General features: G+C 35.9%; 5 protein-coding genes and 1 non-coding gene across 11 annotated transcripts; 5 read left to right on the top strand and 1 right to left on the bottom strand.

Moving 5' to 3' along the window:
* Positions 1 to 1,277: 1,277 nt before the first annotated feature.
* LOC105053049 (auxin-responsive protein SAUR76-like) lies at positions 1,278 to 2,142 on the top strand. The gene has a single exon (XM_010934055.4). It carries the CDS (start codon positions 1,328 to 1,330, stop codon positions 1,757 to 1,759), a length of 432 nt encoding a protein of 143 aa, XP_010932357.1. The 5' UTR covers positions 1,278 to 1,327; the 3' UTR covers positions 1,760 to 2,142.
* A 15,070-nt stretch (positions 2,143 to 17,212) lies between these two features.
* LOC105053050 (uncharacterized) lies at positions 17,213 to 19,003 on the top strand. The gene is made up of 3 exons (XM_010934056.4): positions 17,213 to 17,557; positions 17,671 to 17,773; positions 18,642 to 19,003. The coding sequence occupies exons 1-3, from the start codon at positions 17,302 to 17,304 to the stop codon at positions 18,667 to 18,669; spliced, it is 387 nt and encodes a 128-aa protein (XP_010932358.1). The 5' UTR covers positions 17,213 to 17,301; the 3' UTR covers positions 18,670 to 19,003.
* Positions 19,004 to 21,717: 2,714 nt separating this feature from the next.
* TRNAA-CGC (transfer RNA alanine (anticodon CGC)) lies at positions 21,718 to 21,790 on the top strand. The gene has a single exon. It is a non-coding gene; the product is annotated as a tRNA-Ala (tRNA).
* A 308-nt stretch (positions 21,791 to 22,098) lies between these two features.
* LOC105053051 (KH domain-containing protein At4g18375) lies at positions 22,099 to 30,914 on the bottom strand. 4 transcript variants are annotated; one of them, XM_073244127.1, is made up of 8 exons: positions 30,726 to 30,913; positions 28,113 to 28,709; positions 26,370 to 26,867; positions 26,048 to 26,287; positions 25,674 to 25,955; positions 25,510 to 25,565; positions 25,121 to 25,211; positions 22,099 to 22,509 (listed from the first exon to the last, which is right to left on the bottom strand). In XM_073244127.1, the coding sequence occupies exons 2-8, from the start codon at positions 28,686 to 28,688 to the stop codon at positions 22,492 to 22,494; spliced, it is 1,761 nt and encodes a 586-aa protein (XP_073100228.1). In that variant the 5' UTR covers positions 28,689 to 28,709; positions 30,726 to 30,913; the 3' UTR covers positions 22,099 to 22,491. The 4 variants fall into 4 exon arrangements, with proteins under 4 accessions (XP_073100228.1, XP_010932359.1, XP_029122824.1 ...); XM_010934057.4 differs by lacking the exon at positions 22,099 to 22,509 and adding an exon at positions 23,607 to 24,126; XM_029266991.2 differs by lacking the exons at positions 22,099 to 22,509; positions 30,726 to 30,913 and adding exons at positions 23,607 to 24,126; positions 30,590 to 30,686.
* A 1,215-nt stretch (positions 30,915 to 32,129) lies between these two features.
* On the top strand, positions 32,130 to 41,425 carry LOC105053053 (adrenodoxin-like protein 2, mitochondrial). 3 transcript variants are annotated; one of them, XM_010934061.4, is made up of 8 exons: positions 32,130 to 32,279; positions 33,396 to 33,461; positions 38,128 to 38,192; positions 38,844 to 38,911; positions 39,931 to 40,037; positions 40,355 to 40,404; positions 40,971 to 41,053; positions 41,131 to 41,425. In XM_010934061.4, exons 2-8 carry the CDS (start codon positions 33,404 to 33,406, stop codon positions 41,243 to 41,245), a joined length of 546 nt encoding a protein of 181 aa, XP_010932363.1. In that variant the 5' UTR covers positions 32,130 to 32,279; positions 33,396 to 33,403; the 3' UTR covers positions 41,246 to 41,425. The 3 variants fall into 3 exon arrangements, with proteins under 3 accessions (XP_010932363.1, XP_010932365.1, XP_073100872.1); XM_010934063.4 differs by lacking the exon at positions 38,128 to 38,192 and having other exon boundaries at positions 32,141 to 32,279; positions 38,869 to 38,911; XM_073244771.1 differs by lacking the exon at positions 32,130 to 32,279 and having other exon boundaries at positions 33,394 to 33,461; positions 38,869 to 38,911.
* Positions 41,426 to 49,148: 7,723 nt separating this feature from the next.
* On the top strand, positions 49,149 to 54,874 carry LOC105053054 (protein FAR1-RELATED SEQUENCE 6). The gene is given in 7 exon segments (XM_073244424.1): positions 49,149 to 49,341; positions 50,165 to 51,641; positions 51,644 to 52,212; positions 52,501 to 52,692; positions 52,788 to 52,856; positions 53,008 to 53,089; positions 54,231 to 54,874. Coding segments are annotated over 6 exon segments (2,499 nt in total). The 5' UTR covers positions 49,149 to 49,230; the 3' UTR covers position 53,089; positions 54,231 to 54,874.
* Positions 54,875 to 64,027: the final 9,153 nt, after the last annotated feature.

Genomic DNA, 64,027 nt, shown 5'->3' with positions numbered 1-64,027 from the left:
CTCAAAGAGAAAGATACCAATCAATCGAGCTAACAATTATTGTAAAGTATAAGGGCAACAAATATATCTTTCTAGATGTTCGAGTCTATATTTCCAAAATTTAAACAAGCAAAGATAACATAATTATATAAATATTATTATCTTAAGAGGATGGATATATATAGGGTATTCTATATTGGTTGGCCATAGGGAGGAGTCCATAATATAATTAATTATAAATTAATCTAATGAAAAATTATATTTCTTAATTTCAAACAAGATATTGTAATTTTAGGACCTTGCAACTTCCATGCACATGTCCATCACTTTCACTCAACTCTCTTCTAATTCTTTAATGAGAAAGTAAAGAGGAATGATAATGTTTTGGTTTATTTTAGAACAAGAGTCCCGCGGTTGGTCTCCAACAGTGTAAAAAACTAAAAGCCCCACGATATCAATAATATTACAATAAGACCAAGCTCAAAATCATAAATTAGCATCTTGAGATAATTAAAAAAAAGAGCATTAATTAAGACCTAATGTCAAACACTCACCAATCATTTCTTTTGCCTCTTTATGTCAATTTGTACACGCTACCTCCTCCTTTATTAATCTAGGTGATCTAAAATTATACCCAGGTCGCTTTCGAATTAATCTAAAACTATTTATAAATTTATATCTATATTGCCTTTTGGATATCTATCCTTGGATTTCACATAGGGGTTCATTAAATCAGTTTAGAAATATTTACTCTATGCAGGGTGTATATAGAATGATGCTCGAGTTATCCTACTACTACTCCAAACACGTACTTAACTAAGAGTAAAATGAGTTGAATAAAATATTTACATGTATGATGCACAAAATCTAATTTGACACTTATTTCAATATGCGATAAACTAATATAGCAGCAACATTTACCGAATTTAGGTTATAGCATCTACCTTGTAACTAATAGGTATGGAAACATATGTAATTTTTTTTTTAAAAATTTTAATGGGGTATGATACAAACGAAGTACACTGATCATATCTTATATCAGGACGGTCACAACTAATAAATTTAAATTTATAATTTGTGATCGTACTTTACCTATGTGCCCAGCCCACAGGAATTAAAAAAAAAAAGAAAAAAAACCGCAAGTGGCACCCTTGTAACTATCCACGACACTCCGGCCCCATTCCCATGCTACCCATTCTCCTGGTCATCCCCGCTGTCGTCCCATTCCGGTGGGCCCCCACTCCCCTACCCCTTTATATACTGGAAACCTCTTTCCTTCCTTCCCGTCGTCCCCCACTCTCTCGCTCTATTCGGGGATCCCGTCACCGTTGGTGAGTGGAAAGAGGAGATGGCGAAGAGCGGGAAGGGGAAGCTGAGCAAGCTCAAATGCATGATAAAGCGGTGGCACTCGTCGCGCAGAATCGCGCGCTCCGCAGCCGGGGGGGGCGGTGGCGGTGGCGGTGGCGGAGGCGGGGGCTTAGCCTCGTCGAGGTCGCAGAACGAGGACGCGTGGCAGTCGGCGTCGTTCCACGGCGACGACGTCCCGGCCGGTCTCCATCCTGTGTACGTTGGCAAGTCCCGCCGGCGGTATCTTGTCAGCTCCGACCTCCTTGACCACCCACTCTTCCGGGTTCTCGTCGAGAAGTCTGGCGCCCCCGCCGGCGACGCCACCGTGGTGGGCTGCGAGGTGGTGCTCTTCGAGCACCTCCTCTGGATGCTGGAGAACGCGGACCCCCAGCCGGAGTCCCTGGACGAGCTCGTCGAGTTCTACGCCTGCTGAGGCGGCGGAACAACAACTTCATCGCGAAGTACCGGACTCGCCAGTTCTATGTAGCTTATTCTGTTGTAAGGGTGGGTGCTGTAAAATTTTCCTAATGATGAGGACTTAAATGGAATAATGAAGTGAGGACTGAGGACTCGTCAACCCGCTCCGAACTCCAGGGGATATGATTTGGAGATTAATCGCATGATGCTCTGTTTTTCTCCTTCTAAATCTTTTGGGTAGATATTTTAAATTGTCGATGTAATCTTGCTTTTTGGAATATCTTATGAAAATAATTCTGTAAATTTTAGTTTGGAACAGTTGTGTTATATTTGTTATGTATGCAAATATTTTTGTCAACCGTGGCAAAGGTACAAAGGTGGCAGCATTCATTTAGTGTTAACGTTGCACCTAATCAATGTCTCTTGGTGGGAAGTGGTTCTAATTATCCTAATTAATGTCCTTGGTTGTTTGATTTGGACCTTTGTTGTATATTACTTACATGGGAAAGATTAAATCATTACTTAACTACGATGGCAAACTTATATGTCACACCATTGCCTTTGATCTACCCATTGGCATTCAAATATCATGGTCTATGCTTTATTTTGATCTTTTTTGACTCTATTTTTTGCCTAGAGAAGAATGAAATTTCCTATTTGCTCTTCCAGCTTCATGTCATTTGTATATAGATTGGTGGTTGTGTTGTAAAATATATCAAACTTAATTTCATTGCTAATAAAACAAACTTAATTTCTTTACCCAATGTTGCACTAGCCATGCATTCATCACCAGTTATGTATGGTTAATTTAATAAAGAATTCATCATATGGTACTTTTCAAGTTGCACCGAAAAATACATAACTAATTATTATTGGTACAAGCTTCTAAAGTTTTCAATCAGAAAGTAGAATGTTTTTTTTTTTTTTTTTTTGATGAAAAAAATAGAATGTGTTTTAACATTGTCCATAGGAAGTGACACTTTCTTTTAAAATGAAGCACCAGTGTTGAAAGAGGAACATGACATGGTTTCACGATGCTGAGAAACAGTCTATCCATTGCATATAAAGTAGTAGTCTAACTCAGAGATCTATTCTTAATGTCATCTAGTGTTTGGTTGACCATTCTCCAACACTTTTAGTCTGAATGAACAAATATATACTATTCTAACATGTTCCTTGTGCCTGTTGCAATAGACTTTGTGGCTAGAACAGTTCTTTGATGCAAAAATGTGGCATTTCTAGAGTTTGATGGACCAAATGGCATTGACACCCATCTTATCTAGCTAGGTATGAAATTAAAAATCAAATATATTTTTAGTCATTTTGCATGGGAGAAGAAGGCAAGATTAGTTGACCCATTATCCAATTCCCATATAAATCTCTGTGCAATACTAGCCACATGAGGAGAATACATATAGAAACATGATAAGAAAGAAATTAATCAGATACAGAATAATGCAATGGCTTTCTTTAGCAGATATCAGAAGTTCTATTCCTCTCTCTCTTCTTCTAGATGACACCATTAAATCAGTAGGTGCATGTGGCTTTACCCAGAGGCTTGGATCTTATTGTCTAGGAAATATGATAGAAGAGCATTAGGACTCCAACTACCCCCCACTCCTCCCCACCCCTTCTCCAAAATCTTCATGGGGGTGTTGATACTTAATGCATTACTTGCAACAGGAGCTTAAACAAAGGTCACAGTTTTTTTCTGCAGAAAAAAAAAAAAAACAACTCTTTTCTTGAGACAATTTGAACTTAGATAGCAAATGATCTAAATGAGAACATGCGAAGATACTCCAATAATGATGCCTTGAGGATAGGCCAAACAGATCCACAGTTTTATTTGGTTCATGCAATGCAAATTGAAATTTGCTTGTGCTTCATCTCCACTGACTAGTCTTTCTAACATGCATATATAGCAATTGGCAAATCTTCTGGCATTTGGATTAAACATTAAAAATTGATGTTACTCATCAACTTTGGTTGTGTGGCGCGATGGCTTTGATATAGAAATGGATGTTAATTGTTGGATTATATTTTGGCAAAATTCTATATGATGTACTAAATCTTAAAACTTAGGAATCCCCATTATGGAACTACATTATCTCGTAAATATGTAGTCGACAATAGCTCCAATGATATACAGTAATTAGTAATTACAGTTAGATGTACTGGTTTGTTTGTTTGATGCATCGGAAGTCAGAGCCAGCCATCCTCTAGCTTAAAATCATGGCTGGATTACCATGGGATGAGAGAAAATGTTGAGAGAGAGAGAGAGTGGTTTGATGGTGGGTGTGGGGCTAGAAGAAGCACATGCCATGTCTCATGTTTGCTTTGTCCATATGAGAGTTGATCTAACAAGATACCCCTCGTGGGGTGCATCAAATCTCCTGATCTGATCTTTGTAGTCCCAAAGGATATGTGTGTGTCAGAGAGAAAGAGAGAGAGAGACTTAGTGACAACCCAAAAAAAAAAGTTATGCTTGTCTGTCTTTATCCCCATAAATAGAGTATGTCAACATGTTAATGAATAGGCCAGTCAAAAAATTAAACATCCATTCATAAGTTCTCTGAAAAAGTTTAGCATTATTTATCGGCAATAAGATTGTGTTCCTGGATCCACTTGAATGAATGGTGGAATAATACTGCTGGAACACAATAGATTTAAAATCCTAAAAAGACTTATATAGCTGACATATGATCCCATCGACACGGATGGGTTTTAGCTAAGTCACTGATTAGCTCATAGATTGCATTCAATGACTAGCCTTTTACTTAATAAAAGAAAGAGAGAGAAAAAAGACCTTTAGCTTTCTAGGGTTGGATTAGGTATTAACTAACACAAGATCGATGTTGCATTATGATTATAAAATCTTACCACAAGATTTATGACTAATTAACGATGCACTAGGTTAACTATAAACATAGTTTCATTTGGCCAGGGGACAATTCAGGAGCTTTGAGCCACAAGCCTGCATGGAAGAATGAGACCCATAAGGAGAGGCCATGTTAGGACAACTTTGAATTATGGGAGTTTGGTATTTGCCTTGCCTAATCTTGAAACAGACAACAAGTATTTATGGAATGATTCCTAGCTAGCTTGCATGCCAACTGGTCACTACAGCTAATATTGAGACTCACACTTTTTGCCACCTCTTCTTTACCTGAAAGATCATGCATACATGCATATGTATATGTATGTATGTATATTTATATATATAAAGAATCATACCTATGGATTGGCTTGAACACAAAGGTGCCTAACATTTGACATTTAACCCAAGGTCAGAAAAGCAATGCCCTATTTCTTTATGGACCCTAAATAGCATAGCCCAATGATCTCCCCAGAATCCAAAATAGGGCCTGCAAGATACACTTGCTTGAGCCCAAAAGCACCAAGGCGTGAAAACTGAACCTGGTGCCATCCATAATTTCGTCTATAAAATGATTGGTACCTTGAAACACTTGAAATACACTATATGAAACAATTCAGCAAACCATAAATATGGAGTCGATAAGCTACTTGGCTTTCCAAAGTCTATAAAGGCCTGCTTTCTTGATGCCTACCCCCTTGAATGCTAAAGGTTCTATTAAACTTACTCCCTCTTGCTCCCATATGAGCCCTGAATCTTCTAGCTTAAGCCTGAAGGGGATATATAAAAAATAATTTATATAAATGATTAAAGCTTCCATCAAAAGTTGTTTCTCATTGAAGCATAAATTTTGGTAAAAATGTGAAGGGAGTAGCAAGTGCAGGATAGGAGCTTATAAGGTCATGCTCAACCAGAAACTTCAGCTGGATCTTCGGTGGATGAGCTAGGGGAATAAACATTGAAGAAAACACATGCTGATACAATTAGCTACTTTATATGAAGAAAGAAAAGTATTAGATGTTACTATACTAATTTTCTTTAATTATTTAATGACTAAGTAATTTGTGCAGCTAAGTATAACTTGTTTCTCAAAAGCCATATAGAAAAGTATCATTTATATTTGCTTTAGTAATCAGAAACATACAACACAATTGAATTATCTAGGTCAAATGGCATGTATATGAAAATAATAAATAAATAAGTCAGTTTTGATATCGATATTTTAACCATCAATATCTGAATTGTTTGTTTTTCTTTGCTCCAGAAGTTCTCAAAATTGTGATTGTAGATGTTTGAATAAGAGAATTGCCTTTCTTGAAAAATCCAGAGCAACCATGCCATGAGGAGCAAACCATAAAATTTGAAAACTTCTGTATCAGTATCTGATTTAATACTTCGAGGAGGGATTTATCAATTAAGAAAACAGATCAAAACACTTAAAGATTCATTCCTTAAATAAGTTGGAGATATTTGCAATTTTAATGAACTTTTAGGCCTTCCAAAGTGGCCTTAGTTACACTGTTTATTTTGTGTTATATATCTAGAGTAACTACCATTTCTCCTCAGAAATCTTGAGAGCAGGACACAATCATTCAAAGTTGGTTGGATCTTTGCTGAGATTTTCTTCTCTGTAGCTTACCAGAGTTCATTGATTTCTCTTCCAGGGTTCGTTCTACATAGTCATTTGAAGGAATCCTTTTACGTACCAAGGATTATCCATCCTAATCCTTCGATCCTATCCATTACTTCAGCAACACTTCAGGCACCAAGATTACTGCAATGCATACGTTCTACAGTGTGTTGGACTACCATCTCTTAAAAGGTATCATTAAAAGAGCATCAATTTGAAACTTGTAGGTGCGGCAGTAGCTTTCTGTTTTAGAGTAGGTCCTCAAAGCCATCCAATTAACATCACCACCCACTCACCCCTAACTACTATCAGAAGCCTATCATTGTTCATCGACTACTCTTCAGCTCTCGGTTTGAGAAGATGCTTACGTGGCTTTTGCTTGTGAAGTCTTTGTTTAAGATAGTTGTACTTACCCATCAAATTTCATTACCAATGAACTAATTATCTCCTAATAACAGAATCCAGAGATGATACAGAATCCTTAAAACTGAAGAACAAGTAATAGAAGAAATCAATGTCACATAAGCAATGATTTGTCTGACAAAAGATGATCGGAATGACATGTCTCCATCAAGCTTCACATATTAAAAATATCATTTTTTGAGGAATAAACTCGAGGTTACATGATAGAGGAAAATAGGTAATGTGGGTCAGATGAACCCCATTAGATCCTCTGCAGCCTGAAAAATGGAGGCGGGAAAGAGTTTATAAAGACTTACTCAATCTCCTTAAGCCCAAGACCCCGAGTACATCAGATTCCACACAAACTTCACCAATACTACCCAAAAAGGATCCTGATACTTTGATTACCAAGCAACCAATTGGCAATTCGTAATCTTATCAGAACTTTAAATGTTGCAGATGAAAACAAACAAGTTCATGTGTGATCATTGTTCGAGCCCTATGGGATTTCTTTCTGCAAAAGAACAAAAGCAGAAAAACGAGGAGAAGCATTGGGCAAGCCTATAGGAAATTCTGAGATCCATAAGGAACCTTGTTGTTGGTTAAAATGTTCCGAGATTTATAACCCCTTGGTACAAAACTAGTGAACAATTAATATGTGAGTCCTATGCCTGATATACTTTTCTGAGCCATTAACTCTCTTCTTAGAGCTATTAAACAAGCAAAGATGCATGCAAGAGTTAATTTAATTACAACTAACTTGTCCAATGGAAAAGGTTTGTGGTTCTGTAAAAGTCTGAAAGGATTTTTTTTCTTAACAACGTTGAGTATTCGACAAAACTCATATGAACTCAAAAACAATATGTAAAGCATAGTGAACCAAATTCAAAAATGTATCTGGTAAATGTAAACAGAGATGAGAAAAGAATAACTCCCAAAAGAGAGAAGAGAATTTTTCAGTCATTGATGATATATGCATTTGCTGTCATGCCTATGAACCATCAGGAAAGAGGGAAATAACCAAATTTGTTCCTTAGAGCGCCAAGAAAAACCAAAAACTTGAACTTCTCGTGGAACATGAAACAAATAAAAAACAACAAAACAAATTTAAATCTTCATAGAGCATGAACGTATAATAGAGAAACGATGGACTTAACACCATTGATGAGGCCCTTCTTGTGTCCTTCCATGCATTGAAGGATATATACTCGAACGTCTCAATCTCACAAGGAATTGTGATTGCACCACCATGCTCAAATCCAAACTCCTCTTCAGCCTTCTCTAGCAGTAGCTTGAATGCCGGGAGCCTCACATAGCGTGACAAACCACCGATGCTCCGGTCCTACATAGACCGGAATGCACCCCGAGATTTGGAGTTAAAATTCTGGTGAAGCAGGATCATCAGATCTCAATGATCTCCACGCACTCATGGTCTCGACTGCATGCAGCATTGGTTTAAGAAAAAATAAATAAATATGTAACTGTAATCAAATTCTTTCACATTATGATGCAGTGAAAATATTCTCAAAGTTTAGAACATGTTGAAGTTTTATTCCAGTAGAGAAAGAAAGTGGGGCAGGCCATCAAGCTCGTATACTTTTTGGACCTTCAAGATGAAGAATTCAGTCATGGTAAGCCTCCTATAAACTTTTACAGATACTCCAGGTATGATGTCTCATGATGCACTGCAGAGATTCTTTGGGGACAAGATTGGATTGCAGATACACTCAACAACCAACATTTGCTAATAGAATGTAAACAGAGCAGTTCGATCACCAAAATAACAAGCTGAGAACTCTATTGCAGCCAAATAGCCAATGAAAGAAAATTATATTAATGCGATTTTTTTGGTTTTCAATAATTAAGAGCATGGAATCTCTAAAACAATTAAAATGTAAAGAGATAATCTATTACCAGGAACATCTGACAATAATATGATTGTCCTAGAATGGCAGGACATGATACGTGCAAAATAGAATTTATAGAATTTCAGAAGAATAACATGAGATTATGAATTTTAATGAGAGTCCACTAATATGTTTAACAATCCGTGATGCATCATATGAGGTACGTAGCAAGGTTTTGTAGGACCATTATCATATATTAACCTATTGATGTAGAATTATAATTGCTCATCAAATGAGACCAGCCAATGATAAACCTTATTAAGACAATATAATATTCCATTTAGTAGCCAGAACTAATCACCTGAGTGGATCTAAAGTCACATAAATAAAGAATCTCAAAGATTTTTCAGGATGATGTTTGTTGAGATGTGATTGATGGCCTGTTGACTAATTGATTGGATGGTTCGAGACAGTGGATTACTATATAAATGTGTGATGTTGTAACACCTAAAGGTGGAGAAGAATAATTTGAGCTAATTCTATTACATAAACATAGAAAATGCAAGTAAATCAAAACTTTTGAAGATGTGTTGATATTTTTCCATCAAACACTAAGCATTATGTAAACCAAGTGACAATATGTTCATAAGCAAGAGCACCTTTGGATTCTGACAATGATAGAAGCATTGTTCTTGGCATGACTGATATCCTTATGGAAGATAAATCGGCTGTTGCCTACCTATAGGAGTTGAATAAAATGTAAAGAGGGGAGGGGAATTATTAACACTTGTATTAATGCAAACCTATCTATAATATTGGTTTCAGAAGGTCGTAGAGATGGGGCTGGAGACTCAGCCATTCTTTAAAAAAGCAACGAATAGTAGTGATTTGAGATATTTTTTTTTTTTTCTCCTTCCACAATTTAATCTCTGGTTACATAATTAATCGGATGGAAAGTCCTTTTCCTTAAAATCAAGTCTCCACAACTTGGAAGCAATACAAGTTTACATAAAGAAGGATAAGACTGCCTATCGGATGAAATATTCCAACGATTCAACAAATAAGATATATAGTCAGCAGGAATACAAGAATCCAAAATTTAACTTAAAAAACAGTTTCCATCGACCAAATTCGATGCTAAATTTGGCTTTTTCTGTTTATCTTAGGATCTCCACGAATTTATACACTCCTCGCATGCGGTCATTTTACTTCACAGTAACATCAGGATTGTATCATAAAAAAAATTAAAAATCAAAGGAAAATAAGGCTTGTTACTGTCATTTTTTTTTATTAAAAAAAAAGGCTTGTCATATAGATCAAAGCCATTATACCATATACACTAAGGAATACTTTGTTTGCAATTGACAACAAAAAGATATTATTATAATCTAAAGACAACTTTCCAAAATAAATATAATGGAAAGAAAGTAACCAGAACTTCTGTGAGTTCTATACCATCACCAGGAAGAAAAGATATAAATCCAGATCCAGCAAACTAACATGTCATACAAACAAACAGATATACAAATGAAAAAGACATCCAAAAATAAAAGAGAATTAGAAACAAGGATATGACTTTGTTATCTAAAGGAGAGAGGAGAGGCTGCCATTAGGCAAGGAGGCAGAGGAGGAGGAGAAGGGATGAGTGGGACGGGCGAAGAGCGGATTTAAACGTTACATTCCAATTTACTGATTTGCCCCTCCAATTTCGTGAGATTCTCAGCCATGTTCCCGTCCTCCCCCGTTTGCGCCGCCCTCCACTCGAGGAATTGAGCACGAGGGAAGATTGGAAAGTGGGAAACCGGGTGAAGATGGACACGTGTCACCTCGAAAGGCGTCCGGCCAAAATTCCCGCCGAGGAAATCCATCCGATAACCCCGGGCCAATGGCTATATTTCGCGGGCGGGTGTTTATTTTCTCATCAGGCGCATCTTAACCGTACAATGGGAAACAAATAGTTTATCAGATGGTATAATAAATATATGAATATAATATCAATATGATATATATTTATTATATTACTTATATAATATATTTCATTATAATTATTCATTATAATTAATTCAATAAATTCATTTATTATTAATTTGTATATTATAATTATTTATTTATATTATTTATTTACTATAATTAATATAATAAATTTATTTATTTTACTAATATATGAAAAATATTAATAATATTATTCATAAATAATAAGATAATTAATATATTAATATTTTATTAATAATATTGTCTACTAAAGATATACTAAAATTTATTTATAATCAAAAATATATTTTATAATACATAATTAATTTAAAATTATTTATTAACTCATATAAATATATTCTAATATTCATAATAGTCTATATAGATAGCCATCATATAAATGAGTTATGAATGCCTGGCAAATGGATTAAGAGAAAATATTATTATTTAAATTATTTATTTAAAAATATTATTAAAAATTTGTCAGTATTCCTACATAAGATTATCTCTAATCAAATATAATGATATTTTTTAATACTATTTTATGAAAAAAAAATACTAATCAAATATGGTAAAATCTATTTTCCCACAATCATTTTTTCTGATAAATCATTCATAAAAAGTATCAAATTATCTCTCAATCTAATATACCTCAATCAAACAAACTCTTAATGAATGTTTACTAGTAGTCAGATATAAGCTGGTCAATTTTCAAAATAAGTCAGGTGGACGACGTCTTGGTGATGATCAAAGTCAGCCAAGATGAATCTCAGCTCTAGAAAATTGAAACGGACCTCAACTCCTATCAGACGCGTCATTGTTGCGGATAAGGGCTCAATCCGTCATATGAGATATTATCCACTCTGACCCATAGGCCTCACAGTTTTGTTCTTTAAAAAATACCTCATGTGAAAAAGATTTTTTTCTCTTTGTAAGCGCGAGTCTTTTTTGACTCACAACCGATATGGAACTATTGGTGTCCTCCATATTATTAGAATCATAATAATCATAATGACGCCGATCTAGGATGAAAGTTTTGTCAATCCAAATTAACTTTTTGGAAGCTCCGTGCCTATTCCTAAACTCTATTTGGCAACTTGTTGTCGTATTTGATCTGGTTCATATTTTGGCTTTCGAGATGAGCCCAATTAAATGGACTTTTTTTTCTAAAAAAGTATCATGGGAACTTGAACAAAAATTTAATCTTAGGCTTCTCTTAGAAGTGGTGAATACTCAATAGCAGAGGCTCATCCGTTAATCCATGATATTTAAATTTTTCTTCATCAATCCATTATATTGTCTATCTGACACGTCTATCGAAAGATGAATAGTATAGCAAATTGGGTTGCTGTCTTTGTAATAGAGCATTCAGAGGATTGTGTTAGGAGGTCAAGAAATATTTGTCTAGCAATTTTATGAAATATTTTGTATCTTGATCATTTGAATTGCTTTCATATTAGAATGATGTGATTGTCTATTTGTATAAAAAAAAAAATGATAGAGACTAGTTGGCAATCGATCAAATTTTTAAAAATAAATGTTATTACCAAAATAAAAATTTTGGAGACAAATGACTAATTAAGCTCACCTTAGGTTGAGCGTGTTTTATGTTGGATCCGAAAATGTGCCGAGAAGCAAGTCATGGATTTAAAGATCCATTTATTTCCAGCGGGTATCGAATTTATGTTTTTTTGACACATTTGACAAGACTTCGTACTCATTAGCGTAGGTTCTTTATTGTGGTAAACATAATGATGAGAAGACCATCCGGAATAGATCTTCCTAAATGTTAAAGTCAAAAAAGTTCAAACTTAATTATTGTCAGGTTTACCATGTCACAGCTTGGAGTGCAAGTGGGTCGAATTGGAAGAGGATGGGCACAATCCAATTCTAATTCATATTTAAGTCTGATTACAAAATTAATCCCAAACTAAATCAAATTCCTTTCATCTTCGATATGGTATCAGATTTAATATTAATTTTATCAATCCATCAAGTTTTTCTGATCGAATTTATATCAAGATAACTCAAACACATATCATAAATATACAAACTAATTATGTAACTATATCATACATATACCAGTTATAAAATAATAGTAAATAACATGTTGGTGCAGTTCAATCCAACCGGTTAATTTGTGATCTAGCATCGAGCATGTATATATATGGGGATGACAATTAGATCACGTGCAAGTTAGATCAGAATAGTTCAAATCTAAATCTAATTTATTTATCAAATATATCAAATTTTGAAATCTAAACCTATCGTATTTAACAAACACATAGTCGACATGCTGAACTTACTTAATAAACAGATGATTTACTTAACTTATTAACCACTTGTATAATTTATATTACCCGTTAATCTATTTAATAAACAAGTGATCTGCTTAACCTACCAAAGTCAATCCAATGCAATCATTAAATAAAGTTAAGAGATTAGAATTTGAACCCAACTTGATTATTAAATATTTTAAACAGATCAATTTGTTTATGATTTGAATCTATTAATGCAAATCCAAATCTACTTATTATGGGTTGAACATGGATGCATTAACAGATCTAGTCATATTTTGCTAATTCTAATGGTACCATAGCTCTTGCTGTAATACATAGTATATTTTCATATTAATATTTTGTAAAGTGTTTTCTATGGTTCATTCACATTTGTGATTAAGAAAATGAGAAGAAGTATTGAAATCTTCCTGTTGCAGTCAAGGGCTCATAGTTTGGATGAATCGGTCACCGCTCCCATATGTGTAAGGTATTATCTACTTCATTCTTTATCCGCTATGACACAGGATCTCATGATTTTATTCTTTAAAAGGCATCACACGCGAAAGAGAATATCTCATTTCATATAAGTTAAACTCTTCCTTGACTCACGACCGACGTGAGACTAACGATATAGTCCCTCCACAACATGGTCCCTCAATTAAGAGAGGGTGTGGGTAAAAGGAATAGTCTGGTTCCCATAATAGGCATCAATATTATGATCAAGGGCTTATAGCTCGAATGGGTCGGTCTTTACTCTAGTGCGCATGAGGTATTGTCCATTTCAGCCAATGGCATAGGAGCTCACAATTTTGTCCTTTAAAAGATACTTTTTGAGAGAGAAAAAGTTTCATTTTATAAATCAGACTCCTCCTTAACTCACAATCGATGTAAGACTAATGATGTCGTCTTTCCATAATATAAGACCCTCCTCTCAGTCAAAGAGAGTGTGGACAGGGGGCATGCCATTCTTGAGCACTACAAAACTTACCTCAGGGCTTGATCGATCAACATGGTGATGGAATGCACCTGAAAGTAGGATCGAAATATCCATGCTGAGATCACCAAGGCATAAGCAGTCTTTTTCACCTTGGGATACCTGACCTCTACATTACGCAACACTCTGTTGGTATAATAGAGGGCTTTTGGACACTGTTTTCCTTTTGGACGAGGACCAAACTTATAGCTATAGGGAAGAGTGATGTACAGATACAACATCTCTTTAATAGAAGGCTTGATCAAGAGCGGAGCCAAGGCAAGGTGCATCTTGCAGTGCACTTCCCTTCGAGTCCTCAAAGATGATATCTCCACGATGGTTTGGATTTTTTTTGGATTTGCCCCAGCTTATGGTGGGTGCCAATGTTGTGATTAAGAGCTTCTGGCTTGAATAGATCAGTCTCCGCTCCTACATGTATAAGATATTATCTGTTTCGATCTCTGATCATTAGAGCATGGAATCTCATAATTTTATCTTATAAAAAAATACCACATAGGAGAGAGAATATCTCGGAATGACAACTCCAAACGTCACACATTTACCGCTTTTCTACCCTTTAGCTGGCATCAGCAAGATCCAGCTAAGATAAAAGAACTTCATCCCGTAGCTGCTCCACTCCGCTAAGGTCTATTGTATTGAACTTCGTTCCAAACCAAATTTTCTCTTGATTTATAATCAACGTGGAATCAATGATACCATCCTTCTACGACACTTTCTATGTATCATACAAAGTAGCGCTAAACGGCAGTTGTTGCACCACACTTGCATTTGGGGTACTTGGCAAACAGCAATTTACCTGTAAGTTGTTTGGTATTCTCTCCGATCTTTCCCATCCCCTTGCAAGATTTTACCATAACTCACGTTGTGGTGGGTTACATTGCCCCTGTCGCCATCCCACCTACCCAACACCGCCTCAACCACAACTGGCACTGTCCCAAAAAACGGGCACCACCACTGACCTTAAAATGACTCCAACCATACTATATCTTTCTTATATCTTACCACCAATAATGCCCGCAATAGAAAACTAATACTCTCTTGGACAAGTGGTGCAGAGATAGACTAATGACTGAAGAGACAGTGACGTGTATTGCCCATTGGAAGTCCTCTTGCTAGCGTACAAGTGATAGGCCCTAGTGATTCTGACTGCCATTGAGAACCTAAAGGACCCTAGCTAGGCCGGTTATTTAGATTGATGGTAATCTTAGCTCATATTTCAAATGCGCAGCATAAGATTCTCACAGTCACATCACCCACAGAGATGGTCCAAACTTCCAAGTGAGCTACAAAGGTAACCTAGCTCCAATAGGTCACGTATAATTGGACAAATGACCGAGAAACCCATAGACTGTTCTTGGCGGTTGTATTCAATTATCAGCTTCTTCTCTCAATAGAACCTTTAGTCGCCAAAAACAGAGCTTTTCATCTTTTTACTATTTTAATTAATTTTTATTTACTAAAATAGTAAACTCTAATTTGATATCCTTTGTATGGCACTGAAATTTTTAATTAGATTAAATTTATCATTAAATTAATCGATCATAAATTAATATAAATATATTATTTTTTTATATCTTTTTATCCATCTTTATATTTATTGATTTATAGACGAATCGATCAATATTTAAGTTGATGGATCTCATTCAATCAATTATTTTTTTTGGATCTCTTCGAGTTGCTTGATACAAAAAAAAAAATAAAAAATAAAAAAATATATTTTTTTTATTTCTATTATTTTGATAGATATTACTAACCGGAATAGTCAATCCAAAGACTAAATAGTATTTTTTACAAGGTACCTTATATTTGGGTAATAATATGCACAGTATCTAAATCTTAAACCACTTGCCTTATCGACGCCGAGTCACATGGCTTAGATACCGATCTTATCCATTACGTGGAAATGTAAGCGTGGGGCCCACCCCATGGGTTGCTCCGTCAACGGCTCCCGGATCATCCTGCTGTCTTTCCTCCTTTAAGCTTGGGCTCCGTCAAAGCTGACGCGGCTCGAGCCGGCTCAGCTTACCCCCCCAGACTTCAATTGGGCTTTAGAAAAGCCCAGCCCAGTACAACGTGGTTGACTTTTCAATCATGTGATATGGAGAGATTAGAGAGATCGGTTATCTGAGCCTGTAAGCAATTGCAAGGTATCCTTATCTTTGATGATAACATTCCTATTCTCCTCAAGTAAATGGATTACACTTCAGTGGATATTTGAGGGCATGCATCGTGAGCTTCCAACTTTTGTGGTAAGTAATATGGATGATTGGTTGTAGCACAAGTAAAGAAAAGATGGAATACAATTCAAGTCATTGATTTTGACTTTTTATTTCATGTGATGTAGAAAGATAGAGATATCAATCACGTGAGTCCATAAGCAATCGTAAAAAGCATCATTATCTTTGATGATAACCTTTTGATACTTCGGACTTTAGTGATTATTTGAGGTTATGTATTGCGAGCTTCCAACTTTTCTAATATGTAACATAAATAATTAGTAGTGGCATAAATAAAATATTGTATTTGATAAAACTAACTTTGATCTATTAAATAGAGTTATTATTTAAGTGAGACAATTAGTGAAAGCAACATATTAATAAAGAGTAAATGCTAATTCGCCATTTTAATCAATATAAAATTTACTCTTCACATGATATATACACTACTCTATACATGCATACATCTATGAGTTACTATCATCTATAATACAAATGGATTATGCGAAGATAATTATTTTCTTTTATCATATTCGAGTGGATTATATCTTAAGTAATTGTGTTATTTTATTTTTCTAATACTTTTGTACATAGAAGATTGTTCGATAATTGATACATCCTAAAGTAAAATAATGGTTCCAATTCTTTTTGAGCAAATTTAATCATATCATATAAAAAGATGCACATAATAATCATTTCTTGCCGATACTTTTTCCTCCTACATTTTTTCTCAAGTACTAATCACCAATTTACTTTAATGATTAAATAATATAATAAAAAGGAGAATCGGCAAGGTGGGTTATATGCAATTATTATGTATATATTAATTTATATCAATATCTTCTCTGTGCATCGTAACCAACCAGACTTGATGGGACTTTCATCTTTTACTTCATTAACGATTAAATAAAACCTATACAAGTACAGAGTTGTATGCAACTACACTCTTACATCCAAAGCTCAAACTAAACCAAAGGATGATACAAACCAACCATAATTACATTATTCTCTAGGTCATTACAAAATTCTCAATTGTTCTTAATTTTTCGGATCGAGTTTGAAATCATGACATTCAATGGAATTATTCCTGAGTACCAAACTTGAGAATATGGCATTGGGAACAACAGGGATAGGCCAAGAGGCCCAAGTAGCACCAAGCCAGAGCCGAGCCAATTCAAGCCAGCCAAGGGATAGAAACGACCTTTTCCCTTGGTGGAAATAATGACCTTATCTATAAGAATCCCCTGCGATGTCGCCGAGCATCCTCTATCTCTCCCTCTCTAAACTCCCACAACCTGGTAGAGATTAGAATACTTGGAGAGTTTGGAACAAGAAGAGGGGAGAATGAGCCTTCTCGACCACCTATGGGACGAGACGGTGGCCGGCCCCCGGCCGGACTCCGGCCTCGGCAAGCTCCGCAAGTACTCCTCCTTTTCCCCTTCCTCCTCCGCCTCCGCCTCAGCCGCCACCGCGCCTGGCAGCTTCCATGTCACCCGGAGCATCACCATCCTCCGCACCGCCACCTCCCCCTGCAGCACCCTCGACTCCGCCTCCTCGGCCCCATCGTCGCCGGCCAGCGTCCCCGACTCCCCAATCACACGTAAGTTCATTCCTGCATCTCCTTCCAGAAGCTTCTAGAACGTTCTAGAAGGTTAAGAAATGCTTTTTTTTTTTTTTTTTTTTTGCGGGCGGGGTTATTTTTTTTTTTTGTAGCTACGGGGCTGAGAGGAGAATGGAGGAGGCCTAGGAGGAAGCCGGCGCCAATGGCGGAGGGTATGGAGACCGCCGAACCCCGGAACCCGACCGTTTACGACTGGTCAGTTCTTATATTCTTTCTTTTTTCTTTTCTTTTCTTTTATTTCTTTCAAATAAAACCAAGAAGAGCACCAGCAGTTATAAATAAACTCCTCGACCTTACGTTATAAATATAATAGTATATGATCGTATGACTTGTGCTTTTCTTATAGTGACGAATTAGAAATTTTTTATGAGATTTTTTTTTACCTATATAATTTGCTACGAAAAATCATATTGATTCATAAGAACCCCTTTTTTTTTTCAATCAATAGTCCGTGCGAGATTTAGATTATTTTGGAATTTACTGAACCAAAATGTTTTTCATGGGAACAAGTATTTCGTTTAGAATTTTTACTGAGTTATCATTGTATGTTAAGATGAAGCATATATGCGAACATATCGATATACTATACAACGTCTATCAAATATCTTTGCATGATGAACATAAAGCATTTATATAATTTTGGTTTTCTTGTAGAAAAATAAAAGGCAGGCAAAAATCTTTTAAATCTCGAGTATGTTTTCTGTCAACAAAAGCTCAAGGTACAAGTACTATACCCAAAAAAAAAAAAAAAAAGGAAAAATAACAAATAAAAAGCTCATGAACGACATTTATTACTATGCGTTATATGTTCTTTGTTTTTGCCCGTTCCTTGCCTGGTTCCTAGGGTTTTATGCGTAAGTTATTGCTTGTTGAAAGATAAAAGACTGCATATAATAATTATCAAAGTCTATCCATCCAAGATGGATGGAGATGATGAACTTTTGGTCAACTTAAAACAGAAGATTCTTTTTGTTTCTCACCAAGAAAAGAAAAAAGAAAAAGCAGAAGAGTCTTTGTTTCCAACTTTGTTAATTTTCATGTGATTTGCTTAACTTGGTTGCAGGGTGGTGATAAGTTCTCTGGATAGATGATGCTGAGTTAAACAGAAGAAAAAAGGATCACAGTCCACTTCAGTGTGGTGGAAGCTGGTGTTTACAAGTCTCTATACATGTGTGGTAATAGTAGTAGCGATAAAATTATCAGAGAATGTGGGACAAGAATAGACTAGGAGTGATGAGTGGAGAGACGGAGAGAAACCTTGGTAGGTATAAGAAAGTTTTGTGAAGCAGGAGTGTTCTCTTTTGCCCCTCTAATGCCTGTTTGGTGTTTTGCCATGTAAATTGAATATGGCTGTTGGCTTCGTACAATGGATGTAAATTGAATATTGCTATGCTATATGGTGGAAAAAAATATGGTGTAATGGAATTGCTTTTCTTGCTTAAAAAAAAAAAAAAAAAATGCATACAAGAAGTTTTTTTTTTTTTTTCAAAAATCATAGACAATAACTATAAAAAATATATAAAATAAATAAAAAAAATTATTGTGATGTAGAAGAAAAGCATCATTAGTCCTATATTGATTAGAGTTAAAGAAGATTCTGATTTATATAAGAATAGAACCGTCAAAATGGATTGGGGCCACAGGTCGGTCCATTTAAGCCCTTAAAATAGTAGGATTAAGCTAGTATTTGGGCAGTCTATTTAACAAAAATTTTTTTAGCTCGACTTATTTATGGCTCGACCCGTGAGCGAAGGATTAGCACGTCTAGATCATGAGCCGATTCATTTATTTTAAAATAATATATAATTATATAAATTGTTAAATATTTAAAAAAGGTTTAATATTAAAGTTAGTCACGTGATTGATTTTATATTAAGTTGTCTATTTTTTTAGTATTTTAATTAAAAATTATTTAAAATATTTTAATTGAGAATAGGAATTGAATTTTAATAGTTGGATTCAATGTTATTTGAATAATATTTATTATTTGTTAATTTTTTTGATTTTGTAGAGTTTAATTAGTTTGTAGTGTTTTTATTTTTTTTTTTTTTTTGTAGAGAATGAAGATCATGATATTATTATAAATTTTTTGAAGTTATTTTATATTTATTTTTGGTGTTTTAAAATTTGATGTAGGGGTTAGTTTATTTATTTATTTGATAACTATTATATTTAAGAGTTTTTAAATTTTTTTAATTTTTTTTTGATGAGTTATAAGAGTTGTCGTTTAGTCCTTCATTTATGAGATTAGGATTGGGCTGTCTATTTGATGGTTTATTTATCAAAAGGGTTTTTTTGGTCCGATTTAATCGGTCCAGCCCATGAAAGGTCGGGTTGGTTGTTTTGACGGTTCTATATAGGATGTGACCATCTTTTTCATATGAGGTATCTTTTAATGGGCAAAATCATGAGACCTAAAACAGTCCATACAGTTCTCGGGTCATGGGTCGTATGTCAAAACGGACAATACTTCACGTGCCAATTCACTAGAAGAAGGACATCATCCTTAATGGACTATGAGGTTTCTTTCGTTTAAACACCATTCTGTGAAAGTACACAGTTTGTGGAGTACATACATTTCTTTTCGATTAGGAGGGTTATATTGTGCCTTCAGACTATAGGTCATAAGTTAAAGTAGATAATATCTTAGTGTCGAGTCATGATTTTTAAATCATGAGAGGAGGTATATTAATAAGCATGTATGATGAAATCTCAAGTCATGGCTACGGTTATTTAACAATATTGTACAAAATTAGGATAATCTAGTTTTAAGTTGATGGAAATTGTACCGAAAACTAGGTTATATTTGTATGGCTGGTTCATCAGAAGCTCTCGTGCGCTACTAGATTTGAGGAGTTGTGCGAACTACAACCTTCCACGTACCCAGATTATACAGATTGTCCGCTATCAAGAATGTGTAATGGATATTTGTAAATTAAGATTGACCCATCAAAAGAGTCAACATGAAATAGAAGCAAGTTTCTTAAAGATGGTATTGGTAATGGTAGTCAATGTAAAATTTTAGCCATGTTTTAGTTTAATTGGTTCTTTTTTATATTTTGGTAGATATTTAATTTAATTGGTGCTTTAGTTAGCCACTAAATTACCATTCCCTTACTTGCTTAAATAAAAAAGAAAAATTCGGTTATTCTTTTCTGATGCAGAATGGTATAAATAACTTTCTACAACTCATATTAAGTCAAATTTCTCTGAGAGAGAGATTTTTCTTGGGCACAACCGTACAACCTAGTTAACAGCTCCATGCTGCTGCTTTACTTGATAAAGATGCTTGTCTTTAGTTTTTCATTTTTCTTTTTCTTTTTTTTTTTTTTTTTTTTTAAAAATGCAAAATGGTGGGAAAGTCCACCTACGCATTTTGTTATAAATGAAATATAAGTACAAAAGGAGGAGAAAACAACACTGGAAAAGAGAAAAGGAAAACAAAAGAAGCAAAAATACAAGTTTGGGACGAGGGAGGTCTGACAGCCCAAACAACCACAGTCCACGTCATACGAAGAAGCCCAAAAGCACAAACTTAGGCCAAACCTTAAATCCCTAAGTCCAAAATGGTCCATGATCAGTGATGAGGAAACGTACATCGACTCCATCATCATCAATATCCACCAACCTACCTGTACCTCTTCTCAGAGATCGACCGCCGCTCGCCGACCGGCCTCCTCCATGGCCTCTGCTTCCATCACCCAATGCTTGTCTTGAAGTTGACATTCATTTCTTTTACTCAAAAAGTAAAGATGTTATAATTTCTAATTGGCTCAGCTTAAACATTGTTGCGTGTCAACTCCCCAAAAAAAGAAAAGGTAAAATTTGTTGCATATCCTCATGCCAACATTAACAAGCATAGATGTTACATTATCATCATCATCATCCTCTCCTCTCCAAATGACATTGTCAGTCTATAAGAATTGGCAAGAGGAATTCCTGTTTACTTGGCTAGGAACATACCTACCTCATATGAGTGATCATCCACGCAATCCTCTACGCATTTTACGGTTTACCCATTTAAGCAATGGCAGCAACAAATACAGCCTCAGCTGAAATGATTATACTCTTGGTAACATATTGTAAAGAATTTTGTTAAGACTCAACAAATAACTTTCAGGTAAGATAAAACACCGCAAGGGGACGTAGCTCATATGGTAGAGCGCTCGCTTCGCATGCGAGAGGCACGGGGTTCGATTCCCCGCGTCTCCATTTTTCTATTTCCCAATTCTCCTTTTCCTTCCAAATAGAATCAGGCCTTTTTTTTTTTTTTTTTAATGGAACATAGAAGGCCTTTTTTAAGCCAAGTTAGCTACATGCATGGAATTCTTGATCTTGCTCATACATCGACTGTTCTATCTTATGAATAACCAAATAACTTACTGAGCCAGGCCTATGCCACCAAAAATAACGTCAATGAACGATGCCGCATGAGATGAGATCAACACCATAATATTAGCCCATGCACATCCCCAGGATAGAAGCATGAATGGTCATGATTTTTTGGTTTTTCAATAGTATTTTTGACTTTCAGAAAAATATAATTAATTAATAAATAAACATTCCTCAAACTCACAACCTCATTTATGCCCTTTCCACAGAGTTAAATATCCTCATAAATGTAAACTTTGGACACATAGGGCACACTTTCATTAGTTCCCGCTTCTCATGCATCAATCCACACATTTGTTTTTCCCATCCACCTTGCTCATAAATAATCACACATCCCAGGTGTTGCTTCTGGAATTCCTTCCACCCGCGGTGCACAGGATGGTTCACACAGTTCCTTCACCCACAATCCAAGGAGCTGCAGCCACCAGCACCATAGATCAAAGCGCAGGATTCTCCATGAATTTATTATCTTTGCAGGTACTTGATCAACCTAAATGGACTATCATCCAAGCAAGCGACATTCATATAGATGTGATTTGCTGCAGACCATTTTTAGAACCTTCAGCTACATTTATAGGCCATAATCCATATAATGATCAAGCATGCATGGAGAAATAATCAACACTCCAGACTATTTTCTTCTCAGAAAACGACCCAAGAAACATAACTATAAAATAATTTTAATATCAATACTTTCGCATTGCCAAATGCATAACTACTTTAGGTGGCTGGAAAACAAAAACAGCAAGCCACACACAATCCGAACACTTGTAAAAACTCATCAGCACATATGTACATAATTTACATGGTCTCTGCCGGTAAAACCGAAATCTTGCAGTTGACAAGAGCACACCTGTACCTGCTGTATGCATCACCTGGACACTGAAACCTAGAGCTAAGTGAGCTAACCCTTCCTTGGAGCATGCAGATATAAAGGTGGCACGAAGTCACATAAGAATATTACTCAATTCTAGACATCTGGACCACCAGTCTCTTAGTGGGTCAGAAGTTGGTAACTTTTGTGGAGTAGAGAATAAGAATATACACTTTTTCCTACAAAATTTTTTGTTTCGGGCTGTAGCAGAAATGGATGAGAAAGCAAAATTATTCAATGCCCAAATCCAATATATATGGCCAAGAGACAGAGCAATGTCTTAAAAACAGTGAATTTAAGGGGCCAACGATGGAGCACAAATTGGATTGACCTAAGATGAATGCAATGAGGAGAAAAAAAACAGGGGAGACAGAAACATACATAAAGCAGGAAAATGGATGTCCAGAAAATCAAGAGCAAAAAGAGTTAAAATCAAAACCCATTACAAGAGAAACTTGAGAGCAAACAAACTAATGATACAATTCAACAGAAGAAACAAAAAGTACAAGCACTACACAACATGCAGTCATTGACTCAGATCAAGGCCTGAGAACAAAATCAAACTTCAATCTATACAAGCATGAGGAAAGAAGAAGGAAGTCCTAGGGCTCTAAGATTTCATTTTTGTACATGATTTTTAGCTTCAATAACGATCATATACATAACTCAGTTCAGCAGTTAAAAGTTAAAACAGTACTTGTCAAAACTTGATTACACCACCCAGTTTAAGGATAGATCCTACCATGCAGCTGACAAATGATGGGCAAGACAGGATAATTAAACATCAATATATCGATCAGTGAATCATTTGTTTAAGAGTCACTAAAACCAGGATACATGGCATCCATACCAGTTAAAGAAGCACAAGAAATAACATCAAAGAGGAAAACAAGAAGGGCCTAAGATTTCTTGGGAAATCAGATATGATAGGTTCACTGGCATAGATAACATTTTCCTCGACAACAAAGCAGCAGATTCTTCGGAACATGAATTGACTCTGAGGAGGCAGAAGACACCAGAAGGATTTTAGGAGATATACCTCTCCTTTCCGGAATAAAAACCTAAGGAAACTATGGAAAACCAAAAGGAAGTGCACTGCAACAACAGAACAAAATATTGCCTATTTACGTTTGAAAGCATATCCATCATCTTAAGTTGACATTATAAATGCCTGGATTAGGTTCTCTGCAGCACGCTTCTGCTCGGGGGTTCCAGATATCTGAGCAATACGCTCATAACGGGATGATTTTGAATCAACAATTTCTATACGAGCACCAGATATCTGCAACAGCATGAAACACAAAAAAGCTAGTTAAACTAAACCAAAAAACATTTAATTAGAAGGCTAACTAGATGAAGAACTGGAAAAATAGCTGGGCATGAAGCCAGGGCTTTGGTAGGTAATGCTAAGGAAGGTCAATAGTGTACGACATATGGTTGAATGTGTATCTAATATTCTATAGCCCAAGTGTATGACATGATCAGTATGCCCATTACCTGAATATCTAATATGCAAATTATTCCAGAGTGGTTTTAGTGATCTTCCGATCGGAACTCTTTGCATTTGTGCATTTGCAATGCATAAAGGTAATGCTAAGGAATAATTTGCAATGCATAATTCAATTTTCCAGGGCACTGAAATTCATCAATCTCAATTCTTAAGACCAATGAACAGCTCAACCGTCTGGCCAATATGCGGTTATACATGGTTTGAAATGTTTCATATTTTCAAACCCATACTAATAATCTTTGGGTCTACAGAAAAGAGTGAAATGAGATAAGTTATGATAAGGTCATGGTTGCTCTATAACTGAGACATGGATTTTGCATGCTCTTTTTTGACTGGAGATATTCAGCAGCACCCTTTAATTAGAATCGATTGCAAAAGTCAGATCTATGGCTAAAGGTCAGGTAAGGAAATTTTTAGTTTTCCCTTGTGGATAGCTACAAACTAGATCATTGAAACCAGAGACAGTTCCATGTTATCAGAATATGGTGCAGTAGATTTGGGTGTTCTGTATATATGGAAAATAAGAAACCATAGTTTGAATCTAAAGTTAAAATATTAAAGAAACAATGTAAACAAGAGGAAAAAACACCGCCAAAATACTAAATCATGTCTGAATTATAGACCACTCATATCTGAAACTAGATGTACTTAGGGAATGATATAATATGCAATAATCTAATTCCAGTCTAAATAAGTATACATGCATTTGTTATGTAAAGGATATGAGAAAAAAGCAACCCTATCATGAGGATAAATGTAGACGCACCTTTCTTATATTTTCAATGTTTGTGCCACCTTTTCCCATAACTTTAGCTAAAGCATTTGCAGGAATCACCATCTCAATATATGGAGGCAATCTGCCCAAAGTTAGAGCAACAGAAAACCAAAAAAATAGTTAGAACATTAGAATGGCTTCTAACGCATGACAGAGTATCTAAATTTAAAAAAGGCTTCTTTAAACATTGACAAGGACTCGTGAATATGATGACCAAAGAAAATAAATTATAAATTGCATCCTTGCAAAAATACATGGTCAAAATGTTTCATAGAGGGCACAAGGGATCCAAGAAAAGCAGCTGTTTGGACCATTATTTCACTGGGAGGGCAGGAACAAGGACTAAACCACTATAAAAAAAATGCATAGGAAAAGCATACCCTCCATATGACTTTGATGAATACTGGGAAAGGGAGCCATAGCCATTCTCTCCAGCCTTGACAGAGAAATATAACAATATTAATAAAAAGCTTCTATGAATTTTCCAAAAATTCTGAACAACAAACAGTTTGGATCAGAAATCCTGAAGTACCAAGCAATATACCTGCAGAGAACCGTATCCATACAAACTGCTTCCAGAAAGTACTCCAAAACCCCTATCAGTTTCTACCCTCTGGTCATAGCTCAGAGGTGCAACTGGTGGAATGCTAGGTAATACTGGAGGAACAGACAGACTACTTGAGTAAAGAGGATCAACTGGAGGAGCGTTCTGACTACCATCCTTATGAGTATTCTGGCTGCCATTCCTATCTCTCAAAGCATCTTCCCTAAGCCTCAAAATAATCTGAACAAGTGCATCACGCAAATTACCTACCTCTCCAGTCACCTGGATCCCAATCAAAAGTGAAAGGAAAAATACACATTAGAAACTGTCTGATGACAACAAAAGGAAATCAGGATTCGAGGAGATGGGCAAACCTCCACAAGCTCATCACTGGAAGCAGCACGTTTAGGCTTTTCACCCTTTGAGATCCTAATTTCAGCCTTAGTCTTCTTGCGCATGTCACTTATAATCGAACCACTCTTGCCTATGAGGCAGCCAATAACCTTTGAGGGAACAAGAAGACGGATATTCACTTTCTCAGCATCCTCATCATTGATCTTTCCTTGAAGCAGCAAAATAGCTTCAATTGCAGCAGATTTGATATCATCTGTGGACTGCACACACAGATCATGCATCACACCATTTGCCAAAAATTGATAACTGGGAAAAACTACCAAAATCATGAATAAATCTAACCTCTGTAGATGTGATAGTAATAAGACATTCTTCAGTCTCGTCCTTTGTATCATCAACATCAATACGAGCACCACTGTTTTGCCTCATACTCTTTACGGTACTCCCTCCCTTACCAATAACACGTCCAATCTTGTCAGATGGACACAAGACTCGTACTACTAAATCCTCTGAACGTGATGGACCACCATACCCAGAAACAACAGGAAGAGCAGATGGATAAACAGGCCATGCACTAGCTGTATCGGTATATCCATGAAGCTCTGGTACAGATGGTGTTGCACCTATGACTGATGGCACAGATCGAGAAGGGGAAACAATAGCATCTGCAGCAGGAAAAAAGCTACCAGCTGGATAGATAGTGACATCTGAAGGAATGATAATTGGTGGAAGCTCTGGAACAGAAGTATCAAGGGAGATCTCTTCTTTTGGTGAAAACTTGTACATAATAGAAGAAACCGCAAATAATGCTTTCTTAACTGCTTCGGCATCACCAGTTATCTGCGTAAGTATATAAGAAAAATTAATACAAACTGCTAGCAAGATAAACAACAGCAAATAGAGATGAGTTGCATGAAATTTGTTCCAGATAAGGTAAATATCTAGACTTGCAGAAGTCACATGAAATTTGTTCAGATAAGGTAAATATCTAGGACTTGCAAATCCAAATTAAGTTTGGTAAAATTGATGCCATAATCAAATACAGAAATCCCAATAGGCATCAAAAATTTTTAGAAGGACATGGGAATGAAAGTCACTTCCTTGCTTAAACTAGTTGGCTAAATAGGGCAAGGTGGTTCGGCTGTTTTTGATGAGCTGTAATTCTGGTTAGGCCATAGCCTAGCACTTGACAGAAGGATAGCATATTAAGAGATGATCCTCTGATGATCCAAAGAAAAACAAGGGGACAGCCTACAAGATATGCATTAGAAACATAGATTGAACCACATCTAAGAGCTTCTAAAGAACACCAACTAGTTCATAAAACTTAAATGACCAACAAGAAATTGTAAAGCACTTTACAAAGAAAGGATCCAAAGCATGGTTTTAAGTCGAAAATCTAAGTGACAAAAATGTAATTTTCAAATTTCCATGAAGAGGATCCCAATATACCTTCTTTTAAATAGAGGCTTTCTTGCATCTATATCTAACCACTTTAGGATAAAGCAATCCCCAGGGGGTTAAATACTTGATCTATAAAAATAAGAAGAGAATTTGTCCATCCACTCCTTAACTTCTAACACCGTGCAATATCACCTGAGCTCACAGGTAGCTGGCTAATCCTGACCAGGTTTTCTTTTCCCCCCATTATATCATACATATTGCAGGGAACAATAGCAGGTTGACCACTGAACCATATTACGATGAACATCTGACAGAAAAAGATTACTGACAAATCCTGATACTACGAACTAAAAGTTAGGTGTAAAGGAAACACAAGTACAAAAACATCTAAGGCTCATGATTGTAAAATAATTTAAAAAAAAAAAAGGCTGTAGGCAGAAAGATTATTGGCAAATCCTACTTATAAAAACCAAGAACACTTATTTTGATAAAATTATCTTAGACTTGCAAAACCCATGATAAAATAACTTCTAACATATCATCATATAACTAGTAAATAATGTAAATTTCTAATAATAAACTGCCACAAGACCTAGCCCCATAATTCAACTTGTAGTAGCTCCTAGGATTCTAATTTAAGATTTTATTATTTGAAAGACCTAAAGCACTAAGAGCATTTACCTGAACAAAGTTGTCATGGCTCATTGCACAGGAATGAGTAACATCATGGGCATCCTTTGGGATTACTTTTATGTTTGCCTTGGTCTTCGATCTCAATCTCTTTATGGTGGCCCCAGATTTGCCAATTATAATTGCAGCTTGGCTAGCTGGCACAAGTATATGGGCTTCCTCCTTGTTCCTCTTATCATAATCACTAGCATTACCCAGAGCATTGACAATTGCATCATGCACCTTAAGCAGAGCATCCTGAGCCGGGCAAAGTGGTTCCATGCTGTCCTCATCAACATCCACAGAATCCTTGTCTCTAACATAGCAATATATGGTAATAACCCTCTTGTCCGCACCAGGAAAAGGATCGACAACCTTAATTTTAGCATATGTCTCTTGTCTTATGGAATTTATGACTTTACCACCCTTACCAATGACACTTCCAATGACACCATCAGGACAAAGTATGCGATAGACAACCAATTCACCATCCCCAGATCTCTCCATGTTACCTGCTCGCTTGTTCCGCTGTTTTCCATCATTGTCATCATCCCTCTGCTGGCGCGGTCGTTTTCCAGTCTCCACCATGATTCATTTAAAGATATGAATCTGTTACAGCAGAGAAAACATCACATTCACAGATGATTAAGATACATACTAAAAATGCAATACAGGCACCATTAAGATACTTCGCCAATATATTTGGCATACACAGGGTGGTCTTGCATGAGACAACCACCTAAATAACATCACAAAACCAGCAAACTGAAACTGAGAATGAACACTAAATACTACATTAAACTGGCAGACAGTTCGACAAGAAGATCAAAGTAAAGACGCTAACAGATTGTGGGCTACAGTAAATTTAGAGATTTAGCTGCCTAGAGTAAAGCTTATAGATCTAGCTGCCTAGAGTAAATTTTATCGATTCAGCTGCCTAAAATAAATTTTATCGATTCAGCTGCCTACAGTAAATTTTACAGATGTAGCTGGAATTCATTGAATTACTTCCATGACATAGTTCTTTGCACACCAATCAGAACTAAAGGCATGTTACTTGCCTGATGGACATGAACCATGAAAAGGAAAATTTGAAAAAAGAAAACCGAAAAATGAAGTACATAAAACATATGGTTGCTGCACTTTGGTACTTTAACCCACTTGCAATTTCAAATTGAAGTCTTCCAGCATGTCTTTAATTGCTTTGGAGATGTTTGAGAAGTGATAACCAAGTGGGTGGCCAAAACTATTCAACATGAAATGAACTTGTCTAATTAACCATGTTGATATTAGTTCTCCCTTTGATGTATATAATGCAAAAGCCTTGGTCTGAACACATGAAGCCGCAATGAACACTTCCATTAACTCCTATTTATAACATCACAGGGCCCACAAGCTCGCTGTTGATGGCAGAAATTCCTCACTCCCTCATTGATAGCTTTCAAATGCGACAAGAGAAATGGATAATGGAATGGATAATTTTTACTGCCCATGCCTCTTGTTTTCCTAGCATAAATATACTTTTTCACTAAACAATCCCCTCCATTTTTACTCTCTAATAAATGTCTTAGGAAGAGAAAGAAATATACAAAGAAAATTATGGTATTTATTATCAAATTTACTACTAATGATTACAGTATGTGGAATTGCAGCTTCTTCTCCCATAACCCTTTGAGCACAGAAGATGAGTCTTGGATTTCTGATTCTCTCATTTTACAGGATGGGAGGGTGTTGTTTGTTTCATTTTTTGGCTTCTGTTTTCAATATGCCATGCATAATCCTATGCTCATTTGAGTGCCCTCCAAGACTTTTCATCTCTGTTATAACTTGAAATCCTCTGTGTGTTGGTCTGGCTATATTTGGCCATAGATGTTCGTTTGAATAATCATGAGCTTTACACATGCCAAAATCTATTTCCTTCTCTGCTATAAAATTAGCAAATTTTCCATTGTTATCCGGTGGATAAAAATAATAATGATAATAATAAAATAACTGAAACCATATCCAATTAGATGGTACCGACAAGGGCTATACCAATTGTGAGAAGAATCAATGAACATGTAAGAGAAGCTCATCACAAGAATCAACCAAAAAAAGCTAAACATGGCAGAGAATTGAAGAGACGAGAATCACAAATACAAACTGTGGCAATCAAAACAACGGATTTTGTCGGAAGTAAACAAGACAGTGACCGGCTAATGCATATTAATAGATGAAATTACAGAAAAGCGAGATAAAATCTAAAGAATGCGTCTCCAACAAAACTATATCACCCGAAAAAATTAAAAAAAATCTTCTTGGCACAACAGCAGATAGCAATAGATTTGGTACGACAAGTATATAGATCATCCCACAAAATCAAAAAGAAAAAAAAACGAGGAAGGGGTCCAAAGATCCAGAGATATAAGGAGCACAAAAGAACAAAATTTGATCCCAGTATTTCTCCAGGGGTATTCCATGCCCGAAACTAGTGAAGGCAAAATTCCAACCATGTTCATCTACGGCGCAAGAACCCAACGCTAGCCAAAACCCTGGATCTGGAGAAGCCCCGGATAAAGGGATGGCACGGCGAAATTCCAAAACCCTAAAACAAAGAAGGGATTTGGCAAAAGAGAGGAAGCGTACCGTTCCAGCGCGACGTTAAACCCTAACACTGGGCAGCGTCCACGAACAGGAAGGCAATTCGACTACTTTCGCTCAGTTGACCGCCCCCGGTTGGGTTTTTAGATGCCGGGATCGCCACCGGTTTAGTCAGTGGAAGCCATCTGAGACCGAGGATCGGCGGTCGCCCGCACGAGCTTTTGTTTTTTTATGGTGATGTTATTTATGCATAAATACCCAGCACGCTTTTCCGCCAGCGTTTCTACAACATGCCGCACCTCACTCACGGCTGGACCATGGCGACTGGCTTGCATTTGGCCTGGAAGGGAGCACATTATCAGTCCGTATTGAGCATAAGCCAGGGAGGATTCTGATTTAGGAAGGATTTACTTTTTTTATATAAGATATATTTTGGACTGAAATTTAAAAAAATAAGATCATAAAATATACAGATCAAAATAGATAATATTCTATGACATATCGAATAAGGAACCGTGTCTATAATTGTAGGCCCTTCGAGTTCATAAATTTCTCTTTAATATCGGAGGCTATATTATAATGTAAGAGGACAGGCACCATTAATCTCATATTAATTGTAAGTTAAATAGAACTTTATCTTATGTACGGAGAGACCATCTATTCATATTAATCCTACACTAATTGTGAGCCAAGAAGGATTTTGATTTATGTAAGAAGGGACCATCCATCCCATGCGAGATGTCTTTAAAAAGATAAAATTGTAAAATCTTTTGATTATGATTCTTCAAACATATTAATATCTCACTAACTGCATATTATGTTAGAAAGAATTATATGTTTGAATCGTATGTATATTTTTATTTAATATTATGAACAGAATGCTATGGTATTTTAAATAGTAAGACAATTCGGTGATAGCTTGATTTTGACAAATACAAATTTAGTTACTTACGTAAAGCAACATAAAATTTTATACATAATCTACTTTTTACCTTCGTTCTGTTTAAATACTAAACTCAATGCATCTCCCACTATTCTTTCAGATTTAGCCTAAACTCAAAATTTCAATTCAAGCATTTAGCTTCCTCAAAACAAATAAAGAAATAGAAAATAATCACCTAGGAATTTCTTACATGTTGTTTGGCTTGGCAAATTCAAGAGTCATCAGCATGATCTGTTTTGGAAAAAAAGAGAACATGATTTTTCACCAAAAAAAAAAAAAAAAAAAAAAAAGAGGGAACATGATTTTGGATGAGCTATACCGAAACGGTTATAAAGTAAGCCCGGGAAGCTCAAATTCGAGTCGGCTCGGTTCATCCGTTTGATTTACCGACCCGGTTCACGAAGAAATCCTTTACTGGCTCGACCCGGTCCGAAGTCTTAGACCCAGCTGTCCGAACCGGTCGGGCAAATATAAAGAAGGCGGTGAACTCCGTTCATCCTCTTCGGCAACCCTAGCCGCGCCCGATCCTTTCATGCTCCCGCCTCTCCCGAGTCTCCTTCGACTCAGCCCGTGCGCCGCTCTCCTCGCTGGAGCAGAGCGAGAACCGCCAGTGTCCTTCGCCCCGTCCTCCTTCAACCCCTCGTTCTGCGGTTGAGGTGAGATCCCTTCTCGATATCGAGTCATGAGCTTTCTTCTTTCGCGCCCAGTCGCCAGCGAGGAGAGTGAGAGAGGAGAAGCCTTCGCTTGGCGCCTGGCTCTATAAATACGTGTTCTCAGCTTCGGTTTTTTTTTTTTTTTGGCTTCTCGATTTTGTTTTTGTTTTCCCTTCGCGGCCTCTTGGCGTCGTACGAGATTTTGCCGCCGGCTTTCGATCTCCTGGTCGGAGGGACGGCGATGGAGAGGGCGAGCTCCGGCCCCGCATAACTTGAGAGGTTCTACACCGCCGGCGCCCACGCTGGATTCAGCGGATTGCCAAATCCTCCTCCATCTATCCCATTTCAAGTTCGGGAATGATGTCGCCCTCTTTCTTTACGCTCTTTGCCAGCAATGATTTCTTTGATTTCCTTTTCTGCTAATGATTTCTTCTGGCTCTGTTTTTATTTTTCTCACGCTGAGATGAAATGGTTCAGATATGTTTGATTTCTTAAGGTTTTCTTAGTTTCCTAATGTAATTGATTTCTTTCTTTGGAAAGTTAGATCAAGAACGCTCTACTAGATTCCTAGGGTGAATTTGTTTCCGAAGAAAATGATTTATTTTAGTTGTTTATTTATTTATTTTTTGAGGCGGTGCTTCCGTTTATGATTGGATTCTTTCAAACAAGGAAAGTGCACTCCAACCTGCTGGGAAGCTCACTTAGCCCAACGATCGTCTTGTGCCCATCTGTGGGAATCCCATGTAGCCCATTCGATCTGATAAACTGAACCGAGCCAAACTTTTGGGTTAGTTTGAACGGTTTTTCATATATGGTTATCTCAATTTGGATTTTAGTAGACCAGTTTAAGTTGGTTCAGTTTCAACAGTACCACTAAACCGACCCGATCCAAACTGTGCACACACCTATCCTCCCACCATCGATTCCAAAGGAGGTTTGCATTTTTGTTGTTCTTTTTGTTTTATTTGTTTAAAGTACAATTTTATACGGGATTTAGTGAATGTGGTCTGTCGCTAAGATTATTCCTCCAAGCCCTATCTAGCGTTCAGGTTTCCACTTATCTGAAGAAGTTTCTTACACTTTCTGTATTCGTGTTGTTAACTTATATTAATGTATCAGGTCCGATCATGGTTCTCTCTCGGTTCTCACAACTTGGGGCCCGGTTCTTGAAAGAGTCTGGAATAGGTATCTTTATTTATTTATTTTTTTGGCTTAATTTTTTTGGCTTAATTTTATATATCATTAGTGTTGTGTTTCCAACTTTTAATATTCCAAAATATGAGCCGAGAATGATATTTAGTGGTATTCTCAGTGTGGGATTTGTTAGAACAATGATTTAAGTGATTTGTTGTGGTCTGTTGCTGAATTTGCATAGTTTGTGCTGGATGTCATGTTATGCCGATTATTGGCGTGCTGTGGGTTGCAGTCAGTTTCATAGGCATGGTAAGATACACATATTTGGAGGTTCAAATGGTATCCTACACTCATATGTTGCCAAACTACAAAGCAAAGGGGCAGTTGGTGAATCCAAAATTAATACATGTACATATGCTGATTATTGTGCCACGTGTTCTTTAGGATTGTGATATAGCATTACATCCTAGTGACATATAAGCAATAAAAAATGCATCAAATGAGCAACAGTCATTACAAAAAAGCATAATGTAATGTGAAGTTATTCTTTGGCTGTATGGCTTGATTCTAGTTATACCATCCATATTATAGTTTTGTATAGGTGTACTACAATTAGACCAAAGTTACTTTAGTTTTAATAGAATAAGATCACAATTATACTATAGATATGTTGCAATGATGCTGTAATTGTAATGTAAATATGATTTGGTTTTTATACTAAAGTTATAGTAGCTCTATATTATATGTATATGCTATATCTACAAAATGGTTGTATTAATCTACAGTTTCCAAAGTTCTATTAGATCCATATTATAGTTATATGCTATGTTTGCAATATGATTGTATAATTCTATGGTTACAATTTATTATAATTTTAGAGGCTGTTTGAATATTCCTATAAGATTGGGTTGAAAATCCTATAGAAATTGGGTCTATTGTCTCATCTAGCTTGCATTTTCTAAGAGCTCGTTTAAATCCAGCCAAGATCCTACCCTTTGGGCTACCAGAAGAAAAAAGACCGATAGAGGTCTTTTTTTTTTTTCCTTCCCATTGGATTTGGGCTAGGTGATGTTTAGTTGAGACACGGCCATGCTTAAATGCATATCCCAATCTATGAATCCTATAGGATTTTCAACTTAGGTCTATAGAAATATCCAAACAGTCCCTTAATATAATTGTACTTTAGTTATAATGTGGTAAACTATAGTTATACTATACTTATAATGAAGTTACATTATTGTTATACCACACTTATATTACATCTATAACATAGATAATTGCTTATATGGTACTCGTACTATTGTTATATTACAACTATATTGTAATTACAATATACTTGCATGATAGCTGTGAAGTAGTTATTATACAACTCATACTATAGCTTGATATTACGTATATCACAATTATGGTGGTTTCCATGAGCTTCATGCTCTTTGATGTCGGAAACAACTACCTTCTTTGCATGTAAAATAAGTGTAGGAGACAAAATAAAGGGTTTGTATGTCTTTTTGTTCGGTTTCTGTTGGTACAAGGCCCATGTTGACAATGCCCAGCTTTTGGGGACCTTGGGCACGAAACCATGCTACATGCCAGCATCACACCACCATGATATGTGATTTACAATATGGACGGACATGGTATATGCTTTACAATATGGACTAGCATATGTTGGCACTTAAATCTTTGATCTAGAATTATGTCATGAGAGAGGCTGAAATAACGTAAAAAGCAAAGAAATTTCTCCCCACTATTATTATTATTATTATTATTATTATTATTAATTTTTGTAATCTTGACATCATGTCCTAGTTCCCCAATTTTCATATCTCATATATGAGGATATTGCAAGGGGAACAACTCGATGGGATTCCAAAAAACATAAGGTTTAAATTTTCTTCGTTAAATTTATTTTAATTCATGGAGTTGCTTTATTTACAATATTTTCTTTGCATTAAAACATCTTTTAGGACCAATAACGTAGTCTGGAATTCAATTCTCAGCATTAACTATTTAGTTGCCATTTCAAAAGCATAAATTGATGCATAATTGTATGATTTTAGGCAAGGTTCATTGAACTGGTGTTGGAGGCGTACCAACTAGCTGTTAGTTCGGTATGCCATAGGTCTATATCATGCTAGTTCGAGGCATACCAGAATGGGGAGAGCTGGAGAGGGAGGGGGAGAGGGAGGAGAGAGAGGATAAGAGAGAGGGGGTGGCAGAGGAAGGGGGGAGAGAGGGGGGGGGGAGTGGGAGCGGTTGAGGCATAGGGTGAGGACCGAGAGGCCATCATCATCGAGGGGGAGGGATAGAGGGTGAGAGAGAGAGGGAGAGGAAGGGAGAGAGGGAGGGGCCGGGGGTGGGGGGGAGAGACATAGGGCTTGCAGGCCTTGTTGGCAGCGATGGTGGCATCATTTGGCTTCATCATTGAGCATGGGAGATGGAGGATTGGGTTTTTAAGAAGGGGGGAAGGGTAAAGCTGCAGTCAAACCACTATAATTGGGATGAATTGAATTTATATGTGGACTGAGAATTTGCCCTTCTTGCTCATCTTTCCACTCTCTCCCTCTCTTTCTCCTCTCCACCTCTCTTTCTCCTTTTTTATGTTTCTTACGTGTGAAATGGAGGGAGAAGAAGGTGCGTTCTTTTCTCACTTAATTGTTTAGGGGGAGAGGCTAATTAAGCCCAAACCAAGCCTTTATTAGACTAAAGTGCCTGAATGGCTTGTTTTTGAGCAATTCGGCTTGGCAAGGATTGGTCTCCACTGGTTTGGGCTTCATTTCGTATCAAGACCCAAACCATCACGATTTATGATCAATATGGTATGATATCGACCAAATTCGATCTTGTATCGTTTACCATGGTGTCAGTCATCATCTGGCATGCATGTTGTGCTGTGCCAATATAAATAAAAAATAAGAAATGACTCGATGCCTTTTTTTTATTAAAAAAGTTTATAAGAGAATCCATAGTTCCATGTTACTTATTTTGAATGCTGGTATTAACTTGTCATTCACTAACACTTGAATGTTGGTTGAGAGAATTTGACAATGTATTAGTGAACACCTTGTTTGATAAAATTACTATCAATTGCTTTAACTAGAGCACTGTAGTCTGTTGTGGAAGTTAAAATAGTTATCATAAATCTTATGTGACATATTATTGCATCAAAGTAGTCAATTTGAAGAAATCTTGTGACAACATCAAGTGCCTCAACTCTTAAATAGCTTCTCAGGCAGAGTTGGGTTTTGAAATAACTAATTGAATGGATAAGCTTTTCATGATGACTAGATTCTCCGATTTTGACAATTATATGCTTTAAGGACTCAAAAGTAATTAAATTTCGCCCCTATCTTCTTTTTGTTTTCCTTTCTTTTCCCATAGTGGAACTCTTAGAATGTGACACGAAGCTCAAAGTTTTATGGCCTTTTAAGGCATCTGGATATTAATTATATTCGATGAAGGTGCAAGACCACTCAGTAGCATGCTAAACTCTATTTTGACAGCTTGCTGATACGATTAATTTAATTAGTGTGGACAAGGGGCCAAAAATTATCTCAATGTCTGAACATGGGGTCAAGTATAGAAGTCGATGCAGTAAATTTTGGACTACCTTTATCTTTAGAAGATTTAGGATTCATTTGATCAGCCCGTTGGTGCATGCTTACTTGATGTCTATTGTCGCTCAATATGCATAGCAGTTAAATGTTTGGGAGTTGTCCTCCCATGGTCTATGATTTATCATGAATTTAAAATGGAATATAAAATATTATCTCTCATCAAATCTCCTTCTCTTTTCCCTTAATTCTCATTTCTTTTGTTCTCAATCAATCTCTCCTCTTAAATCTCCCGTTTCTCTTCTTTCATTTTAAACTAAATTTAGTTTGTCTTGTTTTTAGTGACCATGCTCTCATTAGATGGTATCGATATTATTTGTGGTTGACTGTCAGATGAATAAAGATCGTGGGCTCTATAGGAATGGGGAGCTTTAAAAATTTAAGTAGCACTAAGACCATGTTGATTTGAGAAGGCAAGATTGTCCCTGATTATGCTATGCTTTTCTGACTTATTTTTCAAAGTCACGTTTGTCACTGTTGAACATGATCATTGCAGAAGAACCAATGATGAGGTAACTAGTGATTGAATTAAATTTCTGAAGGTTCTCCATGTGATCAGCTTTTATGGTGAAAATTGTCCCATAGAAACATGTCATCTAGGTTCATTAGATGAATATCCAGCAAGCAATGAACATAGTTTGGTGAAAAATATTAACAAATATAATAATCTCTAAATGATTTTATCGATAACAATTCAGTTATTGATCCATATAAGGCAAAATCTTCACAAGATTCAAACTTAGTCCATAAAAGAAGCTTCCAATGCAAGATTGGCTTATTGATCATGATTGCAACTTCATTCTAGGTTACTGCAGAAAACTTACCAAACTGATGTTTATGTTTCTTTTATGATATTTTGTTGCTGTCAAGGAAGGCTTATCTTATTTGCTGCTACTCTATCGAAAAGCCCTCAGTCTGTATCCTGTTGAGATTACTTTTTTGATATGCTTTGTTGTCCTTTTGCCAATCTGCTTCATGATATTTATTCTACTCCATGATATTAATTAAATAACTGTTTTCTTTACTACAAGTATGCATGTTGCCTCCTGAAGTCAATTTTTCTTACTGGTTTAGGTTGACACTAGCTAGCTCATGTTTGGCAGGTCAGTTTTGGGTAACTAGAAGAGGATGTGTAAAATGGCCTTCCAGTCATTACTTATACCCCACGGTCAGTTTTATTTCCTAAAACTAATATTCATTGTGTTATGTAACCAAATCTGTCACGGTTTTGGTGACAAGAATGCATGCAGATTTCATCCTTCTCCTCCACATCCTCGTTGTTGTTGTTTTTTGGGGAATATCATTTTTAAGAGTAAAATTAAAGTGGGACTTACCAGTGTCCAAGTAAAATCCTATGCAGATATTTTTAACTTTTGCCAGATAGTTAGATTGTGGGTTTTCTAACAACTTGAAGTTTGCAGTTTTGTCATTTTTGCCTTACCTCATCATTGGGTTGCTATTTGATTTTATTTTTTCCTAGTTTAGTTTTTAGGTATAACTATAGGAAATCATTTATCGTTCTTGACTAATTATTCTTATCAAACAAAAAAAAAAAAAAAAACTTTTATACATATGCTATGATTACCATGATACTGTGTGTGCGTGTCTGTCTCTGTGTGTGTGTGTGTATGTGTATATATACATATACATGTACATATGCATGTACGTACGATCAAATTATCATTGGACTTTAACGTAATAATTGATTTTCACAGGATCAGCTTCTTTATCAGGATAATATGTTGAGAGTTTTTTGATGTCCCTATTTGAAGAGTACATGAATCATGATGTTTTATGACCATTGACATGTCCTTTTCAGAAAAGTCTTTCCTTTTCTACTGCAGTCACTGGTAAAGCTCAAGAGGAAAGCAGTGAACAAAAAGAGAAGTAAGTTCCTGATCATTTAGTTTCATAGTAACTTACTAAGTGATCTTATGATGTAGCCCACTTATTTTATGTGGTTTTACATTTCATGATGTACATGTGATCCATGTTTTGACATTCAATTTTCTATGGGAAGTCAATTCTTTGTAAGGTATTAAATATGACCCATGCATATTTTAAGATTTCTTGTTTGTTAGTGTTGAAATCAAGTTGTTGTCTTCCTGTTGCATTTATTTATTTTTTCCTTTTGATGGTAATATATTGTTTATAGTGCAAATACATTTTCAGACATTATATTACTTCTTCAAAGATATCAAACATTTGACAAACATTAGCTTTTGGAGGCATGTCGGGTGCATTTGGATGTGTGAGATCCATAACATGTTCCAATATTATACCTTTTAGAAAAGGATATAGTTATCGACAAGTAGGTCCCTGGGGTTGATTTTAAGATTTAGAAAATTCTGAGAACCATGGAGTTGGAACTTTCTAATCTTGGAGTTTTTGATTCATGCTATTCCTCATTTATCTACTTGTGTTTCTATGTTTTAACATTTCCTATAAACAACCACATTCCTCTTCCAAAAGGATATCCATCATGTATAAAATATTTTGAACGATATAAATTAGAGAATCATGATTTGCAAGTAAAGGATCTCCAACCACAACCTTCATTGTTGATTGTTGGTGTGTTTTTTGCAGATAGTTTGTCTTCATCTCCCTTTTGGATTAAAAATATCTATGATTTCTCTTGCATTAGATGCAGCTCATAAACCTTTGCCAAGCATCCAATAAATGCCTCATATTTGATAAATGCATTATTTCCTTTATGCAATTTCTTTTGGCCATAAATCCACTAATCTGTCTATTGTTTCTTTTTTATTTATTTATCCAAGCTTGAATGTTGAAACAAAATGATTTTTTTTTTTTTTAATGTACTTCTATGCTTTTAGAGTGCTCAGACTTTCTGCCACAAAGTCAAGAAGCACTTTCATCATAACTGTTTTTGGTAAACTGTGCAGGATAACTGTGACGTTTGTTGATAAAGATGGTGAGGAAAAGGTCATCCAGGTTCCTATGGGAATGTCAATGTTAGAAGCTGCCCATGAAAATGACATAGAACTTGAAGGTTTTTCCCTTGTGATATCTAGACAATATATAAGATTTTTATAATGATCTGCTTTATATGTAAGGTGAATTTATTGAGCTTTTCTGCAGTCAACAATTATTGGTTTGCTGAAGTAGCTCTCAGTAGTCACGTACTTTCACTTGACCATATCCAATTATCAAATATTACATATACAGTTTTGATAAGAGTTATGCGAATCATGAAACTTCTATCTATATGAGGGTTGGATGAGAAATTGTTGCATATGCCATGGCATACCTTTATTTAGGGTTCATTATCTAGTTTCAATTAACCCTATGTTTCTGATGTGTCCTCAGGAGCATGTGAGGGCTCGCTAGCTTGTTCTACCTGCCATGTGATTGTGATGGTATGTTCTTGGTTATTCTATATATATATGTGTGTGTGTGTGTGTGTGTGTATGCGCGCGTGCACGCGCGCACATGTGTGCACGTGCGTGCGCGCGTATAGGGCTACACTTGAGTGGATCTCCACAGATCTTGTCAGATCTAAATTGGATGATGGGGGTTCCCACGTTGATGGTCTGAGCTATTGGATGTGATCTACTATATCTAGATTGCATACATTAAAAACCATGTAATTTAGAGACACCTAGTCTATACATCAACCAGTCCAAAAGTGGATAGTCTAAATAACACTAAACTATATGTTTTTCTGGATATTGGATGCATAGGCTAGGGGTTTCCGAATTATATGATTTTTAGTATATAAGCAGTTAAAGATAGTAGATCATATCCAATGATTCGGATCATTGATGTGAAACCTCTATTGTCCAATGTACGCTTGACTGGATTTGAGTGCAGATCCAGTTGAGTGGAGCCAAGTCCAGCCCTCTCTCTCTTTCTCTCTTTCTCTCTCTTTGTGTGTGTATAAATATGACTTTGATGCATTCTCTGACTGGGAAGCTCCTATCAGGATATGGAATACTACAACAAATTAGAAGATCCAGCAGATGAAGAAAATGACATGTTAGATCTAGCATTTGGGCTTACTGAAACGTATGCGAATCTTCCTGTGAAAAGCTTAAATACTCTTCATATTTTATTTGGAATAAGCTGTGAAACCATTTTTGTAGGTCTCGCCTTGGTTGCCAAGTGATTGCAAAGCCTGAGCTAGATGGAATGCGGTTAGCACTACCAGCAGCTACTCGAAACTTTGCTGTTGATGGGTTCGTACCAAAACCACACTGAGTGTGTTTACATACTTTTCAAGTGTAAAGATTGCATCCAAACCACAATTTTGCAGTTTGTGCTGCTGGACAATTTTGATCTTTAACATCCAAAATCATCAAAATCAGACGTGCCATTGTTGTACAATAATCATTCAACACTTCAAATCATTTATTGAGCTTTGTGGGCTCCTTTTTTGGAGATAGGTCTTTCTTTGTAAATTTTTGTTTCAGATGAGGTTCTAACTTAAAATCATCTCTCTTACACTGCTGTCACTTGGGTATGATTTTCGCAATCAACCTGAAGCATCTTTTTTTTCCTGTTATTGACTAAATTTTCCCTTAACCAAAAACCTGTTGTGTTAGATCTCATGAAACCTTAAGCTTCCCATTTGTGTTTGATAATTTGGGCTACGAAATGGTTGTTATCGATATATTTTCATATGCTGTGAGCCTGTTGAAGGTAATTGCATGTTGTGCTTTCCCCACTTATCTTTGTTGTAGGTGCACTGATTCATTCTTGGAAGTAAGTTGTCCAGCCATTTGGCTTGTTAATAAAGGCCGTAAGCTGACATAAAAATTTAGTAAATTGGAAATTTTCTTGCATGATAACTTCCTTATGATGGCTTATGTATGTAGGGTTTGCATCTGAGTGGTTAAATCAGTTGCCTACCAATAATAAAAAGAAAGACATACTTATGGCACCATGCTGGACCCAGTCCTTATCTGCTTGCAAGGACCTCAACCTCACATGAGCTCAACTCATGTTCGGTTCTTTGTTATGGTTCATCTCATTTTAGACATATCAAGGTTCTTCTCCCTTTATTGAGTGCCTTTCTAGGTTCATGTCAAGATTTTTAAGTTGCTTTTGTTTATATGATTTTGTCTAGGAATTTAATATAGACAACTTAGCAGAATAATGGCTTTTCCAAAAGTTGTCAATAAACTGAAATGGATATATGGTAACAATCCAAAGCTGAGCAAGAAAGAGCCTTATAAACTTGGAATATCTGGACCTACCACGGTCCTTTCCTTTGTCAGTTCTGAAACTTAGGTTCAATCTTGGCTTGCAGCTCTCCACTTTGGACCACTCTATGCCCACAAAAAATGCATGCAGACCAAGTAGGTCCAAACAACTTTTAGCCCTTTTAAGTTGTTTTATGTTCAAATGAATTTTGGATAATTCTAAAATTTTCTTTTATATAAGAAAACTACTAGAATAATGTTGATGGGGGCCTTCTGAAATTGCTATATGTTCGTTGATACATTATAATGAACATTGTTTTAAACCATAGTTAGAACTTGAGAATTGATGAGGAAGGATCAACAACTCTATTAGTGATATTTGATATCATCAAATGGCTTACAATTTGTCAAGCCACGGTTAGGTGAATTGCTTATCAGCTAAAGTTATGATTGACTGATTACAACTCTACCAAAAGAAAATGCTATTATTGCAAAACTCGAAATATATTCTGTTTGAACATTTCGTTGAATTTTCTCAGTGACATGAAACAGACAATTCCATGTTTTCAAGGTCAGATAAATCTAGCATACTGGCAGTGTTTGTGGCTAAAATTTTGATATTCTTGTGGCTCACTACTTTGCGTCTTATGGAATGTGAATTCCTTCTGTGTCTCATGCATAATATTCTTATATAACTATCTATCATAACCATTTATGCCTTTTTGACGTGTATAAAATAAAGTGTGAGATGCTTTTGTAGTCAGGATGTCCCAGAGCCATGCCCTCATTTTACACTGACAGGTTTAACTATGTTTAAATTTGCATGTTTTCCACATGATAACAACGATATTAGTATATGAGAGTTCTAAATTGTCGAGTTAAAATTTGGCACCTTACTGAAAGAGAGTGAAAGAACAAAGTAATGCATTTCTTTCCTCATTGATAACTTGGTTTCACAGAAAATCTTTTTTAAATCAACTAGTCTTTATTGTTCATTTGGATGTGTTTTTGTTGAACTCAAATCTCATCTGACAAAAACACCTGTGATGTGAATGGTCATTTTCTTAACATACAACTCAACAGGTGCATTGAAAGTTTCTGTCTTTTACTGATCCCGGTGTGATTTCTGTCAGCATTGATGCTCACTTTATAATTTAGATTATTTAGTGCCTCTGGCTTTTCTACCACCTACCCACCATTATATTTGTACTTTTCTTTGGTGGTGATATGTGGCTTCATCTACCTGCAAATGTCATTTTTAATATTTGTAATATTTTGTTGCCACTGTTGCATGACTTCTTGTTGGTGCTAGTCCTTTTTCTTGGAAATAAGCTTTGGTAGGAAGATACTCCAATGCCCAGTGCTCACTATATTGTCTCCTTTTGTGGGATGCTGGTTCTGCTTCTAATTTCCTGTTTTCTTGGAGCTAAGCTTTGGTATGAAGAAATTGCAATAACTGATGCTCACTTTATTGTCTCCTATTTTGGGATGCTGGTTTTGGTTCTAACTTCTTAATCATGTATGCAATAAAATCCGCATCTTGGAACCAAGATTGGTAAACGAAGGTTACAATTAATATAGGAGATTGCAGTTATTTGCTTTGAGCTGCCTTCTTATCTAGTGGTGCTCTTGTCAGTATGCCTTTGTTAATTGATCTTCTTGCTTTTGGACTGACTAGCAAATTGATCACTGTCTTTTAACAGTTACTCTGAATCAAGGTTTGTGTATCGGTCGGTACTGTATTGTACTGGACATATCCTGCTGTATTTCTACCGAACTGATATACAGTCTCGTACTATACCGATATTCGGTATGTTTTGCTGTCTTGTATTGTACCATCTATCAATATTATAATAGAATGGCATTGGTACAAGTTTCGGTACTAAGATGGCAAACTTTGCTGAAAAAATTTGGACCAATTCATGAATTTTTTCCTGAATAATTCACTTATTTGTACATGCTCATATTCAAATAATGATGCCATTTTTTTTTGATATTGTTGCCCCCGCTTGCTTGCGTTCTATTTCAGCATAAGCTTGTCTATCCATCAATTTTCAATTATTAATTATGCAAACATTGAATCACAAAGTTTTTTCAAACTGTTGAGCTATGTTGCAGAGAAATTTTTGCATATTCCTGAATTTTCAGATTGTTGACTACATTTATCTCTAAAATAAGAAAAATTGAAGATAATTGCCGCTGTAAGGTTGGGTCATTTGCCTTAGATTTTCTTGGGAGAATAAGATTGGATTAAAGTTAACATCAGATTCTTAGTAGTAAAATTGATGACTGAACATGGAATGGTAGTTTTCTATTCAAACCAGGTGGAAATAGAGGCGTGATGGTAAAATTTCATTAAAGGAACCGGAGGGTGAGGTCGCATGTTTTTGAATAGTAGTAAAATTAGGGAGTTGGTGATAGAGAGAAGATGCTGAAGAACTCTAGCTTTAACTCACATTGGCAGAGCACTAAGATTTTTTTTCTTTTTTTTTTTTTTTTTTTTTTTTGGGTGACTGAACACTTAGATTTTTTCAGTACCTTTTTCTATTTCTTCTTAAGAAATAGGTGATCCCTCCAAGATTGAGATTGTGTTTGTGTTCTCCATCACTTGCATCATCTTGCACTTCACCTGTTCTCATTATTGCCGTTTGATCCTTCGTTCTTGGTATTCAAGCTATTCTTGATATCTTCTTTTTGTTAAGCTGTTCTGGTTTCATGAGATAGTTATGTGCTCCAGCTGCCAATCCGTAGGCTTCCCACAGTATTCTATTGCGGTATCCACATGATTATATGACAAATGGAATATTAAAGTTGGATTATTTTCCTATTGATGATTTAAAAGGTTTCGAGAGTGATGCTTTTCTAATCTCTCGGAAGGGAGGAAGAAGCAAGCTGTAGCTTAATTTAATGTTATCAAGTCGAAAACTTGTGCTGTTTTCAGCTAAAACGAATGATACATGAATATTCCTGGTTCTTTATATACGTATCCCGAATATATAAACCATAGGCCTTCCAGCTTCTTAAAAAGTGAAACGGGGGTGCAGCTATGACCTAGCCTGTTTGGTCCATACCTAGTACTAGATCTGACACAAAAAAATTTTGCCCAATATTTTAGAGGCTAAACGGACAAGCCACACTTGAATTAGTGGTGGCAAGTGGGTCAGGGCCAACTTGTGTTATGTTAGTTGAAGGATTGATTACCCTGTGAAAACGAAACAAGATCTTAGACTATGCTAAAATACTCTGGAAAGCAATAGTTTAATACCAATTTATATTGCTTGCTCTTGGTTTATGAATTTATTTTATGGTAGAGAGATAGGAAGAGTCAGATAATTATTATTTGGGATCCTGTCATGATCGATGGCTAACTACCTATGACTACGATGGCAACATACATTCTGTGATAGGATTCATGGGGGCAAACTGCTTGGCCTTTCCAAGTTATGGAAGTTAGAAATCATATGAATGGGCCTTTCATCAGCTCATGGAGATGAGATGAGATGGTGTTGATTAAGATTTAGGATTGCTGACCCAAATTATAAATTATAATAATGCCGTTGCTGCTGATTTCTCCACCCCTTGAGAAATAAATCTGTTTTCATAAATGGGATTAATGGGTTTTCAGCATTCGTATGGTAATGACTTCCTTACTTGAGAAATAAATCGTTATAAACTAATGCCTAGCATCATCTAGAGGTGGAGGTATCGAAAGTAATGTGTGGAAATATAAGTTGTTGGTGATGACACAAGTATCAATGGTAACTAGGTCAGGTGTGGGTAAACTGCCAGGTCCAACCCAGGTGACTAAACATTTCTTTAGTTTCTTTGTTAGATAAACGGTGGGCTCCATCTTGTGTTGAAACTGGTACACCTGAAAGCAATGCATATTTGGTCAGGCTAATGCCAAAGATTCGTTTTTAGACCCTTTTACAGGTCTCAGCTATAAAAAAAATCAGGCTCTTATTTAGTAAATCTTAATCATGTCCACAATTAAAATGAGTTCTCATAAAAGGGAAGTGCATAGACCTAACGTGGATCAAAAAAATGGCAAGCTGACAACTTTCACATTTCAAATGCCAAGAAATGAACTTGATTTTGCTCACGCTATCAGTCATCGGTCAAACCTAAAACACCTTTTCTCACACTAAAGGAGGGGGGAATTCCTTATCAAAAAAAAAAAAAAAAAAAAAGGAGGGAGGAATTCAGCTGATTGGCTTTCACCAGCTATTGGTCATCGGTCAAACCTAAATACTTTTTCTCACACTGAAGGAGGGAGGAATTTAGCTGATTGGCTTTCACCAGTTTGTCACGGGAGTTTGTCAATCTTCCTACCACAATAAGAGCCAGTCAATTACTTAACTGATTAATTTTGCTTGGAACATTTTATGTTTAGCATTGTAAACTTGTAGCTTATTGGGTGCTTAATTTACCTACCTTAACCTATTTTTTCCTGCTCACCATGTATTATATGTTCAACTATGTGTTTATAGCCTCTCAGATGCTTAAAATGATCGCCTCTAGTTGAGGAACTGATTTTTACAACAATTAAAGTCAGTTGGGATGGTTAGGCCCGAAATCTTATGGGATTTATAGAGAACGTCTTTATGCACCACGTGCGGTGCAATAAAAATAATGTAAGTGCACCACTCAACCACCTTAGAATACGTAGCTATTATTTTCCAACGTGCATTTAATGTTTACAGTTCTATTTTTTTTATTTAAAATTTTGAATGATAAAATATTTTTCCTATTTTGAAAAAATTATGATATCCTATGTTATATTATAATATCCTACGGTTAACTTATGATTTTGTCATAATTTTTTTTCAAAAATTATAAAAATTGTAATTAAAAATTTATAAAATTTTTAAATAATAAAATATCTTTATTTTTTTTATGACATTCTGTTGCCAAATTATGAACAGGAAGTCATAATTTGATCGCAGGCTGTCATAATATGGTCATAGGATGTTATAATTTTTTTCAGAAAAAGAGAGATATTTTTGTCATTCAAAATTTTAAACGAAAAAATGGAACTGCAGACATTAAATGGGCGTGGAAAGCGATAGTTTTGTGGCCCTCATTTTTTTATAATTTCACTCAAAAAATGGTCTTAAATAATTATAAAATAGGTCTAATCCGGTCCATAATTCTATATTTTTGCTGATTGGACCACAAAGTCCATGAGATTTTAGTAGGGGTGGCAATTTGGTCCGACCCATTAGATATCTGATCCGATTTGAATGGGATATGTTTTACCCGATCCAATTAAAATTCATGATGGGTATGGGTTTTAGAAGAAAAATTCGAAATGAGTACGGATCGGATATGGATAATAGTATGCCACCCCGAACTTGATCCGGTATATATATACCAAATACCGAACACAAAATCTTAGCTGTCCAAGCTTCCCGTATTCGGCCTCTACTTTCCTAAGCTTCTATTCGGCTACTCTAAGCCTTCCACCCTGATTGGGACTCCTGAGGGTAGAAAAAGCAGAGGAAAAATTGGAAGAAAATGAAGAAAAAATAAAGGAAAAAAATGAAAAGTGAAAAAAATTGAGAGGTAAATCATTTTTCTACATAGATTATTTTTTTTTCTTTTATTTTTTTTTATTATCTTTTTTAGATATATGTAAGAAAGGAGAGCACCTAAGAGAAAATAGAGGGGTTTTCAGGTTCTGATTGAGTTTTTTTCTTCAAGTATATAGAATCCTGTTTGAGCTGTGGCGATATGAGTTGGTTCTTGAGGTTTTGAGAGCTTAATCTTGGTAGAAGCATGATATTTTGTAGGGTTGAGGATTTTTGATCGGAAAGAGTCTTTTTTTGACTACAAAATTTTTAATTCATGAGGCTTTATTTCATTACATAATTTTTTAAAAAAACTATACAAAATTTTGGATATATCCGATCCGACCCGACTCGATCCATTCTTGAAGCTCGACCCGACCTAATCTGACTTGAGACGGGTATAGATATAGATTTTTTACTGATAGAGTGGATATGGATATCGGTCGATCCAATCCATATTCCATATGTTGCTACCTCTAGATTTTAAGTTCAATCATCCAAATAGATTTTTAAAAAAATAATCTTTGCATATAAAAATGTAAACAGAGAATAGGGACTCTGGGTTTTTGCTACACTAAGGAACTGACTACACTTGAAATTAGTTTGCATGTGAGTATGAATTGGATTAAGTGCAATCCAATCCATATTCCTTCTGTTGCTACCTCTAGATTTTAAGTTCAATCATCCAAATAGATTTTTACAAAAATTAATCTTTGCATATAAAAATGTAAACAGAGAATAGGGACTCTGGGTTTTTGCTACACTAAGGAACTGACTACACTTGAAATTAGTTTGCATGTGAGTATGAATTGGATGGAGTGCAAGGAACTTCCTATAGTGAACCTTGCTCACTCATATAAGCCATACAAGTAAAATAATAATAACCTCTACCTAATCTACTGAACCAATTTGGACAGACCACTTCTTTCCCGCTTACACATCACACATCACAAGCATTCCAAACGCACAATACCAGCAATGACATAGATATTACCTAAAAAGAAGAATATTAGACCCTCTCCAAGGTAGAAACTAAGTTTAAAGCGTGACAACAAACATACCCCTTAGAATGTGATCCATTTAGTAACAAAACAAAACCTATCAGTGAACAACCAGTAACAGAATTACACGTAATTTGGATAGCCCTTTCCTGCCAACTTCTTGTCTATCAAATTTTATTTAAATAAACAAACAAACAAACAAATAAAAGCCTATGTTGTAAATGGGCCTCATGTTAGGGGGCCCAATTGTTGGTCCATGAGAAGGTGCCTATTTGCGATGCACTGAGGTGTGCGACTGTAGCTTGACACGTCAGCCGTGAAGATCTGGGTCCCACTGCTGTTGTGTCCGCACCAAATACCAGTAGAGTGCCATACTGGCGTTGGTGAGGCTTGAAACCTCACAAAGTAGTCGTCGTCACACCCCATTTCCCCACAGCGCTCCCGGCCCCGCTCCTCCCCTCGCCGGCCCGATGGGACGCCGGCCCGCCGCCGCCCAACGCGACGGAAGAGTCGACAACATCCGGCCGAAGACCAAGAAGAAGAGCCGGAGGAAGGCCATCTCCATTCCCGACCCTCCTCCGGTAACTCTCCTCAATCTCTAGGGTTTCAGGGCTCTCAGTAATCCTCTATAAATTCCCTCGTTTGGAATAGTTAGATAGTCCTTTCGACATCAAAATCGTACGTTTTTTGGTGTTTGTTAACTGAGACTTTAGGAATTTTCGAAGTGTTGGAGCATCCAAGGCTTCTTTACAACAACCCTGTAAAGACATATATGAATTTACAAGATTTTAGGAATTTTTTAGTGTTTATGAATGAAATATAAGCTGAATCCAAGGTCTTAATTAAAGTGTTCATCAATCCTGTTTGATCTTTTTCTTTCCTTCCTTATTTTTCTTGCATGTCCGGTATTAATTAAACTCGCATTTCGTCAGTTTCAGAATGTAAAAGTTTCTGGTTCGTATATATTTTTTTCTTTGTATCAGTGCTGTGGAAAAAAGCATCCACAAGATTCCCTTTTTAAATGAAAAATGGGGTTTCACCAATTTTTTGCATCAAAAACGTCTAGGTATTAGGTAGTTGCTGTTGATTGGCTTCATTAAATTATGGGGTTGCTGATGTGGTCATGTTCTTATTATTATAATACATTACCAAGATCCTTATTTCTTAAAAAAAATAAAAATAAAAACTGAATTTTTAATTTTTTTTCATCAGAAATGCGTAGCGTTTTTCTTTTTTGATTCCTGAATCATCATCAATGTCTATTGTCATTGAGCCATCGGGTTGCTGCACCAATTATTTTGTATTATAATTTTATTTTCATATTGGTTTAAAAGTTGTGTCATCCTGCAACATATGATTGTTTCTGTGATATGCTTCAATTGTGAATTTCAATATGCTTTGTAGGCAGTGGAAGAACCAGGCAGCAGCAGAGAAGTCATAGCTCCCAAAACTGGAATGAAGTTTAAAACCTTAGAAGAGCTCTGTGAATTCTATAACCGGTATGCCCAGCATCTTGGATTTGCCACGAAGATTAAAGGGTCGAGCAGGAATCGTGCATATATACAGATCATGTGCTGGAAGGGCCGCAAGAGGGATATACGGAGGACCGATGCCCTTGCACCAAGACCGACTCTATATACCAGTTGCCCAGCGTTGCTCAAAGTGCGTCTGTGCCGCTTTGATGGCATGTACCACCTTAAAGAAGTTGTTCTTGACCACAACCATGAACTCAATCCACTCCGAATGCACTTCTACAGGGATGAGAATATGGTCGGGGCTGGTGTGAAAAAGCGTGAAGCACATGTTGCTGCAGCAAGGGAAGAGAGCTTAGCTTTGGTTGAAAGGGAGTGGATGAGCTCTGTTGATGAGATACAATGGTTGAAGCTTGAGAAAGAGGATGCTGAAGCTCTCCATCAGTTCTTTCGCCGCATGCAGGCTAACAATTCAAACTTTTTCTATCTGATAGATATAGATGGGGAGGGCCATCTGAGAAATGTTTTCTGGGCTGATGGCAGATCAAGAGCAGCATATCGGTACTTTGGTGATGTTATCTTATTGGACACATCTTGCTTGAGAAGCAAGTATAATGTGCCTTTAGCTACATTCATTGGAGTAAACCATCATGGCCAGCCACTGCTAGTGGGTTGTGGCTTGCTTTCAAATGAGAACACAAGAACCTACATATGGTTGTTTCAGGCATGGCTATCATGTATGTCAGGGCAATCTCCAAATGCCATAATCACTGACCAGGGCAAAGCCATACAAGAAGCAGTTGCTCAGATTTTCCCAGGTTGCCCCCATCGTCAATGCCTGTGGCAGATTATGAAAAGGATTCCTAACAAATTGGAAGGATGTGCAGAATATAAAGAAATAAAGAGGGCATTTAAGAAAACTGTGTATGACTCTTTAAGTGCTCATGAATTTGAACAAGAATGGAGTAAAATGCTTGAGAAACATAGTCTTGTATACAATGAATGGCTCAGGTTGTTATATCAGGATCGGTATCATTGGGCTCCTATTTTTGTGAAAGATAAATTTTGGGCAGGGCTGTCTGCTACCCGACGTGGTGAAAATATGGATTTCTTCTTTGATGGGCACTTAGAGTCAAATACTTCTTTAAAGCAGTTTCTTGACAAGTATGAGATGGCCATGGAGAGTAAGTACGAAACTGAAGCTCTAGCAGATTTTGAATCATTCCATAAGGTTCCACCATTGTTCACCCAATTCTACATGGAGGAGCAGCTTTCAAAAATTTATACAATTGACATATTTGTAAAGTTTCAGGATGAGATAAAGGCCTTAGTATACTGTCACCCTTCACTAATTAGGAAAGATGGTTTGATGTATATTTTTGAAGTCAGAGAACGTATAAGAGGAAAGAAAGTAAAATGATGGAGCAAAAAAATTATGAAGTTATGTTTAATGCAAATGACCAGGAGGTGCGATGCATTTGCCATTCTTTTCAGTACAGCGGCATTTTATGTAGGCATGCATTATCTGTGTTTAACTTTCAAGATATTGACGAGATCCCATCACGATACATTGTTGAACGCTGGAAAAAGGACTTTAAGGGTGTGCATGCTGTGGTTTGTCCTCCTTATGAAATGGTAGCCAATGGTCCAATGGAGCGTTATGAAAATCTGTACAAGCATTGCCTCAAACTTGCAGAGGTAGGGACCAAAACTGATGATAAATATCAGTTTGCACTAAAAGTAATAAATGAGGCAATGGAGAAGCTTCTTGAGGACAATTTCATATGCAAAGGCAAGCAGGTTAAGATTGTGATGACAGAACCTACAATAGATTGCAATAATGTTGATAGCTCTGCAATAAATGGCAACAAAGATATGGGTAAAGATATTGAGGAAATTCATGATCCTAAGGAACCAAGAAAGAAGGGACGGAAAAGGAGGAAAGAACCTGCTGAGACATTAAACAACAACAAAGAAAAGGTATATGATAAATGAATAGATATTTTGAACGGACTTATTCTGAAGAGTTTCTTTTTCCTAATGTATCAATGGCTATGCAAAAGTAAGTGCTGCAGAAACTGACAATAAAAATGCAATGCTTCTTAATGCCCAATAACACTTCATTTGGGCAGCCAGTTGGGACAAGTGGAAGCATCAATTAGCAATTCCAATTCGTATTTTTGAAGTGCTCTCAAGTCTCAATGTCTAAAATTTTCCCATCTTTCTCATAGTTCTTTTCCTTTTTTTGGTTAATTGTGGAAAATGAAGGAACAAGTTAACCAGACAAATGCACCAGTTTTTCTCCATCCTCCGCTACCTTTGAGCTACCAACATCCGTTTGCGAATCCATCATGGGCACAGTGGAGCTTTCAGCACATGAACCAGGTTCAGCCATCTAACTTAATTTACTATGCTGCGGCACCGGTGAACCACCCACAGTTTGGTCTCTTCCTAAATAGGGTATATATATTATTACTATCATCTACTCTTGTATTCCTAATTTAATATAATTAATTTCATTTAACATCTCTAGCTGTGCAATTGGCATATTACAGGATCAGCTTGGTGATCCAAGATTTAGCAATAGTTCAGGAATTCCATGGAGCTCTCAGCAAATACTAGAGGTTTGCTATTTATTTATTTATTGTCCTCATTTGTGTCTAGACTTTACTATTAGCATCATGACCTTTGTTTCCTCCTATTCCTTTCTTATCTAATTCTAGTAATTGACAGTCATCATATTTCATTGTAATGATTGATGTAATTAATATGCAGAAAACTCAAAACCCTGTGGCGCTTCCTGGTCCTAAGAAAAAGAGGAAGAGAAAGAATGATGTAGTAGAACTGTCAGGTTGAGGTACAATTTGAATTTCTTGCCTGCGGCTCAGTCATTTTTGACTATTTTACTTGCATTGCAAGTGTTGCATCTTTTAGCTTAAAAGGAAACAGAATATTCACTAAATCACATTGTATAAAGTTATATATTTTGCTTGGATTTTTTATTTTATTGGTTGAGAGAGTTGTAACTTTTCATTCAAGTATATGGAAATGCTTGTCATAAGATCTGGAAGTTTAGGGTCTTGTTCATCTCAGGATTTTGAATGGACAAGAATTTTTTTTCTTTTTCGTATGGCTTTTACTAATGGATTTTTCATAACTGCTGGTTGCCTTTTTTTGGGAATGCAGCTCATGGTAGGTCCACATGGCTCCCTGCTATACTGCTGACGAGCATCAATCGCCTTTTAAGTGACATTCCCAATCTTATAGCTCAGAAAAAAGTTGACTGTAGCATAAAAGAGGCAGCTGACTGTTTAGATGCTTTCTGCATTTAATATGGAAGAACTGCTTGCGGAGTGTAGCAACATGTAACCCATTCTTTTAGTCTTATACTTTTGTATTATATATATGTATGTATGTATGTATGTATAAATACACATACATATATTAGATTTATTAGAACTTTGAGCTGACTGCTCTTTGTGAAGTTTTCTGTATGTAGACGGTTGTTGTTACTTTTCATCTCAAGCATGAATCCATACTTGGTGCAACTTTATTGGATATGTACATCTATTTTACTGGTATCTTTTTCTTTCCCTTTTGTTAAGAGAAGCTTAAGTTTCTCATTTACACGGAGGTGGAATTTGAAAGCTACATATCAAGATTTGCAGATAAGTGCCTTCTATAAGACGTGTAGTTCTTGTTTTTCGCCTCATCCAATTGTCATTCTAATTTTTACCTCCTGTTGCTTAAAATGTTGGTTGATATCGGGTTTCAACTTTCCAGTCACAACAAGGTGATGTGCAGTGGCCATACCTCTTCCATAACTTCTCAATTGTATTTTTATGGCTTTTATTGGAGAATAAGGAAATTATCAATGAATAAGAATAACTGAATTAAACAAAATAATTTGGATATATTGATTGATTCTTCATAGTAACATAATATTGTAGTACATATTTGGCTCATCTCCTGGACTGATAATGTGTTATGGTTAACAGCATATGGAATGTAACATTCATAATGGAGGCTGCGACCTTCAATAGTAACATATGATGGACTTGGTATCAAACTGTGGTTGAGATAAGTTTTCCTGGTATTGAGTATCATTATGGCATATAATTCCTGTAGTCTTGCAGACTTTTATTTCCATGAATCTTCTGAGGCATTGCATGATTCAATTCAAGGGTTGTGCTCTTTTTTTTTTTTCTTTCCTTGCAGAGCCATTGATGGCTTCCACAAAATTGCAATGATGTTTTGAGCTCTGATGTGAGCAATGCTTGATACACCTCTTTCTGCTGACACTGAAACGCACATGGTCCGCATCCTCTCAGACGTGTGGTGCTTGGGAGGTGTGGAGTCAACTTTTCAGTAAGAGGTCATGAGTTTGGCTTGCTGCCTGAATTGGGAGTATTACGCATACTGTCAAACAGTGCTGGTCCATCCAATCAAAGTGACTAGTCTATGGATCCTTCTGCACATTAAACTTGAAGACTTGATAATCTCCATCCAATGTCAATTTTGGATGGTTGCCAAATCTGAGCTCATTCCTAGCTATCATCCAACTTTTAGGTGTATGTATCTCATTAGCAGATTCAAATGTTCTTCTATATAATCTCAATTATAATTCTAGAGCTTTTCTGAATTGACTCTTGGTTTTAATATTTCTATCTTCTTTCTCATCTTATATTGTCAATGTTTCAATTACACTTTTTCTGTGGCTTCTTGTACTTATACTATTGTGGCTTTGATTAAGATCGTCACTACGTTACTGTTAGTATGGGTTTGTGTGCAAAGTATTATAAGAAGATGGGAAAGAAAGGCAACCAAAAAAGCTTCTTCAATCTCTTCAATTATTTCAAGTGTCTTTTCTTGCTGGAGAGATAATTCCAATGTTAGGTATGCTTTTTTCCAAATTATGTCTTCTTTTTCCCTATAGCTTGCTAATTGACTGAACCATTAAACATGGAAAATTTAATCTAGAGCATAAAGAATCTGTGTTATTTTTATGGCACGTGTACCTAATCAGGTTTAGTCTATATGTCAATATGATAATGTTTCTTTGGTAGTTTTACCTGTGAATTGTTACACAGAACTGAATAATTTCAACCAATTTGGTGAATTGATATGCATGCACACTATTTTAAATCCAGACTCCTGTATAGGTTTTTATTCACATGCATTCCAGCTGCTTGCTCTTTCCCAATTGAGCCCTTTACTCCTTGTTTTGATAGCAGAAACTAATTGCCCCACTCTTACCTTGTAAAAGTATGACTATGCACTCAATTTGTTCCATCACTCACTTGACTACATTATCATTATTGTGATGGAAATGGTTTTGGGTTGTGGATGGAGGGGGGAAGGCAGGGTTGGGGGACTTTAAACCTCACTTGTGAGAATCATAAGAGAGGTCCCATGCTTTTGTGTTATCTAAACACCAATTCATTTTTCTTGGTTTTCACTAATGTGTTTCTGATACAAGGTAATGTCAATTTAGATGCACATGTTGAGCATACAGTAGAATTGTACATATGCACCTGCAGCTGTTAGTGATAGGTTTCTGATCACTATAATCAGGTGGATTGAATATGATGCATCATATGTGGGGGCTGTAACCAATTTGTCTATATGTATAATATGCTAAGTCCCTGGATACAAGAAATATAGCGCTTAGTGAGTTGATCCCACCGGTCTTGTCCATTTTTCTACTGTTTCTGACATTAGTTTTTTAAGTAACAAGTTATTGAAAAAAAAAATTTATTTCAGTGGGATGTCACTAGAAATATTTAAAAAAGTGATTTTCAAGCTTGACCACCTCTTCAATTTTTGTCTCCATTAATCTGATCTCTTATCTTTCCAAGCTCTTTGCTTCCAAACCAATTCAAATTGTAGAACACTCTCAAATCTTTTGTTTTTAAATGTGCATTTGCATGCACCGATACACAAGTAAATGCAAGTTATTGACATGCACACTTTATATACATGTAATGCTTGATAGCTCTTTAAAATTTCATTATTCGTGAGGCTCAAGTAAAAGCGATATGGTACATAAATCCTGATTGCAACATGGACCGGCATGCAGAGTAATGCCATTCTGTACTCTGATATTTGCAGGGAGAAATCTCTGTGTTGGACAATTTGAATTTGGATTTGTAAGTTTGATAGGAATTGCTTAAAATGGTTGCTGGAATTGCTTGAATTGCACTCATTCTTGAAAATATCAGGTTCTGCATAGATAAAGGTCGAGTAACTCTCTCGGGTCTCGACTCTTCACTTGACAATAGTACAATACTAAATGGTATGGCGATTGGTAAAGAAGGATAGCAATATCCGGTGTTTTACTGGTGGAAATGGATGGTAACACAGCATGTGTAACTTGGACTCTTCACTTGACATACTTGTTTGTTTCTGTGTAACTGGGCCTTTGTATAATTGTTGTTTGGACATGGACCTTGGCTTTAGATCATACAAGGTGCTTGTAGAACATCTATGTAGTCAATATTCTGCATATGTGAAAGGATTACATTTGCAGCAAGAAACTCAATATCTAATATTTATCGATACAGTGAATACTGAATAACGTAATGCAATTGCCCACTTTGCCATCGGCTATGGTAGTTATACTCTACATAAAGGTTTTAACTATAAATGCTTCTTTGGTTTACCTAGATCATTAAATAAGGATTTAGAAGTTTATTTCTAAACACTTTTTCCTAGATTCTTGATTAAATGAGGATGACAAGTTGATTACAGCATAATTCTAGATAACATGTAGGCAATTTTCATAAAGTACCAAACAACTTGTTTGTTATTGTTATTCTTTGCTTGAGATACGCTAAAGTTTGTTGATGTGAACCAAAATGAGGTTTATATTCTATTATGTTCTCTTAAACTATTCCATCACTTCTAAATGGCCATGCTGCTTCACTTGCTGCTTCGCTGTGATGCTATGCTGGATGCGAATATAAAAATTTTCATCAGCATCATCTTTTTCTACTAACTCTTCAAAAGATTCATCCTAATCTGCTGCACTAACTGGGGTAAGTAGGTAACTGAAAATCCCCAGGCATGCCAGATGATCTGGAACTGTGGGTTCTTCAAGGTGTACATAAGTAGGCTCCTATAATCTTACCATGTTTACTAGGGATGTTAGTACAATTGCATTGTGAATTTGCATGATCTAGATTGGCTCTGGTGTTTCATTTGATCGAGAATAGCTCTTGTTTTAAAAAGTTAGGGTCATGATAATGTTAATGACAAGACCTCTTGACCTTCGATGGAGATGATTGCTGCTTGCACATATTCTTGTGGTGATTCCTATTTGTTCTTTCTGTTAGATGTGTGGACTGTGAAGAATGTTTTCTGAGGACCAGCATCTCTAAGTTGGTCCTTATTTTATATCATTGGTCCTTCAAATCCTCCATGCTGTATGTATTGCCTTTAACATGCTACCTATAATCTTTGAAATCATGGTTCATTAAAAACTGTCATGATTATGCCCTCAACTAATTCCCTCTGTGTGACATTTTGATCATTTCTTTTCTTAAATGCATGATGATTATTGGTGTTGTCTAATTGAGAAAAGATGGGAAGCTCTGCAACATTTCACTAAAATTAAGAAAGAAGCAAAATGCAAGTACTTTAATTCTCCAATCCATCTTATACTTGAAGGACACTGCCAATGACCAACAGCACCGAATTTCTACAACCTCCTGAAATGATGAGGATTTCAGCTTTACAGAAAGCCTAAAATTCTGGCACTTCTCTGCTTCCAAATATTCCACCAAATCACTTGAGATGACATATCCCAACCAATTCCAAGCCTCGACTCTTTTGGATCTTCACAGAACAATATGATACAAGAGAATTAGCTCATTAAAACATCTGACCTTAGCCATGAAGAATTGAAGATTCTTCCAAGGTAAGGGCATCCCAGAAAAATTTCAGAAGCTGATTCCTGACCATTAAATATTGGAACTAACCTAGATCTAATCTTTACAGAAGCAAGCTAGATCTAATCTTTGGCTTTCAGATGGTATTCGTAAATCGTAATTTTTAAATAACTGAAGCCCCTATCTGAAGCTTACCTCATAATTTAAGAGACATTTAATTTGCTTCCAAATCTCATCAAGTCTAGCAGACTCCAAATTGAACATGCCAATGAAATTGGGAAGAAGTATTCCCATGAACCCTATCTTGATTAACCCCCATTCGGCGCATGCTAAGAAATCACCAGGAAATCCTAATGAGATGCAATACAGGACATTCCTTGAAGGAAATATGGAAAGCAGCAAGCAACTTGATAAGAAGATCACACACTTCTTTTGTGATTCAGATTCTGAACCACTTTTTCCCATTCCTGATAATGAGAGTTCAAATAAGTCCACCAGCATTCTCATAGCAAAGCAACAATCAAATTGCTTAAATCCTCGTACCTAGTCCATTCTTTTGATTTAACTGGCACCCAAAGAACAGAAAGTAAGTATATAGGTAAATTTGAAATCATGACTCGGTAGTCTCCCATCAATTGATAGAGCTTTGGTAGACCAGTCATAAAGTCTCTTCTCATTTTACAAAGCAGATCATGGCCAAATAATTTATTGGAAAGGCTAACTTTTTCATGATGGAAGCTAACTGGTAGCCGACTTCTTCAATGTTCTCAAAGTGGACTCTGCAGACTTGGACTCGTAGAGCCTCGGTGCAGAATCAAACTTGGAGCTTTGCAAAGGGTACTTGTCGACCTCCTATTTGCTGGAATTTGCTGTCTTTTGAGCTAGCACCCAGCTGATCCACCAATTCATCAGGAGCTAATGGGAGCACTGGAATCTAAATTCTAAAGCAGCGAGGAGGTCGAGGCTGGCTTCCCTGCTCCGAGGATAAGATGCCAGGCTCATCCTAGGAATATTACCTGTTTGGGGGCATTAAACTAACGTAGAAGTTGAGCTCTAAATACCCATAACTTGCCGGCAGCATCTGTATTCTGTAGCATACTCATAATCCACTTAGTGCACCTCAAAAGACTCCGTCAAGTGTTTGTTTAGAGCTCCTATGCCTTCGAATGATTCACAGCCATGATGTGAGTCTCTCTCTCTCTCTCTCTCTCATATATTGATCGAAAGAATTTTTGGATTAAACTTGAGCAATTGAGAAGACCAAGAATTACTTAATGGATCATGAATTTTACAATATATTTACAAATTATTGCTGACTCAACAAAGAAACACTTGTAAAGTATATATTTGGGGTGCTAATGTTTGTTTTTTGGGTTGAGTTTTTGCAATGATATTTTGTATTCTCCACTCTTCTTAAACGTAATAAACATATAAAATGCAATATCTTTTTTCTTGCTATTTAATTATCCATATATTTGTGAAATTTTTATTATTATTTTTTCCCCCTTTTCTTCGGTGGAACTCCCAATCTTTGCCCCGAGCTGATTTGTTCTTGGATACCAAACTTGTTCCCTGTCATTTCTCTTTGAGATGAGCAAGGACTAATCCTACTTTGTCTGCCCTATATCTCTCTCAACCCTTGAGTGCTAAGTCCAACAGAAATTATGTCATTGTGCCTTGCTTCTTGGGCAAGGAGTGATACCATCTGAGCATTGAAGAGGACACAGGTTTGGTTGAAAACCTATCAACCTTTGACCAACAAAAAAAAAAAAAAAACTCTCAACCGTATAGATCATATTTAAAATAATAAAGATTAAGCCTATGTTATTCAAAATAGGATTTTTGTTTATATTTTTAATAATTAATTTTTTTCAATAAAGAATAGAACCTAGTCTATTCCTTTTCTCTTCACAAAATCAAAAAAAAAAAAAAAAATCTACTTTATTTATATATTTGTATGTTTTGAAACTTCACTATTTACAAATAAAAATAATAACAAAATTTCCATTTTCTCCTATATTATATATGACTTTACTTATATTTTAAGATTTAGACAACTCATGCTTTGTTTTTCTATTTAGCTGCAATACAAATATACTGAGAAAGTAAATCAATGTGTTCAGTGTTTAAAATGAAAAAAATAATAAACAATTTTACATGTTTTTTTTATATTTAAATTCTTAAATACTTTTAGTTGCAATCCAATCCCCACAGTCGACCCCGGGTTGAATCAATAGCCTGAGGACCTGGCCCTTTGGCCAGGTGAGCCTCCGGTTGAATCAATAGTCGGTGTACTCGCACCTACTCCCATCCCCTTCCAACCGAAATAGTATGCATTCACAAAGCTTGAGAAATAGTAGCATTGGTGGCTTCAAACTTCGTCTTGATACCAAATTCAGTATTGATATATTTATTATAATATTAATATATAATATAATATGATATATATTTAAATTTTAATAATATGAAAGGTATCAATAGTCTCATATCGATTGTGAGTCAAGAGAGATTCATTCTTATAAGGAGGAAAATTTTTTTTCATGTGAGGTATTTTTTAAAAGATAAAATCGTGAGATCCATGAGTCAGAGCGGATAATACCTTATGTGAGTCAATAGTCCCACATTGATTGTGAGTCAAAGAGGACTCGCGTTTATAAGGAGAAAAAATCCTTCTTATGTGAGATGCTTTTTAAAAGATAAAATCGTGAGATTCATGGATCAGAGTGAAGAATACCTACCATTATATGCTTCATATCGAATGGTATAGTATTGTACGATGAATCATAGGTGGGTTAGTCGTTACGTGATCAGGTGTGAGCCTTGTTGCATTAGTGTACATCCATGATTGTTACCTCCCATTTTTGTGGCTGTGCTTGGCTCATTCCGCTAAAGTTTATAATTTACATGAGCTTTTGGGTGGCATGGTGCAGTGCCACTTGTGTACAAGACTTGTTAAGGCTATAATCTTTAAACCATGTTGTAGCTATTCAAAACTCAAGATTTGGTGATCTTCTAAAGTTTTTTTGCACATGATAACCAATGGTTTTGCTGCTCTCTTGAAAGTCCCCATCGTGGGATTTGAAGCTAAAGCTCGTGTCGAAAGTCATTGGGTCTATAAATTGGGCGTGTTGCGGAGGCATTTGAATATGCAAAAAAATACTTGCTTCTCTCCTCTTCTAATCTCATTTTTTCTAATTTTTTTTTAAATTTTATTCTTCTATATTTTTCTTAATCTATTTTTTTGATCTTTCATCTATTGGATTGGATCTATGTTATCCTCTTTATAGTCGTACCACAAGAGAGGACTCCGATTGTATTTTGGGTGGAGTTTTCAAATTTAATCTTGCACGAGGATAAAAAATCATCTTAGGACAGTACATTATATGCTTTCGGTTTGTAAGTTTTTAATTATTTTTAATATTAATTTAATGATTGATTTTGATTGTTAGGTTAATTGAATTGCAATCGGATCTCGTGAAAAACAAATCCCGTTGTGTATTTCTAATAAGCCTAGAGATAACGATCGCACGATGCGATCCAGAGTTTTTTTTTTTTTTTTTTGGGGGGGGGGGGGGAGGGGGGATCATTTAATATTTCAATGGTTCTAAAATTAATCCTAAATTATCCTGATCCTCTTGAGGATTGGGGTAATACATGATCACACCCAACGTTTCAAAATATACATATAATCCCTGATCAAATATAAAAAAATTAAATTTAAAAAATAAAAAATTATCAAAATAAAAAATATAAGATATTTTAAAACTCAAATAGATTAAATAGTAATGATGTTAGCAAGATCATTAATTTGTTTAATAGAAAGATATTAATAGAGGGTTATATGTCATGCATATAATAAAAATTAAGTTTAGAATGTATATTTTTAAAATATTGGATGGAAATCTGTAATTATCTCAAATTTCAAAAAAAGATCATAATAATTTATTTTATAAATAATATAGAATTATAATAGATGTTATTTACTAGCAGAAGAATTTTACTGAAAGGAAGTGGCTTAGGAGGTTGATTTGGTCCATTGGAAGACTTCCCCACGGCTTTTCCATGGTTCTCATAAAAATTGTATGCCCACAGGACACCCGTCCCTTCCCTCAAATTGAAGTTGGTTTGGAGTGATACGTGTCCATATTAGTTTGTTTTGTAGATTTTTGGGATAAATATGTTAAAAAGTGAAACCAACAAATATCCAACTGGTAGCAGTTTAGAAGGGGTAGTATCATCTAGAATGACTATGGAGGTAATATATAATCTATTTGCCGACCATGTGGTTGCGTGGATGATATGTTCATCACCACGTTATTAATGAGCTTCCTTCAATGTGATATGTCTTTTCTAGCATGGAAGTGTGCCATTTTATTGAAGCACCAAGTCACGAAGATTGTGTGTTTGTTTCAACATCATCATATAACTTATACATCAATTTTTATTTTTATTTTTTTTTCTTTGTTTATCTTGTGGGAGAAGTTTATGTTAGTTCAATATATTGCATATAAGGCACGCAATATATGGATGCATATATATATATATATATATATATATATATATATATATATATATATATATATATATATATATATATATATGCGCACATATGTATGTATGTATGCTGCAAACTAATTTTTCAGCATAAATAAAACATAGAAAGATGGACAGATTTTGAACTCATAAAAAGCGCAAAAAATACAATTCTGAACTCAATTTTTAACGTAAATAAAGTGTAACAAGAGAGACTTTAAATTCATAATAAACACAAAAATACAATTCTGAACTCATAAAAAGTACAAAAATACAATTCTGAACTTATAAAGTGCGAAAATACAATTCTGAACTCATAAAAAGTGCAAAAAAACAAATCTGAACTCATAAAAAGCACTACAGGTCAATATTCAAACAGGCTACTTGAAGCCAAAACATCATAATAAGACTTTTGACATGCAGGATGTTAGATTGTTTTGAAGCAAGCTGAGGCTCATGGTACCATAAAATGCACCAAAAATATGACCATCGAATAAAGATCCAATAGCCAGGATCCTCCCAAGTTTAGAGTCACAAGCAGGTCCATCATAAATCACCTATACTCATATATATTTAATTCCTATAAATAAGCAATCGCTCTCCAGCCATTGCTATGAGCTAGAAAAGATCAAATTATTCTCCTAGTAACCTCACCTCCATCACCTTCTAAAGAATAATAAAACTTCTCACTCACTCAAAGAAACATGGTACATTCCTTGAGTGGATGGTAGATTCTCTTGACAATTTCATTTATGATCAGTTTTTCCAAACATATATCTTGGCAACTGTGAAATAGACATTAAGGAGGATCCATAGGAAGGGCATTTTATTAGAAGAATGAGATAGAATATATGCATATAAAATGATCAAGGTTGTTGCTTATGTCTCAGTTGACAGTCTCTTTCATTTAAATGTAATTATTTCTCACAGTGACATTGGGTTCAGATAGGTTATAGTTTCATAATGATGCTAACCCCTTTGGAGCCTTCACTCAATGCAGGTCCAGTCCACATCCACATGAGGGCTCCACATGAGTAGAAGAGATTAATAAACTGTTGGGCTCTTCCCACATAAGTGGGCAAGGACTAGTTTTTCTCAGTGGTAGGTGCATTACTTATGGTGTATTAACACTTCTTTTAATTTTCTGTTCAGGGATCAGTTCTTGATGTCAGAAGATTAAAAACAGTATTCCTGTATTTCTTCTGGTCAGGTTGAAATTAGAATATGAACCTTGGTGGTTTTTTTATTTTTTAAAAAAATTCTTCTTCTTTTGAAGCCTTGGGTAAGTCCACTAGCGTTTAGGAATCCACCACCTTGACTCACAAAATAAAAGAGAAAATATCCGGCGAGATAAGTTATTGATCATGGAAATT

Source organism: Elaeis guineensis, chromosome 10 (genome assembly GCF_000442705.2).
Source record: "Elaeis guineensis isolate ETL-2024a chromosome 10, EG11, whole genome shotgun sequence".
Classification (NCBI taxonomy): domain Eukaryota; kingdom Viridiplantae; phylum Streptophyta; class Magnoliopsida; order Arecales; family Arecaceae; genus Elaeis; species Elaeis guineensis.
This window is presented reverse-complemented; position numbering and strand designations above follow the sequence as displayed.

Bases quoted from the DNA above. Each gene is read 5' to 3' on its own strand.
- LOC105053049 (XM_010934055.4), top strand. From the start codon at position 1,328: ATGGCGAAGAGCGGGAAGGGGAAGCTGAGCAAGCTCAAATGCATGATA.
- LOC105053050 (XM_010934056.4), top strand. From the start codon at position 17,302: ATGAGCCTTCTCGACCACCTATGGGACGAGACGGTGGCCGGCCCCCGG. The intron at 17,558-17,670 runs GTAAGTTCATTC...TTTTTTTTGTAG, and splicing joins CCCCGACTCCCCAATCACAC to CTACGGGGCTGAGAGGAGAA. The intron at 17,774-18,641 runs GTCAGTTCTTAT...ACTTGGTTGCAG, and splicing joins AACCCGACCGTTTACGACTG to GGTGGTGATAAGTTCTCTGG.
- LOC105053051 (XM_010934057.4), bottom strand. From the start codon at position 28,688: ATGGTGGAGACTGGAAAACGACCGCGCCAGCAGAGGGATGATGACAAT. The intron at 26,868-28,112 runs GTAAATGCTCTT...ATACTTACGCAG, and splicing joins GCCATGACAACTTTGTTCAG to ATAACTGGTGATGCCGAAGC. The intron at 25,956-26,047 runs GTTTGCCCATCT...ATTGGGATCCAG, and splicing joins CCAGTGATGAGCTTGTGGAG to GTGACTGGAGAGGTAGGTAA.
- LOC105053053 (XM_010934061.4), top strand. From the start codon at position 33,404: ATGGTTCTCTCTCGGTTCTCACAACTTGGGGCCCGGTTCTTGAAAGAG. The intron at 38,912-39,930 runs GTAAGTTCCTGA...TAAACTGTGCAG, and splicing joins AGCAGTGAACAAAAAGAGAA to GATAACTGTGACGTTTGTTG. The intron at 40,405-40,970 runs GTATGTTCTTGG...AGCTCCTATCAG, and splicing joins CCTGCCATGTGATTGTGATG to GATATGGAATACTACAACAA.